At 50.1% G+C, this 60,948-nt stretch overlaps 1 long non-coding RNA gene across 1 annotated transcript; it reads left to right on the top strand.

The window, feature by feature from the left end:
* Positions 1-23,709: 23,709 nt before the first annotated feature.
* Positions 23,710-39,163, top strand: LOC144148945 (uncharacterized). Its single transcript, XR_013318117.1, has 4 exons — positions 23,710-24,197; positions 31,913-32,017; positions 38,012-38,151; positions 38,820-39,163. It is a non-coding gene; the product is annotated as an uncharacterized LOC144148945 (long non-coding RNA).
* The last annotated feature ends 21,785 nt before the right edge of the window (positions 39,164-60,948 follow it).

Below are 60,948 nucleotides of genomic sequence, written 5' to 3'. Positions count from 1 at the left end.
TGTTACCTTAGAATTTCGGAATAAAATCAAGTGACGCGTATATTCTGTCCAGCCTCGCGTGACTGGTACCCTGAAAGTTGGTGAAACTCACGTCTCGACCACTCTCGAGGCATTCCGCCACGTCTAATAAACCAAATTCATCAACAATTTCTACCAGCAATTCGGTGCTTGCGTCCTTATAAGGACTACTGCTCGTTTTATCCCGCGGAGATAACACGTAGTTAAAGTCCCCCATCAAGATAACTTGCTTCTCGATAGTGGGTTACTGCCGGATATTTTGGGAAAAAATCCGTCTGTCCTCCCCCCATTAGGCGCATACAACCAAATGACCCGCCATTCGACGCTATTAAATTGAAATCGCACACAACCAAGCGACCAGATGAACACGATTGGACATTTTCTACGCATAGGCCTAACCGATTTTTCACAAGAAGCAGGCAGCCACCGGAATGTCCAACTGTATGACTAATACACGCACAGTACCTAGCCGGGAACCGCTGCACCATGCTCCCGTTCTCGTCCTCCCCCTCGACTTTTGTCTCCTGCACTGCCAGTACGTCTAGGTCCTGCTCTGTAAGCAGGCGGTACACCTGACATTGCTTTCTCTTGGCTGCAAGCCCCCTGTAAGCCCGCTGCGTAATTCTCGTTTTATTTACCGGCGAGACGCGAAGTTGGAAGCAGCGAGCGCATGCCTCGCGTTCCTTCCTTTTGTGCGGCGAGAGGAGGGGGTGCTTTTCCCGAGAACCTTCGTTGCGCTGGTATGCGGTCAGCTCTTCCCGCGGGTCGGGCGGCGGCCGTCCTTGGCCTCGGGAGGGGATTAGCCCCGACTTCCTCATTGTGCCGGCGAGCGCCCGTGGACAAAGGCGAAGCGGCGAGACGTTAAGACGTTGCTGTAAGGCGTTAGTCTAGACCGTTCTAAGCCGTCCGGCTTTCGCTTTGGAGCAGTTACCGCCCGTTCAACCTAGTGGGGTGACTGCTCCTCACGGTATGCGACTTTGTGTAGCCGAGGCCTTGCCTTGGCTTAGCTGTGACAATAACGTTCGCGGAAAGCTGACTAGGAGTTGCATGAGAGAGATTATCGGGTCATGTGATCGCGGGGGTGACATGTTTACGATTGGTTAGTTCTCTTTTGTGTGTGTGTGTTTTATTTGTTTGTGGTGGACCAATCGGGGCTTTGAGAGCTGATGTCACCCTGATGTCAGCCCGGATATCCGCCTGACATCATGTGCACTCTCGCACCAGCAGGGGCGCTGCCCAAATCCTATAAATGCTAGGAACCCCATTACCGGGGGTCGGATTTTACTTCTTGCAGGCGCTTCGCGCCATCGGCTATGCCGAGCGTTCTTCTAAGATCCACCACTTGGGTCCATTCTCGTTTGTAGGTACCCTGTACCTTCGGCTATGCCGAGAGTTGTAACGAGTTACCCCATTTTATGTAAATATTGTAAATTTCTCTTGTAAATAGTACTGCCCATAAACTCCAAGTTATATCGTACACAAGCCTGCGTCTAATGGCTACCGGAATCCAGCAACCACCGAACCCATCGACTCCTCGACGGCCGCCTCCGGCGGCTTAACAGATCGTCGGCCGCACTGGCGAACATCTCGCTGCTGGTCCTCATCGGCTGACGGCGGTACCAGCGGAGCCACCTTTGGGGGAGGAGTGCGAAGGAAAACTTTACTGGCGCAGTCGACAGGATGGTATCCGGAAGCAACGGTACGACACCTGCATCGCCTCTGGCGATTCGCCTCGGGCGAAACAACTTGGCAGAACTTCACCGCGGCGAGATCTCGGATCGTTGCCCCTGGCTGCGGAGCAGCCGAACGTCGACAGAGCCACAACCACCCTGGGCGGAGTCACCGATCGAGAGCATCACTAGGAAGCCTGGCGGGAACGCCGAACCGCGGAAACCTCGAGCGACCACAGGCCGCTAGCCACACTTGACGCAGCTAAAGTGGATGAGTCTCCTCATTTCTTTCCCCGCTGCCACTGTTGTGTCAGAGCTGTGTGTGGGCCAGAGATAGCTAAAGGGCTAACATGTCTGGCGATGAGGATAACGAGAGTGTGAGTGGTGGTAGCGATGTACAAAGTGAGGTGCTCTCAGAGCGCCAGATGGAGTACAACTTGAAAATGGCAAGGGAGCACCGAAAAACGCTAAAACTGGAACTTGCTCTTGCGAATAGTGCCTCTCGATCGCGTGAGCCCAGCCCAGCTGGCAGTGCGTCTCCGCGCGGTAAGAACAATGGTTAGCGGTACCATGCGAAAATGCTGGCAGGCGCATTCCCAAAATTCCCTACGGACGCGGAAGTACCGATTGGGTTTGAATCGGTTGAAAGCACCCTCTTGGCATACGATGTCCCTAAGGAGTTCTGGGGGCAGATAGTGTTTCCCATTATCGCCGAGAGGGTCGAGTACCTTTCAAAGAGACTAACTCCTGCTCAGCACCGCGACTACGAATCGGTCAAGGAGGTGGTACTTGAGGAGCTGAGGCTTTCGCCCTTAGAGTACCAAAAGCGGTTCCTCGGGGCCCGCAAGCGTAAGTCGGAGACGTGGAAAAGCTTCACTACCCGCCTTCGCAGCTACCTAAATTTCTACGTGGAAGCGAGAGGTGTGTCAACCTTCGAAAAGCTGTTGGACCTGCTCGTGGCCGATCAGCTGAAGACGGGGCTGACCGAGGAGGCTTTGAAATACGTGAGGCTGCGTGAGGGGGCCAGCTGGTTTGACGCATCAGAGTCCGCGAAACTGCTGCAGACCTTTGAGGGTGCCGCAGGAAACAAAGACGCTAGCGCTGAGGCTAACGTGACCAACGGGGAAAAACCGACGACTAAGCCGAGCGGTGACAACCCGAAGGGGGCTCGGAAACTTCCGCAGGGGCCCAAGACAAGGTTTAACCAACAGAGCAAGGGGAAACCTAACGCATGCTTCGAATGCGGCGCGGAGGGTCACCTGCGCCCGAACTGCCCACGTGTCCGGGAGCGACAGACAGCCGCGACAAACGCGCCAGCGCGCACAGAAAGGCTAATCGCGCGGGTCGCCACCGAGGGACCTACAGGTGTGGGGGATCGCTTAACGAGCGTAACCATGCACTGTGGGAACCAAGAGATAAGCGCTATAGTGGATACCGGGGCAGAGATCACTGTCGTGCGGGAGAGCATCGTGCCCGACGCGCTAACGGAGTCTCACGGCACCGTGAAGCTTGTGTCCGCGTTTGGGGAACAAGTCGAGGCTAAGCTAGTAGTCCTCCCGCTTGCACTAAGGGCGGGCCAGGCGATTTTCTCCAACGTCGTGGAAGGGACTCCAGTGCTTTGTGCACTCACAGACAAGCTAACATCGCGTACAGACTGTTTGCTATCCGCGGAGGATTGGGGTGTTCTGCAGGAAAACCGAGATCAGGAGCAGGAGGCAACCGGGATGGTCGCGCCACCGACGAAGCGCGATGAGCTGGTAGCCGCTCTTGAGCTGAACGAAGCAGACGCTCCCCAAGAAACCCTGGAACAGGCTGAGGAAAACGCGAACGAAGCGGTGACCGGTGAGGTTGACGGCGACGCGGGTGATAGCGTTCACGAGCGAGAGCCTGCCACGAGTGACCCCCAAGCGCTTAGAGCAGAGCAAAGGGGCGACGCAACCCTCGAAAAAGCGTGGCGCGATGCAGCCGACGGGAAGGGAGGCATGCTGGTTATCGACGGCTTGCTCTACCACCGAGACAAGGTGCTGGGGGAGTCGATCAAGCAGTTGGTTTTGCCAGTAGCGCGTCGCCGCCAAGTACTCAGACTGGCTCACGAATCGCCCTGGGGTGGTCACCTAGGTTGTCGAAAAACGAGCGCTAGAATAAAGTACAGCTTCTATTGGCCAGGCATGGAGAAGGACATCCAGGAGTGTTGCAACAGCTGTCATGGTTGTCAGGTGAGGTCAGACCGGCGACTAACGGACCGCATGCCGATAGCTCCGCTAAGCCGACCAAAATACCCATTCCAAAAAGTGAACATCGACGTGGTAGGGCCGATAGACCCACCTTCGAGACGCGGATACCGATACGCGTTATGCGTCGTGGACTTGTGTACTCGTTGGCCGGAGGTGGTCTGCCTAAGATCATTGACCGGGAAGGCTACCTGCGACGCGCTGCTGACGGTGTTCGCTAGGACGGGAGTCCCGGAAGAAGTTAGCTCAGACTGCGGGACAAACTTTACCGCGCAGCTCACCACCGAGTTTCTGGCGCGGCTCGGGTGTTCCCCGCGGTTCTCTACACCCGACCACCCTGACAGTAACGGAGCGGTAGAGCGTTGGAACCGGGTGTTCAAAAATATGCTTTTCCATGTGCTAGGCGAACACGCGGGCGAATGGGATAAGTTCGTCCCATTTTTGCTCTGGGCTTACCGCGAGGTGCCACATGACACAACCGGGGTGTCCCCATTTCGGTTGTTGTATGGTAGGGACCCGGTCGGCCCGCTAGCTATTCTCCAACGCTCGTGGACAGGAGAACAGGAGCTCCCGATCGCCCTAGCTGAGAGTCCCGAGCAATACTTGCTAAAATTGAGGCGAAAACTTCAACAAGCGGCCGAAGCTGCAGATGGGACTAGCGCTAAGCGCCAGCGCGAATACGCTACCCACTACAACCTACGCACTACCCCGAAGTCCTTCGACCCCGGGGACCAGGTGCTAGTGTTCGATGATAAGCGACCCGGAAAGTTATACCCTAAGTGGTTGGGTCCGTATACAGTCAGGGAGAAATACAGGCAGCATTCCTACTATATAGAGAAGCCGGAGGGAGCACGTATGCTGGTCCACGGTAACCGACTGCGACCCTACACCTGCCGAGTGCAGAACATTGGCGTCATATTTCATGACGACCAGGACTTCGGAGAAGTCGAATACGTGCCCAGGAAAATCGCTGCGGCTGAGGTTGCCCCAGCGCTCCCTGAGGAGAAAACCTTGCACCGACGCCCGGAGGATAGGGTCAGCATAAGCGAATTGTTTCAGCACTATGCCCCCCTGTTTTCCGGAAACTTAAGAATCGCTAGGGTGGGAGAGCACAGGATTAAACTCATCGAGGGCGCGGAACTGAAGCGGAACCGTCCGTGCGGCATGCCGGAGGCATTGAAGGGAGAGGTGACGAAGCAGGTGAACGAACTGCTAGAGCTAGGCCTTATATACAGGTGCGGATATTACAGGGACTATGTACCTAACTTTGCCGCCATCGCGAAGCCTCTGACTCAGTTGACGGCTAAAGGCACTCCCTCTCGCATCCCATGGTCTACTGAAGCCGATCATTCCTTCAAAATGATAAAACGTGCTCTCTGTGATGCCACCTCCTTGACAACACCCGATATCACCAAACCCTTTTGGCTGTTTACCGACGCGTCAGCCATCGCCGCGGGAGCCTGTTTGGCTCAACTGACCGACGACGGCAAGGAGCTGCCGATAGCATTTGCCAGCCACCGCTTCACGCCCACGCAATCGAGGTGGTCCACCATTGAACGCGAGGCATTCGCGGTGATTTGGGGTCTGAGGAAGTTCGACACTTGGTTATTTGGCGCCCAAGTCATAGTCGTGTCCGACCACAACCCACTCAGTTACCTCACCCAGACAGTACCGCAAGGGGCAAAGCTCACGCGTTGGGCCTTGGCATTGCAGCGGTATAACATTGTGGTAAAACACTGGAAAGGCGCGGCACACGCCAACGCGGATACCCTGTCCCGCCTCCCGAACGAGTGCTGGAATGAGGCGCAGTAACGGCTCTGACATACGCACTGGCCGGGGAAGAGCGTGGGGAGGCCACCGGTGCCGGTGTGTGTGCGAGTGTGTGCGCGTAGACGAAAACGGAACAATGAAGAAGTGGCCGTATGAACAATCGTCTAGCCAGTGGCAACCAGTGTACCTCTGGCGTTTCTATGTGTTTTTTGTCTGTTCCTTGTGTCTAGCATTGCGGTATTGTTGTGTCAGGGTGTAGTGTGTCTCACGTTATATTGTGTCATTTTTAGTTTCAGTTCTAAGCCCTAAACTGCGTGAAAAACAATAGCTACATGCAGCTGACTTTTATTATTTTTTTTTGTTCTGCTAATACTGAGTTCAAGTTATTGCAGAATCTTGGCATGGGGGTGTAAGCCCGCTGCGTAATTCTCGTTTTGTTTACCGGCGAGACGCGATGTTGGAAGCAGCGAGCGCATGCCTCGCGTTCCTTCCTTTTGTGCGGCGAGAGGAGGGGGTGCTTTTCCCGAGAACCTTCGTTGCACTGGTATGCGGTCAGCTCTTCCCGCGGGTCGGGCGGCGGCCGTCCTTGGCCTCGGGAGGGGATTAGCCCCGACTTCCTCATTGTGCCGGCGAGCGCCCGTGGACAAAGGCGAAGCGGCGAGACGTTAAGACGTTGCTGTAAGGCGTTAGTCTAGACCGTTCTAAGCCGTCCGGCTTTCGCTTTGGAGCAGTTACCGCCCGTTCAACCCAGTGGGGTGACTGCTCCTCACGGTATGCGACTTTGTGTAGCCGAGGCCTTGCCTTGGCTTAGCGGTGACAATAACGTTCGCGGAAAGCTGACTAGGAGTTGCATGAGAGAGATTATCGGGTCATGTGATCGCGGGGGTGACATGTTTACGATTGGTTAGTTCTTTTTTGTGTGTGTGTGTTTTATTTGTTTGTGGTGGACCAATCGGGGCTTTGAGAGCTGATGTCACCCTGATGTCAGCCCGGATATCCGCCTGACATCATGTGCACTCTCGCACCAGCAGGGGCGCTGCCCAAATCCTATAAATGCTAGGAACCCCATTACCGGGGGTCGGATTTTACTTCTTGCAGGCGCTTCGCGCCATCGGCTATGCCGAGCGTTCTTCTAAGATCCACCACTTGGGTCCATTCTCGTTTGTAGGTACCCTGTACCTTCGGCTATGCCGAGAGTTGTAACGAGTTACCCCATTTTATGTAAATATTATAAATTTCTCTTGTAAATAGTACTGCCCATAAACTCCAAGTTATATCGTACACAAGCCTGCGTCTAATGGCTACCGGAATCCAGCAACCACCGAACCCATCGACTCCTCGACGGCCGCCTCCGGCGGCTTAACAGATCGTCGGCCGCACTGGCGAACATCTCGCCAGTGGTACCGACGGCGGTACCAGCGGAGCCACCTTTGGGGGAGGAGTGCGAAGGAAAACTTTACTCCCCCGCACATTTAGCGCAGCAAAGGTCAAAGGTCCGTCAGCAGGCATTTAAGAAGGGAGTTGGCGGCTAGAAACCGGGAGCATGGCGCTTACCTATCCCGTCTCCACGTCCCTAGGTGTGTCCGTCCGCGATTGGGCCTCCAGGTGGCTGAAGTTGCCCCGGGGTCGTGTCCGGCTGCTTGCGGCCAGGTTTTACGCCTGGACGCTGTCGCAAGGTCGAACGCCGCACCACAGCTGCCTTTTGAGGCGGTTCTCCGTTTCCGCTGCCGCCTTCTTCCTCCTGTTTGTGACCGGTCTCTTCCCGGGACCGCTTAGCAGTGGCGTTGACGATACTGGCACAGGAGACGCTGTTCGTTCTCTGCTGGTCACCTTCCATCCCCTCCGGTGCGTCTTCCTCGAAGTGGTCGTCGCCATACTCGCCACCTTTCCCCTGTGCATCAGGCAAGGGTGGGAACTCCATGGTTGGTTGCCCACCGTAATTTTAGTCCTGGAAACCTTGGTCACTAGGTTCAAAAGAAGCCGGCGCCACTTCCGCTGACAACGCCTGCACCGCGCCTTCTGCCGTTTCTTCTGCTTCCGCTGTGTCCATGAGGAGATCAGACGCGTCGTCGCTCCCCACGGCCCCCGTCACCTTTGCATACGTCTTAATGCACTGTGCGTCTTCGTGTCCGAAGCATCGGCAAATGGAGCAGCGCGGCACTTTACAGTTTCGGCGAACGTGGCCGGCGGTGTGGCAGCGCAGGCACTGCATGGGACGCCCAGGGGCCACAACAAGGGCCAGTTCACCTGCAACACGAATATGGTGGGGGAGATCGTCCACCTTCAACCCGGACTTCAGCTTGAGAAGCATGTTGCGAGTCGCAGAATCCTTGTCACTCACGCCCTGTACGCGCCAGCGTTCCTTGCTAATTTCCGTCACCTTGCCAAACGCCGCAAACGCCGCACGAATGTCGTCGTCTGCGACGCCGTACAGCATCCAATGAAGCTTTAACTTTACGTCCTGGTGTTGCGGGTCGATGACTAGGCAGCGTCTTCCCTTCACTTGCACCTCGCCGGCTGCTGCCATCCTTTTCGTCGCCTCGGGGCTGTTGAACGTGACAGCCCAGATGGGGTTTATCTGGTATGCCCCCAAGGCAACTACCTCGGAAAGCATACCACACTTGGCCAGCATGAAGTCTTCCACTCGAAAAGTGTAGAAAAACTGTGTTCGAAACGATCCGTCCGGTTGTCAGAGAGGGCAAAATAATCTGGTACTCTTCCTTATCGCTAACTTCCATCCTGTTTCCGCGGCTTTACTGCGCCGCAATTGCCGCTTCTTGGGAGCACATGACCGTACGTCCTACCACTGCGGTGGCCGGAAGTAGAATGATTTGGCTACGACCGTGACTCAGTACCCGAGAGTCAAAGGGCTTACTCCCTCACCTGTAACGCTGCGGAGTACCTTAGAACCTCCCAATGTCCGTCCGCGTCCATGCGTGCGCACACCACCAGCAAGCGAAAATAAAGAGAAATTCGATTCGAGCCGTGAGTTGCAGTTTCATTTATGGAATAATCAAGGAGCAACTCACGGCTCAAATTGAATGACGGTTGGGGCGCAAATCGGATGCCACTAGGGGCACAACTTGGATGTCATTTCGAGTCCCCGTACCACGCACCCTAGCCATCATCCGCGGAGTGCAGATGCTGCCATTTTCCCCTAAAATTCCGGTCAATGTGATATTTATATTCATTGTAAAAATTGAATAAAACTCGCAGAGATCTTCCGCTAACTTCTGGTACTGATGATTAGCATCAAAAGGATGCGGAAACATTTTAAGAAACTTTTCTAACTCAGTGATAATTTTTTTGCACTGTGAAGAGTTTGTGTACTATAAATATTAAGATTGCGCTATTTATTTACCAGGGATAGAAGTTAATTAAGCCAAGCTCAATTAACTGGCACAATCGACTGAAGGGCACAACTTGCCGAGAAGCTCTTCAATATTTCGTGGTACGTGTATAGAACTCAATAAAAAACTGAGCGGCTCAGTGACAGCCTCAGTCCACCAGAAGAGGAGTTACTGCGAGTAATTATGACTCGCTGTGGTTTCGTACTTAGGATTTTTGTGATACGAGCTGTGTGGTTAATTTGTGCCTTATTTGTGTTTTTCTGCGTACTCGCGCTCCTATGTGTATCGTTTTATTCATTATCCTTACCAGCTAGTATTACTCCGAGATTAGAATTTAATTTAACGGTTATTTTAGATGCGAAGCATCTCATGCTCGGCGCTGTGTCCCACCCTCCCTCGTCGTTGTTTACTGCTGTCCGCACCGTACTGCGCATGCGCTTCTCTTCAGCCCGTCAGCGTTTGGGTCTACGTCAGCGCAGTTCAATATAAAAACAAATAGTTAAGCGGCGCCCGGATTCGATCCCACGGCTCTCTGGCCGCAACGGGAGGTACGTGGCACTCTTCCCACTGCGCTACAAACCGAGACGGGAACATGTGCTAGGAACGCGCCTTATGTTCTTCACTCATTAAAACTACGTCAAGAAGCTACTGATACAACGAAGGCACGCGAAGCTGAACGTCAACGGAAACGACAAACTAAAAACTAATGGGAACTTCAGTCGACCCCCTAGCTGCTTCGCATACTACTCAGGGTTCCCCTACCGGAAGATGGTTTAATTTCTTGTTTCATAAGGTATAGCGAGAACAAGCAAATCCATATGTGACGTCACCTGTAAAACAACCCGCCGCGGTGGCTCAGTGGCTAAGGCGTTGCGCTGCTGAGCACGAGGTCGCGGTTTGGATTCCCGGCCACGGCAGCCGCTTTTCTGATGGAGGCGAAAAGCAAAAACGCCCGTGTGTGCGAGATTTCGGCGCACGTTAAAGATCCCCAGGTGGTCAAAATTAATCCAGAGCCCTCCACTATGGCGCGCCTCATCGCCTACGTTGCGTCGGCGCGTTAAACCCCACAACCAATCAAAACCAGTAAAACAGTGGGTATTCTCGACAATCAGTCCTGAATCGTCTGCGTACTGCACGGCACGCGATCCGGCGATCGATTTTCCCATGTATTTCTACAAGAATTTTAAACTGCTCGCGTACCGTGCAGGAGACCCTAAATTTCCGGAGTGCAAAGGGTTGCTTGAAGCAGCCTCGTGCCATGTGATAATATTCCTCAAAATCTCAGCGCAAAAAAAAAAAAATTGCGCGAATAAAATGCGCCCACATGAGTTCAGAAATGTAGTAAACAGTATGGTATACACAACGTGCGAGCATGCAAATGGAGAAAAGACGTGCAGCTCAGCTCATGCTGTATTTAGTGAAACAACACTGGTTGAAAGAGGCGTCAGTCAGTGAAGGGCCGACTCCGGATGTATACGTTTCACAAAGACAAAGACGGAGAAGGAGGCACACAGGACGCTAGCAAGTAAGTCTAGCGAGCATCCTGTGGCCTTGCTTTACCGCCCTCGTCTTTTAAAGACGACAGCCTTTATTGGACTAGTTGAACTCGAAAATGTCTGTCTGTCTGTCTGTCTGTCTGTCTGTCTGTCTGTCTGTCTGTCTGTCTGTCTGTCCCTCGAGCCATCTCGCCAAGGAATGCAGGAGTTATTGAACGAGAAGTAAACATTGCCATACAACTAAATCTGGTGGCGACGTTCATACTTTCCAGCAACATTGTTCAGCAAAAAGAAAACATTACGCATATGTGAGGCAAGACATCAATACACAAGTAGTAAATTGTCGAGTTATCTCCCGCCGCCTGAGCCAGGCGTGCGACGCCTCAACTGAGCGTCATGTGTCTTTCCTCGCCCTTTCCTTCTTCCAACTCTGCCTTGACTATGCTTAAATACTCTGTTCTCGGACGAATAAATGGTACGTCCCCAGTGCCGGACTCGTCTGTCGTCCACGCGCCGTGTGTGCGCTGACTATGCAACACAAAGTTATTTTTTGATTGATTGATTGTAGGGGTTTAACACGCCGACGCAACGCAGGCGATGAGGCGCGCCGTAGTAGTGGGCTCCGGATTAATTTAGACCACCTGGGCATCTTTAACGTGCGGCGAAATCTCGTACACAAAGTTATTTTTTATTGAGGGCGCATGGCTGCTTGATTGTTGTGACAGGAAATTAGAAAAATTAGAAACTTTAGTGCCCTTCCACTCTGTGAAGAAGGATGACCAGCAAAGCTGCGGTGCCGAGCCTCAACCTGAGCTTTGACTGGGTCGTAGTCCAAGGGCGCATGAACCAAAACACGTTTGTTTGTAATTTGCGATTGAGCATAGTTCCCGGTTAATTAACTGACAAACATGGGACTGTCCGTTTTCCTCCCGTGTATTGACAGCGGATGCGAATTCCACACTAATTACACCTTCACTGTGACCCATGTAATTTTGCAAACTATATAAAACGCGGAGTTGTGTTAGAGTCGTCTCAGCGGCTAATTGTCATATAATTTGTTTGGTACAGTTTCAATAAAAGATGCGTTGGAGGCACTTTCGGCAATGGCAATCGCTCCGCAGATTGACGTGATGCACTGTGCAACTCTCGATGTGGGAAAGCCATCTTACATAGATCAAGCTTACAACGATCCCCTTAAAGTCTGCTTCACCTCTTCACACAAATGAATTGCTGGAAAGACATTTTGGGGCGCAGCCATCTGGCTCCCGTCTCTGGGCTCAGCCGCGTCGGCATCGTCGTGACCGTCCCAACGATGGGAACACCGACTAGTGAAAGAAAGCAAAGAAGAGAAAGAGAGAGAGATAAACTTTATTTTGAAGCCTGTATCCAAAGGACTGCTCGGCTTCTTGGTTAGGTTGCAGGGACTATAGTCCTGGCTATCTATAGTCCTGGCGTGTTTTTAACGTGGTGCACCAGCGTGGTCCAATAGAGCTCTTCAAGCTCCTTAGGGGGTGTGACCCATGCCTCCCAGCAAGTAGGGCGCTTTGTGGCAGGAATTGGTTGCAGGGAAGGTCTAAGGGTGCTTTGTATGTTTGGTCATGTCCAGAGGGTGTGTTCATTGTTGGGGTATTGGTCGCAGTGTGAGCATTTTGGTGTGCCTGGAAGCCCGTCTATGTATTGTTGTATGTGTTGTGTTGATAGCGTGCCCGTTTGTGCACGTCGAATGAGAACAGCGTCAGGGCGGGTGAATTTTCGGGGGTAGGGGAGGGTGGTCCTCTGATCTCTGACGTCTCGTAAGTACTTTCTGCAAGTCTGATGCATTTCTCGGCGGTGCTCTTTTGGGTCATAGAAGCGAGGCCAGGGTATTGGGGTGCCCGGATCAAAGAAAGCAGCTCGGGCTAAGACATGGGCCTTCTCATTCCCCTTTACACCTGCGTTTCCTGGGACCCATATCACAGTGGTATGAAGCTCGGGGTGGTTACGTGTGATGCTGGCGAGTGTGTAGCGCATGTGGGGGTGCATGTGATTCTCCCGTAGATTGCGAATGGCTGATTTGCTGTCCGTGATGATTACCAGTTCTGTTTGATCTTGGTGTGCTTCTATGGCGTTTACAATAGCCTGAAGCTCCAGAGATGTCGACGACGGTGCGTAGGGCGTACGTCCTACGCACCATCGGGCGTACGGTGCGTACGCAGCGTCGGTGTAAATGACCGTAGTTCCTGGGGAAAATGTCTTCCTGTTGTAGCGGTTTGCCCTGTCACCGCGGCGACTTGCCTGGTCTGGACCCATATTTTTGGGTATGGGCTTCAAGGTTATGTAGGCTGGACATGACCATGTTGGTGGCTCTGGTGGAATATGCTGGAGCTGCGAGATGTTGTGGCCCAGATCAAGGAGGATGATACGACGTTTGTAGTCTTTGGGTTTGGGCGAGGTGGTGCGTGTCAATCTTCTCACTGAGTGTATTCAGCGCGGCTGTGGCATATAATAGGTCATTTTGGGTGAATCTTGGGGTGCCTGTTATGATACGGGTTCGGTTGCGGAGAATTACTTCGAGTTTTGTTTTCTGAGTTTTTGTCAGGTAGTAGTAAGGAAGGCCGTACATGATCCGTGAGATAAGGAGAGCTTCCACCACCTTGCGACCTTCATGTTCCTTTAAACCATACTTGCTGCGGGACAGCCTATTTATCATGTGGAGGATCTGGTTCGCTTGAGTAGTGATGGTTTTCAGCCAGGTTGTACCTGTGCCATCCTCATCTATGTGAAATCCGAGGTTCCGTATGGACTGTTTTCGCGGAATTTCTTTGCCGTTTAGGTGTAGCCTGATTAGTCCCCGGATATCGTTTGCGTGAGCCTTGCGGGAGTTTATGACAACCGTGTATTCTGTCTTCTCAGGAGAGCACACCAGTCCAATAGAGGCCGTGTATTGAGTGACTACGTCTATGCCTCGCTGCAGCGTCTCTTCTTGAGTGCCAGGAGAGCCCGTGTAACACCAAAGGGTCATATCATCGGCATAGATGGAATGTTTTAGTCCCGGGATATCATTCAGAAGGGGTGTAAGATCGCTCATGGCCAGGTTAAACAGAGTTGGAGAAATTATGTCTCCTTGGGTCACTCCTGCTGTAAGTTTGCGGGCATTACTGATGTGGTCTTCTACTTTGATTTTGACGAGCCGGTTAGTGAGGAAATCTCGAAGATACTGGATAGTTCTGGGTCCTAATTTGTTGCGTTTTGCTTGTTCGAGTATTGGCTCGTGAGTGACGGTAACGAAAGCTTTCTTTATATCGATCCCGACTATGGTACGAGTTTGGGCAGTGCTCTTCAGTTCCACTATGTCTCTATGAATGCGGAGTATGGTGTCTTGGGCAGAGACATGTCGGCGAAAACCGGTCATTATATAACTAAAAGCCTGGTTTTCGTCTAGAGCCCATTCAATGCGGGCCTGAACCATCTTTTCCATGAGTTTGCCTATGCAGGAGGTAAAGGAAATGGGGCGCAAATTCTTAATGTCATCAGGTGATTTACCGTGTTTAGGAATAGCAACTACATGTGCCGTTTTCAACGCCATAGGGATTTTGCCACTTTCCCAGGCTTGGTTTATGTAACCTAGGAGGGCTTCTAAGTGGTTGTATGGTAGGTTCTGCAGCATGTTATACGTAATTTGGTCTGGTCCAGGAGCTGTATTTCATCGGATGCTTTGTAGGGCGTTATGCAGTTCATGAATTGTGAATGGCTGATCAATGTCCGCAGTTGATGGTTGTGGGAGTGACGTCTTCGTGTACTTGTTAGTAGACACTGTAGTGGTGTGAGGGAAAAAATGATCCAGCAGAAGCTCAGCTAGGTCATCGTTAGTCATTTTTGTGTGGAGCTTGAGCTTTTTAATGGTGTGGCTTGTTTTCTTGTTGCCTAGTAGGCTGTTAAGGATGCGCCAGACTTTGCTTGTATGGAGGCGACCATTCATACTATCGCACAATTGCACCCATTTGTCATTGATGAGCTGTTGCGAATATTTCTGAATTTCGTCGGAGAGTTCCTGAAGTTGTCGGCATAGTTTTTTGTTGTGCTTGTTTATGTGCAGTTTTTTTCTCAGGTTAAGCCACCGGTCCCATTGTGCAAGGAGATGATTGTCAATGGTCGGCTGTTCTCGTGTCGTCGTGAGCTCTGTGGTGTGCTTGCGTACGGCTTGGTGGATCTGTTTGCTCCATTCCTCTTGGTTGGCTGGTGGCTCCGATTCCTGAAGCAGGGCTGGGACCTTGTCCCAAGCCGTAAGGGCGATGGTGCCCATTTGGAATTTGGTCCGTCGGCTGCATTGTTTTGGCCGTTAGGGCGCTAACTCAATAGCAACGATGTGATGGTCACTGGCCAGGTTCTCTTGGGTGTTGTACCACTGTGCATACTTGGGTTGATTGGTCCATTCAAGGTCTGGAATTGTATTTCTTTCAACGCTATTTCCAATACGGGTGGGTTGCAGGATATCGTTAAGTAGTGTCAGTTTTGCTTGTGTGGTGACTTCTTGTAGTTTGCGGCCTCGTGGACTTGAATCCGTATAGCCCCACGCTGTGTGACGGCTATTAAAATCTCCAGCAACGACCAGGTGGCTATTTTTGTGGTCGTGTGCCACTCTTTTGACCCAATCGACCGATCCGATGTCCCTGCCTGGTTTCCAATATGTATTAATTACTGCCAGGGGAGCCATCGTACTCGTAGGTTGGCATTGTATGACCACCGTTTCCTGTGTGTCGGTGTTCCATTCAGAGGTGTCGATCTGGATGGCTGGGATGCTGTTGTGGACCAAAGTTAGGGTGAGTACAGGATTTGTGCTCTGTTGAGTGCCACGTTTGGTGTGAGTGATGCTGGGTCTGCTGAAGGTGATGTAGTCCGGGATGGTATGACATCCGTGGGCTTCTTGGATGAGGATGATATCAGGCTGTTGTCGGGCATTTTGTATGTGACATCTGAAGTCAGCCTTTTTGCGTTTTAAGCTTCGGCAATTACAATGCAAATTAGTGTGTTCCTAGCTTGCTGAGAATTATAGGTCATAATCAGTGTCGTTGGTTTCTGGTGTGCTTGAGCTTTGGACAAGTACCTTCGTTGCTGGTGGCATTTCATCTGGAGACAGGCGTTTGGTGGTCAGGCTTGTGAGTAGTTGTTCCATGTGGTTCATCTGAGCCGTTAAGGCAACGATGGTAGACTGTAAACTGTCTATTTGGGCCTGATAGTCAGTTCGGAGATTTTCGATTTCTTGTTGCTGTTGCCGTAATATGTCCTCGAGATTCATATGCGGAGAAGTGGGTGGTGCGAGATTGGTTGCTGGGACAGCCGTTCCCGCAGGTGGTTGTGTTGTTGCTGTAGTCATTGGATTCATTTCGATTTGCGTAATAATTTCCCTGTATGATGGCGTGTGGGAATGGTGTGTGTGATGGGCTGGGAGGCGTGGGTCACTTACCCTGGTTGAGCTGTCGCTTCTGGTCTTTGAGGCGAGGAGGCGCCTCTTGGCTGGAGTTGGCCGAGTCACAGATTCTTCTCGTTCCTTGTTGGGAGTCTGCTGGCGCTGTTGCAGCGGTGTGGAGCGTTCCTTGCTGCGGCCTCTGCTTGAAGACCGGCGTGCCGATTGGGAGCGATCTTGGCTGGTGGATTTCTGGAGTGCGCTGAAGCGGTTTTGCAAATGTGGGTAGTTGGCCTCGTCCAATGGAGGTGGCGGTGGGTATTTGTTTGGCTGTTGACGAAGACCGGCGGCTCATTGTTGACGAGCCTGCATGCTTTCAGTGAGGTCTTTATCCGCTTGAAGTCGTGACGGGCATTTGGGGTCGGTGGGGGCATGATCCCCGTCACAGTTGATGCAGTGGGGTACACACTCTTGCGGTTCTTCGTCTTCAGGGTCGATAGCGAGGGGGGTGTTGCATACATTGCAGTAGCAGTGCGTGTGCTTCCGAGGACACACTTCGGTCTTGTGGCCTATTTCCAAGCAGTTGAGGCATAGTGTACTGCGCGACCGGTAAGGATGGACACGAGTCACCGCCCTGTGGACTGTTATGTGGCGTGGGGGGTACACACCTTCGAAGGTGATCACTGCGCTGTTGCTTTGTCCCATCATGCGGGCGTGAAGTATTTTTCGGTGTCCTGCGTGAAGGCATGTCATGAGCTCTTGGCTTGTATAGCCGGAGACGCCGTGGATAACTCCCTTGACTTGGTCTGCTCGAGTTGCAAGGTAGGTCTGTACGGCGTGTTTTCTTCCCCCGTGAGAAATTTCCGTGATTTCGAGGAGCTTTCGGACTGCGGTGGGGCAGGAGTTGTCTACGGCGAGTAAGTTTTGTTGCGGGCGAATTTTGATGTAAGTCTGGGAGTTCTCTTCTGCGGTGAGGTCTGCGGCTGATGTGAGGGCGAAACCTACTTGAGTAGTCGTCGTTTCCGAGAGATTCAGGCCGTCTAAGGGCTTGAAGATTATTGTTTCAGGTGGAGGTCGGCTCGGCTTACTTTTAGAGGGTGTGATCCATGGCCTGGCATCAGCGATGTCATTGGCCGTCGGGGCACGACTGCTCCATGCGGCCTGGGTAGTTGTACAGCGATATCTTATCTGTGGCGACGGCATGGGAGTGATTCCGCTGTTTTGTCCAGTGGAAGTGGCCTCACGAAGGAGTCTGGCGGGTTGTAGCGTCGATGAGGTCGAATCGCGGAGCGCGCGCAGTTTGAGCACCTATAGGAACCACGAGCCGGTGCACGCCCGTGGAACCCGGGGCCACGCTCGGTTGGACCGGTAGGCTTAGCTCAGGGCGCGGCGTGGCTTGGGTGAAATCTCGAACTTGCAGGTTCTTGGGTGGTCAGTTTCCAGTTGCTGGTGTTGCTGAAGGTCCTCGGGAGTTTACACACCCGTTTCGTGGCTTCTTGGAGGTTCGGCCGGTGAATTTACGCGACTGCAAGCGATTTTTGCGGAGCCACACATACAGGCGTGGTTTTGTGCTGGCGCGTGCAGCCAAGGAACGAATGTTGCGAAATTGTGAGGGGAGGGTGGTTCGCCAAGGCGGCGCGAGCCAGCGCTCTCCGAAAGTGTGCGGTGAGGGAAAGGAAGGGGCAGTATGCTGTGCCCGCACGAGGCTCTCGACGCTTGGCGAAAACGTGAGGGGGGCGTTTGCGTGACAATGATGTGCGTTCGCTTAATGCTATGTTCATACTGACGTAACAGCCGTATCGTGCGCTATGGACGTAAAATAAATTCCTCCGTCGCATGCCCCCACGCGAGGGACACGAGTAAATGCAGAGCATTGGGGTCGTTTACGTGGCGTAGGGTTGGTGGTGGTGGTGGGGGTACTGCCGTACGGGCCGTACTGCCCCGTCGCCGGCGTCAACCGCCGGATGCTAATGAACGGCAGTCGAGGCAAGATCAGCCGCTCTTCCACCGCGTTGAGCTCGGTACAGGTGCGCAGGACGCGGAGGGTACCTGTAGCCGTAGGCGACGCACATCGAAGGGACGACGCCGTGGACCAACGAGTCCTTGCACGACGCGCACACCGCGAACGCCCGGAACCATTCCATCGAAGCGGCGTTCGCGTCGTCGATGTCGCTCACCACGGGGATGACGCGCACCAACGCTGCGGTGCCGTCCAGGCAGCCGCCGCCGGCGTTGTTGTTGCCGGTGCTGTTGTCGCCGCCGCCGTTGACGACGAAGCCGTCGAAGCCACCGTTATCGTTGACGCCGTCGTTGACGCTGGCGTTATCGGCTTATCAACTGCGACCGCCGACGAACGCAAGAGAAGACAGCGCAGGAGTTGACTGGAGTGGAGCCCGCGCCAACCCGCTTTATAGGGGTTGGTTGTATTGCGGTAACGTTTAGTGTTTGGGGGGTTGGTGCTATTACGTCTACACCACGCAGCTATAATGCCGCTAGCACGCCGCTGAGTCGCCAACGCACGCCGCTGACGACGTAGTTTGAATGAGTCAAGGATATAAGGCGCGTTCGTAGCCCTTGATTCTGTGTCGTTTTGTGGCGCTGTTGGTAGAGCACCATGTACCTTGCGTTCCGCCCGCAGGGTCGTGAGATCGAAACCAGGCGCCGGTAACTGTTATTTCTTTTTCTTTTAAATGCAGAGCATTTCAGTAACTCACGATGTTACCCGCGTTGACGTCCGTAGTCGTAGTCCGCACCCCTCCCCCTACACTATATAAAAAAATACTATCCGGCGCCTGGTTTCGGTCCCTCGACCCTGCGGGCGGAATGCAATGTACATGGTGCTCTACCCACTGCGCCACAAAGCCGACACAAAATCGGAGGCTACGAACGCGCCTTATATCCTTGACTCATTCAAACTACGTCAAGAAGCTGCTCATACAACGCATTCACTACCACCAACTCCCCAAACACTAAACGTTAACCCAATACACCCACCCCCTATGCGACGCATTTACTCGAGTCCCCTTCGCGGGGAGATGGGCCCAATGTTTTTTATAGTGTAGGGGGAGGCTGGCTGCTGCGGACGCCGACGCACGGGTGACATCGTGAGTTATACAAATGCTCTGCATTTAAAACGGCTTTTCACGCAGTTCGGTTGGCTGAGACGTCAAAAGAAGTCTTTATTTAAAGATATTACGACAGTTACGGCAACAGCGTGAACCCGGCCTAAGACGCAGTTCGCGGTCCCTTCCTGAGACGCACCTCGCGCCGCCGCCGGAGAGGCTCACCGTCGAGAGAACCCACGAGTGAGTGCTTCCCCAGAGCACTGCAGCCATCAGGAGTGAATGCTGAACTGAGAGTGACGCAACCGGTCGTGCGCATCTGCAGCGGCTGTTGTGGAACACGCCCATCCGCTCTCAGCCAGTTCTTGCTGAGCAATGAGCAACGCAACTGGTGGAACTGCGTCGTCTGCCGCTGCTGCTAAACGAGCTGCCCGAACAGCTGTGCCCAAATATCGCCTTAGGATGTATCGTAGTTGCCAGCCATTTTTTTAAAGGAAATATAAGCGGTCTTGTATTGAAATATGAAGGCCCTAGGGCCTTTTTATTTTGATATGATTTTTTCCATGCGAAGCGGATGTGGCGCGCAGTTAGTACGATTCCGGGATTTGAGTGGGTTCCGCAACGTGGCGCTACGCTCGCTAGCGATTCTTACCTACATCGCTCTGTTACCGGAGACGTTCTGCTGGATCCCAGCCATAGACAGCTTTGCTGTAAACAAACACACGCATTGAACGCAATGTTTCACCACAAAAATGCAGAAATCGCCCTCCGGCGTATTCCACAAAGTCCAAGAATAACAAAAGGTATCGATAGATGGCACGAGCAGTGGTACGCGGGACAATTAAATTAGCTTGAGCAAACCTCCATCGTGTTTATTGTGGGAAGAACAAGATGATAAAATACGAAAAAAGAAGTTTCCCGTGCCAGGAATCGAACCTGGGTTACGAAGTCCACCCGATTGCGCCATCATCGTACTCAGGGGGCTGAGCCATTTGGCTTCGTTGAGCGGACGTTGGATTTGGGCTTTGGGTAAGTTGAAGTGGAAAATGGGTTGTAGACAGTGATGGTCTAAGGACGACGATGGGGGGAAGGGGGTTGCTAAGGTTTGTCGTGAGGGATTCGTGAGTTGTTATCTGAGCTTGGACTTTGACTCGCAGGCAGTTTGCACATATGATCGTTGACGCTTGGACTTTGGGTGCAACGGATTTGACTCTGGCACATCGCCATTTGATTTCAGAAATCTCAACCGCTGTCGTATTTAGACTGCGGGCATTCGAAATTTTTGGCATGCTCATTTTGGTCTTTTGGTCTTCTAAGCTTAATTCTTTTTTTTTTCTGGGGGGGGGGGGGTTCCTTTATTTTCGTTACTGATATTGGTTTGTTCGTCTTGCATTTCGTTCGTCTTTGTTTGCCAATGTATATTTCCGTGCTCTGTTTAAATTCTGGGAACTCATTTTTAGCTTGTGTAACCTGCATTTTTGTATCACGTAAGTATTCTCCCTATGAGCAATACTCTTATTTTGTCATTGCAACTAAACCACTCCCTTCTGTAAGGCCCTAAGAAACTGATGGTACTAAAATAAATAAATAAATAAATAAATAAATAAATAAATAAATAAATAAATAAATAAATAAATAAATAAATAAATTTCGTCAGCGTTCTGCGCGGTAGCAGTTAGAAAGCGGCCACTTCGTGCATTGCTTCGTATTATATAATTAGTATGGCTGTCACGTCGTTTCGCTTCGGCATCTGCCAACCCTCGGCGGCCGCTCAATGACGAGCAAAGCGTTGCACTAATTCGTGTCACTTTTTTCAGGCCTCCAAGGTGCTTGGAATGTACTTGAGCTTAGGGAAAGGCAGGACGCGCTTTGTTCTGTGGTTGAAGGAGGCTAGCGGCGCCAGTAACAAGCAGGCGAATGACTGCTACCAGAGCTTACACGACTGGAGCCAAGAGTTTATGTAAGACTGTATGAAATAGCTCAGGCAATGCCGTGCTGCGAACTCTTAGTTCGTGAGTCGCACCTGACGTGAGGCGGAGAAGACGGTGTAGGCATTCGTCGCTTTCATCCTCCATCTCGAGGGACCACATCATCACTGGACCATTCCCCCGTTCTGCCTTCTTGCCCTTCACTCTAAAAAAAAGGGTAGAAAAAGGTAGGAAATCGAGTGTTTTCTCCCCCGGACCAGCTTGATTCTCCCTTTAACTCGTTACACGTAGCGCCCTCTGTACGGCCTCTACGAAACACCGAAACGGGTGAGGAAATATTCTCCTCTTTCATCTGCAATCTTCTGTCGGTGCCGACGCCGAAAACGAAACCGTTCATCGTTGCACTGTGGCTTTCGCCGATCGGGCGCATACGACGACTGCGAGCAACACCGCCTCTGCGGTGTGCTGCTTGCTCGTTTTCTCGGTGTCTTTTTTTATTATTATACTATGTGCTCGCCACGCTAAGGCACGGCTCGCCAGCCGTGTGTTTGAAGCACATTCTGTGGGCACCGCTTCATGCTTGCTGTGTGCGACTCGCCTGCGCCCTGTTGAATGTCACCACTGCATTTGTAGATGTTGTATACTTACGCCCAGGGGTAAAAGAGGTCAGCGATGATAGTAAACTGCTCCCTTTTTCGTCAACGAGCACGGACAGGAGCATATTGACACCTGAGTTACCAAAAACAAAAGGCCCCCATTCGGTAACACCTTGGCTGAATTGTTGCCAGACTAGCGGTGAAGGCGAGGCAATGAGTGTCATTACCCACGATCGCGCTCACAACGATAAAATCCGTCGGCTAAACGTCGTCGTGTTTCGTCGCCGCACAAAGATCGGACTGCAGCTACTGTGATTTTGGTTATCAAACCAGATATTTTGAATTTGGAAAGCGGAGCATGGCTATCTTTGCCTGCATATATTTTTTTCCTTTGCCCGCCGCGCTTGCCCAGGGGCTAAGGCGTTGTGCTTAAGCCCAAGGACGCGGGTTCCCAGCCGCTTTTCTGATAGAGGCGAAAAGAGAAAACGCTTGTGTGTTCGAGATTTCGGCGCAAGTTTAAGATACCTGAGTTGTTAAAATTAATCCGGAGCGCTACACTATGGCGCGTGTCCCATTGCCGGTGGAGCGTCGGCACGTTAAACCTCATAATAAATCAATCAATGTTTTTTAACTTGCCGTTTGGGTGGGAGGGGTGTGGCAGGCACTGAGCGGGCGAGTTTTTATCTGTTGACACCCTATGCTTATGAGGACAGCAGAGAAAGTAGCTCAAGGCTGTAGCATTTACTCCTACCCTGGTCCCTCCGCGCGCCCATTATTCTGCTTTCATTTCATGAGCGTTTTTTTCCCTGCTGTCCACGCTCACTTTCCGAACCTCGATTATTTTTTTACATTATTATCGCGCTATAAAATAGCGCAAACACAACGCTAACCCAACGTGGTGTACGTTTGCACACCTATTTGCTCAGCGCAGCAAGTCGCACCGAGGGCTGAATACAGATTTAATTCTGGCGCTAGTTCACCCAAATCACGCAGGCGGCTGCAAAGGCTAGTCAAAAATTGAAAACGCCAGATGTCCGCCTTTTCAAAGCGAGATTGTAGCGGTGCTTGCCGCAACGAACAAACACTGCAACATATGCGCCTCAGTAACACCCGTGGTCTTGCCTCAATTTCACAGCTGAGCTACGCAACAGCAAGTGACTCAAAAATAACAACTGACTGACTCAAAAACTGACTCAAAAACTTCGCTCGCGTTTTTACAGGTGGAAATGAAGAGCAGATGAAAGTAGGCGCGTTGCCGACGGAGAAACAGCCGGCCAGCAAGCGTCGTCGACCGCCGGCGAAGCCTTCACGTTAACAGGGGCGATCCTAGCGGCAGCTTTTGTCCCTGAATGAAACTTCGGCCGGAGAAGGACTCTGACATAGCTTACTGTCAAATCTGTGCGTCAAACCAAAGCCTACGCAAGTACTATATAGCGAGCAAGATGCAAGGCGTACCGGCACAGTTGGTCTGTTTACGCTACTTTTTATTGGTATTCCTAACCTTGTTTTTAAACATTTTTGTTATGTCTTCGTGTTCTTTTTGAAACTGTACAAGACGGATATTTTTGATTTTGTCAGATCATTTTCCTTAAAATTCTGTTTATTCGATTTTTTTTCTTATTTTTTGGTTTTCCAAAATTTTGTCAGACCAGTAATTTCCGTTCGCGCTATTATAACGACGAATATAGTATAACTTCCGCCAAATCGGCATTTGTGGAAATGCAGGGCGTTTCAAGGTTCGCTCGTCTTCGCCATTATTTTATTCGTATTTCGAACGTTCTTTTGTGGGCTTTTTTTCTTTTATTCTTCGGTTTTGGGGGAGATGTATAGGATGCATACGTTTGATGTTGCCAGACCTTTTACAAATGTTTTTTCTTACTTTTTAGTGTTTCAAAATTCTGTCTATCCGAATTCTGTCTATCGAATTATCTATCCATTTACGGCAACATGACATGCGCAAAATCTGCAGTTTTGTGAAAATCCAGTCCGTCACAAGGCCCCGGCTGGGGGGGAACTCGCCAAAGAACGCTACGCATTGAAAAAAATTAACAGCGCGCAGCTGGAGGGGACGGGTGAACGCGGGGATTCCCCGTCGTTCGCGGGGATTCCCCGCTGTGAGGGTCGGAGTCTCACTATGCGAGAAGAGTCTCGCATAATACTGGCACGCGGCGCGATAAAAGATTCTCCAAACTCTCATCGTAGGCAATGATCCGCCATGGCTCCTCTTCAGACCTCTCTCAACGGCGTTCCAAACTCTCCTAACTAAGCGGACGAAACGGAAACACTTAGAAAGCCTCCCGAACGATTGCAATGTTGAAATGGATTTGTCTTCTACATCGAAAGACGAAAACTAACACCGGAGTGGGCTAAAATTTAGTTGGAAATGCCGGGAGGGAGTTTTGCTTTAGGAGAGAGAACAGAACGAAGAGGAGAAGGGCGGGGCAGGGCAACGTATGGTGAAATGTCTGATAAGGTCGAAGTGTCGTTTGGAGTCGCCACCGTTGCTGCTGACATATCATAACCTTCGCCGCCGCGACAGGCGAGAGACGTTGCGCGCCGGCAGAACGCGGAGTAATCGCCCACTCCCAGTCGCCACGGAAGGCAGGCGCCTCGAACGTTCGCCGCATCAAGATACAGACCGCCTATTCATCGAACAACCTCCTCAGAACATTGTTCTTCGTACAAGAGCGGCAGTAAGTACATGTGCACTTCCTCCTCTTCGACCGTGAAACATTCGCATTTTATTTGTATTTTTTGTTAAGTATACAGCCACTCGTAGAGAAGAGTGGACACGAAGCGGTGATTCGTTAAATGCTTCAGCATTTGTATCTGGTCTTGAAGGTGGAAGCGCTCACACAACAGGAACGAAAGTAGCAAAAACAGGCGACATGGCGCTAACTCCCAACTGTTTGTTTATTGAAAATAAACACAAATATATACTTTCAACATCTCACGTGGTGCGTTCGTCCCGCCCAAGATAAAACCATGAAAGTCAATTTTTACAAGGATTAAATACATACCGGTGTACACGCGACAATCGAAGGGTAAAGGCAGTGAAAGAGCAAAACCATAACTTATCAAGAAACCGCTACGATGGCAATGAGTGGCACAGATAAAATAATTCTTTGTCCGTTATAAACATTTACGGGGCACTAACACATCTGTCTCCGGACCTTTTAATCTAAAATGCTTCTATCGGCTCTCGAGTTGTTTTATCTGGATACCGTGACAAAACCGCGGTATTCCAGAAGATGGGCGAATACCCATGCGTGGTGCAGTGCTCCCATAGTCGGGAGCCCTGCTTTGATTTTTTACCTTTTTTACGTCCTTGCAGACGTATGCTTAAACATCGCCCAGTTTGTCCTGCATAAATGTGGCCACACGTCATCGGTATCAGATAAACAGCACACGTTGCACACCGCACAAAGGCGGAAGTATGTTTCACTTGGCATGCTCGTTTTCTTGACGGCTTCTCACTGGGAGGTAACATTCGGTCTATTTTGCCGCATAACTTGATCAGTTTGTTTGGGGCCGGGAAAACCACGTCCATGTCATACCGGTTAGCAACATTTTTTAACCCGTGCGACAACTTGTGCATATACGGAATGGCGAGAGGTTTTTTACACTTGTTTTCTTTTTCTCCCAATCTGATTTCGCGCCTTTTATTAACTTTTCGCGCCTTCTATTATATGGCGAGTGACAGATTGCGAAAAACCAGCCCTATTTGGTCTTTCTAGCTGGCTTGTGAAACTACTGGATATTGAAACTATTGGTATAGCTGTATTAAATCTGCAACGAAAATTGTTTCCGACCTCACAGGATATACGGTATCATGTCGCACGGAATGCAAGAGTTTGAGCTCACGAATGTGCACCCATATTATTTTTACCACGCGTGAATTTTAAAACTCTGAATGCTAGTGAAATCTTAGTCCATCTGAACACGAGTAAATTCCTAGCACGAAAGAGTTGTGAGTCCATTTGAGTTATGAATTCATTTTGAGTATTCAGTCCATTTTGAGTTCTGAGTTAATTTTGAGTTTGCAGTACATTTTGAGTTCTGAGTTCATTTTCAGTTTGCAGTACATTTTGAGTTCTGAGTACATTTTGAGTTCTGAGTACATTTTGAATTTGAGTACATTTTGAGTTCTGAGTACATTTTGAGTTTGAGTATGTTTTGAATTCTGAGTACATTGTGAGTTTGAGTGCATTTCGAGTTGTGAGCACATTTTGAGTTTTGAGTACATTTTGAGTTCTGAGTACATTTTGAGTTTGAGTACATTTTGAGTGCTGAGTGCATTTGGAGTTTTGAGACCGAGTGAGTTCTGAGTTTTGTGCTCACTGTGAGTTTGAGTTTGAGTGAGTGCTGCTCAGCGTGTGCTGCTGTGCTGCTCAGCAATGAGTCTGAGTTTTAATGAGTGGTGATTCGAAAATAAATTTGTGAATGAGTTTGAGTTAGCCGCGCCAACTTTGCCGAAGTATGGATTTCGCGCCTTTTATTAACTTAAGGATTATCTTGCGAATAACAGATTAAGAAATACCAGCCCTGTTTAGTCTTTCTAGCTGGCTTGTGAAACTACTGGTTATTTTTTCGGTGCACGATTTTTTGAGGGATGCTCGCAGACACGAAACACCGATCCCCATTTTTACGATCTTTGAGTGACCGGAATTGAAGTCTACTATGGGCTTCTTTGAACGCGGGAAGTACGACCAGCATATATGTTTTTCTTCTCTATACAGCCTCAGACCCAAAAACTGTAATTCATGTTCCTTTGGCAACTCAACTGTAAAGCTCAGACCACAACCATACCGTTTAAAAGGGTTCAAACCCTGAGTCACCTTTTGGACGAGACTATCAGGCTTTACAACTACTAGAAAATCGTCGACGTATCTGGCAATCTTACTGGCCACCTCTCCCAATTTTTCTCAATTAGTCTGTCAATTCTTTCTAGAAATATGTTGCTAAGAAGAGGGGCAACTTTACACGCTATGCACACGCCAGTTTTTTGGAGATGAAACGTTCCTTTCCATTCCTACTCACAACGTCATGCTACAACTAAAACACTACATAGTAGATGCTCGATTCAGTTCCACACTTAACACCAAGGCGATCTTGGGCCTCGATTTAACGCGAGCGTTCGACTCAGTTAGCCACTCGGCAATCCTGGAAGGACTAGCCGCTGCTGGAGTCGGTGCGCGAGCATACAACAACATTTGTTATTTCCTCACACGTCGAACAGCCACGCTCACCCTTGGACAATTGACTACACCCCTGATCCCCCTCGGTAGCAAATGTTCCCCCCAAGGATCGATTCTTTCCCCCTTTCTTTTTAATATTGCCCTACGAGGTCTACCACCGCTCCTCGACGCCATCCCCGACCTACACCACAGCATATACGCCGGCGACGTCACGTTGTGGGTTACTAGAGGATCTGATAGTCACATCCAAGATACCCTCCAAACGGCAACTGATGTCGTCGAAGCGTATGCAGCTTCTCGTGGTCTGTCCTGCTCCCCAACAAAATCAGAGATTGTTCTATACAGACCTAAAAGACCAGGAAAACAGCCACCTTCCCCACTCCTCCTCATCCAAATAACTACCTCTAACGGCCAACCCATCCCAATAGGTGACTGCATCAACATTCTAGGTCTTCGCATACAGGCAAACGGATGTAATGTAGATACTCTCCGTGCCCTAGAAAAAGGGGTTTACCAGACTACATGACTCATCTCTCGCATAGCTACCAAACATCGAGGAGTGAAAGAAAACAATCTAATACGTCTCGTACAAGCCTTCGTCATAAGTCGTATAGCATATGTCACCCCCTTCCTAAAGCTCAAAGTCAGCGAAACGCACAAAATTGAAGTTATGATACGTAAATCTTACAAATATGCTTTAGGTCTCCCCGTTACACTCTCAACAGAAACTACCCTCGCTCGGTCTACACAATACACTAGACTAAATCATCGAAGCCCAACTGGTCTCGCAACTTGAGCGACTCACGAGGAGTGACACTGGACGCCACATTCTTCAGAGTGTTGGCCTCAGTTAACCCAGTATCTGTGACACTCATGTCGACATTCCCTCAGTCATTCGAGACCAACTGGTAATCGACCTCCTCCTTAAAGACATGCACCCGATTCATAACGAGGAAAGGCGCCGAGCGAGAGCACAGGCTTTACACAAGCAACATTCCTCCAACCCACAAGTAGCCTACGTGGACGCTGCGTAATACCCAGGACGCGAAGCCATTGCAGCGGTCGCAGTTTATTCATCTCACCTCACACTAGCCGCCCTCTCCTTCCCTACTCAATTTCCAACCGTAGGCGAAGAAATGGCTATCGCTCTTGCCATTATTTCCAGCCCTAAAGTTACTACTATAATAAGCGACTCCAAATCGGCCATTACCAATTACTCCAACGGGCGAGTTGACCCCCGAACTTCACGCCTACTCCTGCAGGCACGCCAATTCCCGAAACGAAAAATATATATCGTTTGGGCACCGGGCCACTCCGAACTCCCAGGAAATGAATTGGCACACGAGGTTGCTCGAGAACTGGTAATCCGAGAACCCAGTGACGCTGCAGAATCTCCTCAGCCGTTCTTCTATAGGGACCGCCTCTTGACCTACCGATCGGTACTCGATCACTACCGACTGTCCAGAGCTTGCTTCCCACCACCCGACCCCCCTCTCCCGCCACCACGCTGCTGTATGGCGCCAACTTCAAACATTCACATTTCCCACCCCTGCCCTCCTATTACTCTAATTGACTCTATTACCCCGAATGGCACTCTAACCTATGCCCTCTTTGCCACAAATACGCAGACCTATCACATGTCATTTGGTCCTGTGAAGCAAAACCCCTCCAAACTCTTAAAAAGCACCCCATTTTATTACGAATTACGAAAGAGGAGCAGTGGGAGGCCGCGCTGCTCAGCCCAGACCATATGACCCAGGTGTCACTAGCCCAAGTGGCTGAAGACGCCGCAGATCTACATGAATCCTGCCATCGCCGAAAGGGCACTGAAGTCTGCCTGAAAACGCTCCCACCCGTGGCAACAATAAAGTTTAATCTGATCTGATCTGATCGAATCATCACTCACTCAAACTCAGACTCATTGCTGAGCAGCACATCTGCGCTCACAGTGAGTGTAAAACTCAAACTCACACGGTCTCAAAACCCAAAATGTACTCAAACTCAAAATGTACTCAAACTCAAAATGTACTCAAAACTCAAAATGTATACCTCAAACTCAAAATGTACTCAAAACTCAAAATGTACTCAAAACTCAAAATGTACTCAAACTAAAATTGTACCTTAGAACGAGGAGTAAGTGGGCTGGTTGGTGCAGGTTAAAAATGTGGGAAACTAGCAATATAAGCCGCCTGCAAGAAATAAAACTGGGTTGTTAGTCAGTGCCGTGTGTTTGTCTTCTACTTTACGTCCTGTCCTTTCGCGCTGTTTCTCACATTTCAAAATGTACTCATAACTCAAAATGTACTCAAACTCAAAATGTACTCAAAACTTAAAATGGACTTTAAACTCAAAATTTACTAAAACTCAAAATGCACTCAAACTCAAAGTGGACTCAAAACTCAAAATTAATTCAGAACTCGAAATGAACTGAAAACTCAAAATGAATTCAGAACTGAAATGGACTCACAACTCTCTCGTGTTAGGAATTTACTCGTGCTCATATGGACTCAGATTTCATTAACATTCAGGGTTTTAAAATTCACGCGCGGTAAAAATATTACGGGTGCAAATTTGTGAGCTCAAACTCTTGCATTCGGTGCGACATGATACCGTATCTCCTGTGCAGTCGGAAACAATTTTCGTTGCATTTTTAATACAGCTATATCTGCTGGACATGATGATTAGCGCAGCTTGCAAGCAATTGTAAGTATATATTTGATACCAAACTCTTGATCTGGGCTTTGTGTTCGTGTCTATGACAGATGGGATACAGTCTCGGTGGTGTGCTGGGCCCCTGGGCAGAAACAAACAACATCGGGCGAGGCGACTTGCGCTCACCACTCAGTTCATTTACATCAAAGCTGTTTGGAGTTACGGTGTCGAGCAGGAAATAGTGCTATGCGGCGGCAAATAGCGCGATCGGAGGCATTCGCTGATTGCGCCACCCCACTTACTTCTGCGCGTACGTAAGAGGCATATCAGCCCAATAGTTCCTAAGCTGTTTCATGGAACGCAGGCTTGTTGACGGGTGTTATGTGCTGCAATGTATGGAACCAATTACGCTTTCAAGGTGGCGTGCCAACAATTCACAAGCACAATTATATCTATATTGCACTGAATAAGACTTTTTTACTTAACTGGTCATTATTCAGTGCCATGATTTCGAAAGGTTCCATCCGATTTACCTTCTTTCACCGCGACAACTATTTTGATACCCAACACGCCCTATCGGCATCCCTGAATTTTAACCCAATCTGTGTCTAGCCATGACTATATCATGATGATAGGAGGACGCATTTCTTTATTTATTCCACGCGATTTCCCTCATCGAGACCTTTAACTTGATACCCAACAAGCCCTATTGGCGCCACTTAAAATTTTCACTCAATCTATGACTCACCGCGACGATCTCATAGCTATAACCAGAAAGCATTTTAAGTGCAATGCACTTCTTAAGCGACGCTGCACCTGCGTCCACCGGCGATGTCCGCGCACGTGGAGATGGGCGCGCGCAGCCTGGCCGCTGACATGGCACATACCCACGTGGGGGATTGGCCAAGAATCGGGCGTGAGAAGGGCTAATGCACCTGCCTAAAGGAGTACTGACACGAAATTTCAAAGCTGAGATCCGCTCTAGCAATCAATTACAACGACAACACAAATAGGTGTCTGTGAATAAATGCATCTTTCTTTCTTTGTAGTTGTGTGTGTGTGTGTGTGATCTCTCTTTCGCGAACATTACCGAACCGTGCAAATTCAACTCGTGCATTCGCACTTTCACATTCTTCCCCTCGGGGAAATGCGGGGAATTTTTATATTTGTACGACGTGATTTCCCTCAAAGATAAAAGATACATTTGATACCCCACACACCCTAGCAGGATCATTTGGAATTTTATTCAAATCTGGCTAACCATACTCTCATGACTGTAAGCAGGACGCATTATTTATACGCCCCACGTGATTCCCCTAATTGAAACCTTGAATTTGATACCCCGCGTGGTTTAGCGACCTCACCTTGAATTTTTAACCTAAGCTATGACTCACCATGACTATCTCATGCTTAGAACCACGAAGCCCTTTTTTGCTTGTCCCACGTGATTCCCCTCATCAAGATCGTAAATTTGATACCCTATACGCCCGGGCGGGGTCACTTCTAATTTTACCTCATTTTAAGCCTCCCCATGACTATCTGATGACTATAACCAGGAAGCATTTTTGTATTTGTCCCACGTGATTTCCCTCATCGAGACCATTAATTTGATACCCTACACATCCTAGTGGCATCAATTTGAATGTTAACCCAAACAATGACTAACCATGACTATCTCATGATATAGCCATACCGCATTTTTGTTTCATGTGATTTCCCTCATTGCAACCTTCAATTTGGTGCTCCGCACACTCTAGTGGCATAATTTTGAATTTTAACCCAAACCTCTACTTTTTCTTTGCACCTGGTAATGCTTACTGTGTACTTTGCATTTTGTACCGTTTGTATTATCATTGCTGTCTAAATGTTTATCCTTGGTACCCTTTTTTTGGCTGCGTTGTTTATTATACCTTGTACGCCGTCCCCCTTATGTAATGCTTTTGGGCCTTTAAGGTGGAATAAACGAAATTAAATGAAATGAAATTTATGACCCATTATGACCATGTCATGATAATAATGAGTAAGAATTTCTGCATTTGTCCCACGTGATTCCCCTCATCGAGACCTTTAATTTATACGGCACGCGCCCTAGCGCAATGAATTTGAATTTTAACCCAATCTATAGCCATGACTAGGTCATGATATAACCATAACGCTTTCTGGTCCCACGTGATTCCCCTCATCTAGACCTTGAGTATGATTCCCCACACGCCCCCGCGAGATCGTTCCGAATTTTAAACCAATCTATGACTTATTAAGACTGCCTGATTACTATACACAGGAAGCATTTTTTAATTTACCTCGCGTGATTCTATTAATTGGGACCCTTTACTTGATACTTTACACGCCTTAGCGACATCAGTTTGAATTTTCACACAATCTATCTCATAATGCGGTCATTATTCTATCTAAAAAGGAGTCGCCCAGTCGATTCAGTTGACAACTCATTTGAAACAGCCGAGGGGACAGCCGCTGTTCCTCCTGGCGCTCACCTCTTCACCTCACGCTCAACTGGCGCTCACACCTGGCGCTCACCTCTTCTATTTTGACCCTAAGAGATCAAACCGTTAACAGAAGCAGGCGAACAACCAGCAAGTAAGCGCCACCGTGTGCTTTCCCGCCACCCTCTCTCACCTTCTTAGAGGGTCTATCAAGAGGAAAAGGTGAGATAATCTTTTTTATGACCTCCCCAGTCGATTATCATTCACACGCCCAACCGCGGAAACACACTCCCCCCCCACCTCCCCACCAACTGATCATGCGCATCGCGAAGGCTGCCGTACCCGTAGGTAACCTGAATTGCGAGCCGAAAGCGACACGTGAAACTTAACAGCCAACCATAGCTGCCTCCTATAGTAACTCATGTGTACTCGATCAGAACTCAAAATGGACTCAAAACTCATATGCACTCAGAACTCAAAATGGGCTGAAACTCAAAGTGTACCCAAAACTCAAAATGTACTCAGAACTAAAAATGTACTCAAAACTCAGAATGTACTCAAAATATACTCAGAACTCTAAATGAACTCAAAATGTACTCAAAACTCAAACTGTACTCACTCAATATGTACTCAGAATTCAAAATGTACCCAGAACTCAAAATGTACTCAAACCTCAAAATGTACTCAAACCTCAAAATGTACTCAAACTCAAAATGTGCTCAGGACTCATTCGATCTTAGGCGTACTCAAACTCAGTCGGGCTCAAACTGACTGAAGCTCAAACTCACTATTCCACACTAGCCTCGCGCTCACTCAAACTCAAACTCGCCCCTGAGTTTGAGTACAATTAAGTCTGAGTGAGTGGACTCATGAGTGAGTCCGGCTTCCTCTAGCAAAATCAGATTGGGGGAACGAGAAATACACGCATCGATCATGAAGGAGTACAATGTTATACCTTTAGATCATAAACCGCTTCCAGGTATATACATTCAGATCGTTCCCAGATGAGTTTACTTCGTGCGTAAAAAATCGCCGCATGGATTCGTTCTACCTTTGAGATAGGGTCTTGGAAGGTTGGACGATCGATTGCCCGCATTTTCCTTGGACTGAACAAAGCTTACGCGCTCTTCTCAACTTTCTTTGGGAAGGGATGGTAGACATTTTCCAGCTCACCGCTAGCCTGGATGCCAGGCTTTGAGCAGGTGCGCGTGATACAAAAGAAAAGAAAAAGTACTACGAGTTGTGCCGCGCCTCCGCCAGATTGCGCCACGGGTCCCGCGACCGAGAGAAGACGCACTGAAACATCCCCCTCGCGAGCTGAACGATCAAATGCAGAGCATTTCCGGGGGCGCCCGACGTTAAGTAATGTTACGTTACGTTAATGTTGCGTTAATGTTGCGTTACGTTAATGTTGTTGCACTTGTGGCAACTGCTGACGAGAGAGCGCTCGTCAGCAGTAATTTGAATGAGTCAAGGATATAAGGCGCGTTCGTAGCCTCCCAATCTGTGTCGGCTGTGTGGCGAGTGGGTAGAGCGCCATGTACATTGCGCTCCGCCCGCAGGGTCGAGGGTCCGAAACCAGGCGCCGGATAGGAATTTCTTTTGTATAGGTGCGGAATGCGACGCTGCGGACTACGACGGACGCCAACGCGGGTGACATCGTGAGTTACTGAAATGCTCTGCATTTAAAAGAAAATAACTGTAAAAAATTACGCCCACCTCCCCTCGCGGGAACCCTGGTGTGATGCGACGCTGAGGGGGTTCCAGAGTACAACCGCAAGCGGAGAGCGACCGTCGACCGAAAGGCCGCTGGAGCGCGGCACACCGGTTATATGTGCAGCGCCGAAGGAGAGGAGACCGCGGAGAGAGAGGGCGCTGCACATGCGCACAGCGCCGAGCGCAGCGGACAACGGACGCCGCACGCAGGAGAGGCGCAGCTGTGCGGAGAACGGACGCCGCACGCAGGACAGGGCCGCCGGCAAGAGATGCTCTCAGCGTCGCATAAAGAAACCTGTCGTCATTCAGTGTATGCACAAGACAGGTTAAAAAATGTTGCTAACTGGTACGTATGACGTGGACGTGGTTTTCTCGGCCCCAAACAAACTGACCAAGTCGGCCCCAAACAAACTGACAAACTGGGCGATGTTTAAGCATACGTCTGCACGAACGTAAAAAGGTGAAAAATCAAAGCAGGGCTACAACTATGGGAATACTGCACCACGCATGGGTGTTCGCCCATCTTTTGCGATACCGCAGTTTTGTCACGGCATCCAGATAAAACCACTCGAGAGCTGATAGAAGCATTTCGCATTAAAAGGTCCGGAGATAGATATGTTAGTGCCCCGTGAATTTTTATGACAGACAAAGAATATTTTTATCTGTGCCACTCATTGCGATCGTAGCGGTGTCTTGATACGTTATGGTTTTGCTGTTTTAACGCCCTTACCCTTCGATAGTCGCGTGTACAGCGGTAGTAATGCTGTATGAAGTGACTTTCATGATTTTATCCTGGGCGAGACGAACGCACCACGGGAGATGTAGAAAGTATATATTTGTGTCTCTTTTCAATAAACAAACAGTTGCGAGTTAGCGCCGTGTCGCCTCTGTTTTTTCTACTTTCGTCCTTGTTGTGTGAGTGCTTCCACCTTCAAGATGAACAGCTACCAACTAGCCCAATCGTCCGTTCTACCACATTTGTATGTGGAATCCACGTGAAACGGCGTACGTCCCTCTGTACCCCTCTATGTGTTAAATTTTCGTCGCGCGAGAGAAAGCTGATAATTAAAAAACACTAAACCGTTGATCTTTTCGTGTAAAACAGTTTTTATTGCCCCTGAAAAAATATCGCCCCGTCAATGCGTTTGTATATAACTGTGAGTTTGACTTCGAATGGGATCGGCGTGTCACTTTATGGAAACACATTTCTTTTTATGGAAGTATTTAATAACAGGCCTTGAGGGCTCCGTACTTTGACATCAGACTTCTTATATTGCCACGAAAAAATAACTCAGCGTTTGACGCTAACGTCTTCTCAACAGTGCATTTCTGTCTAATGGTGAAACCAACTTTAAAGGAACTTGGTTGCTATCTTTTAATAATGATACATTGGTGTTAAGATACTTATTGAAGGCCCGACGCCATTCAGACTTTTATATCAGACGGCTTATATTGCCCCTTAATAAATGTGTTTCCAGCAATGCATTCGGGTATAGCATCCAAGCCGGCTTTTAATTGTCTTTGTGTACAACAAAGTTGTTTACGTATTTGTCTGGCATTTTCCAGTTGAGAGTTTCGCAATTTTTTTTCACTGAGGGAAAACGGCCTAAATGCCAATATATCACCCAGTAAGCCAACTAAAACTGTGTAGGGTGCACTTGCTTCCAAATACAAGGAGCGCACCTTAATTTCCACACAGTGCAAGTTGATTTTATAGTGTAATCGTGCCTATGGAGCCTCTCTGGTATTTTGCTTAATTTTGATACACTGTGTTTTTCATTCATTTACCTTAAAGGCCCTCATATGCGTTTTAGGTATGGGGGTGAAACGAAATAACCTAAAAACAGAGAAACAATTGCTATACAAATACATACATATTCCAATCGAAATGCATCGTTGCGCTATAAAGGCACAGAAAAAGAGGGGCGCGGCAGTTGTCAAATTCCAACATGCCTATGTACAAGATCTAAAAAGAACACAAACATGAGAAAATGATTCATACAGTTTGTACATTGAGGAATGATGGTAACCCTGATGAACGAGTCGAGGTTAATTAGGGTGACGATGCTACCTGGGAGCTTATTCCAGCGACGATTATCAACTTACGAGTGGCGGGGAGAAAAATAGGTTAGTACGCGCGAATAATGGCTGGGCCTTGAATGCACGATCTTGAAGAGAAAAAGCGAGGGTAGAAGGTTTTATGTGCGAGGAAGTGAAAGGATACGGGCCGCGGTGCTATAAGAAGCGGATAAAAGACTGAAGCCGGCGTTGTTGCAGTTAGGGATTTTAAGTTGCGGAGTACCTTAGGACCGCACAATGTCCGTCAGCGTCCACGCGCATAGCATTCACAATGGCAAAAAAATCACACAGGCACCGGCAGGAATCGAGCCTGTGTTTGTCGTCTTACCGATTGGGCTATTACCGTGAGTTAGTACCCGAGAGTCAAACGGCTTAGTCCCTCGCCTGTAGCGGTGTGCAGTACCTCAGGACCTCCCAATGTCCGTCCGCGTCCATCCTTGCGCACACCACCATCCAGCGAAAATCAAGCGAAATTCTATCTGAGCCGTGCGTTGCAGTTTCATTTAGGGAATAATCAAGGTGCAACTCACGGCTCAAATCAAATGACGGTCGGGGCGCAAATCGGATGTCACTCGGGACGCAACCTGTATGTCATTTCGAGTCCCCGTACTCCGCACCCTCGTCATCATCCGTGGAGATGCTACCATTTTTTTGCGTTTCTGCCACGCTTGATGTCGGTGAGTAAGTTCCTGAGAAGGAATCGGGCAGGTTTATTTTGGAGTGCTTCAAGTTTGTTCTAGAGATACGAGGCGGGGGGGGGGGGTTCCAGATTACTGCTGCATATTCTTTAGAACTAGTGTTTGGTAGGTCAGTAGCTCTGTGGACGCGTTAGCTGATTGCAGATGACGTATAATAAATGAGAGTGATTTAGATGCTTTGCTTGTTATTGCATCAATATGATGGTTACAAGTTAGGTCAGATGTTATGTGGACCTCCAAGTATCTTACCATGATTACGGCTTGTTAGGCGCAATATGACGTGCTAGTTTTAGTAAATGTTATGACGTTCGTTCGTGCATTTTCGAAACGTTTATTTCCATCTGCCGATCCCTACACCATTTTATCAGTTGATTAAGGTCTGCGTGCGAGGATAAAGAATCTTAGGGGTTTGTATTTTGTCTATAAATAGGGCAGACATCCGCAAAAAATCGAATAGTAGAACACATATTACTGTTAATATCGTTGATATACATTAAAAAAAATTGGCTCCAATCCACACTGTGAAGGTGGTTGGAAAGCAAAGCTTTAAAGGACACCCACAACAATTACCCATGCGACGTCACTTGAATTCACACACGTGGCTCTACAAAGAGTGAAACCAGAGATTCTGTCACAGCTACCTGGAATCCGCGGGGGCGGCGTCCCGAACACAGCAGCGTCGGCCACCGCAGGGCTAGAGCTGTAGACGCCACCGCTGTACCCGGCCGTACGTTGGCGGAAAGAAAACAGAGAGGGGTATCTTTCGAAGGGCGAGACAGCGGAACCTAGCCATCCTAATGTACTAGCTAGAGACTGCACCACCACGCGACACAAGCGCACACACCGAAACAATTCGGCATGTGAGCTTAGTGATTTCCATTTATACCGATTTGAACTAGTTACTTTAGTAAGTTCGAGAATTTCGAGAAAGATTGAGGGACTTTTATTACCGATTTTTTATCAGATGCAGTTTCCCCTTTCCCCCTTTGTAATACTTGTTAAAACACAACCGAATTAGTATTCACCAATTTAGAAAACGGAGTCCCATTCGTGGCAACCACTGCACAAAAGGTAGCGTTTTCTCTAGCATCCAGATGTCTGTATGTGGTTTCTACACTATGTTTTTCCACCCTGCAAACCAATGCTTAACGTATCTTTGCCGTAAGACCCCTTAATTCCGTCGAGTCCGGGTTACCCAGGAGGCGCTGTCGAACAAGTTAATCAAGCCGTGCGAAGGAAGCGCGCAATGAAAGCTAAGCACGACAGAACAAGCCAAAAACAACCGTCGCTAAAGCAGACGACAAAGCCGTCTCTCCAACGCGCCCGCTGGTGCGAGCAAGCAGCTGCGCGCGGGGAAACGCCAGATAATATCGACCTATCGCCGCGCCATCTACACTTTGCTCCGGTAGTGAAAACTGCCCTCCCCTCCTCATCCGCGTTGGGAGTTTCTTGTCCCGCACGCTAAGAAGGTATCGTTGGCTGGTAGAGGTGGACAGCTTCTGCTTTAAAATCTAATCACCTAGCTTTTTTCACTTGCGTTCGGAGTTAGAGGGCGAATTGGAGTTCACGTTGGCTATTATTGAATGCAGTCGAAACCATATTTATACGTACGGGTATTACAAGAGCAAGGCTGGTACTCTGCAGGGTCATTGACGTTCGGCTGGTCGCCCTTCGTTGCTGCAATTCGAGCCATAATTACTCTTCGCGACCCTATTTCTTGCAGCAAGTTGCGGTGCTTCTGCGACGAGGATGGACAAGCACCGCAAGTTCGTCTCGGTGCCGATGAAGGACAAGGAAGTCACACAGCTCGCCGGTATTGGTCCAGTCCTTGGCCAGGAATTAAAGGAGAAAGGCTATGCTAAGGTAACGAATGCCCCTGTGCCTGTTTTTCCAAAGACTGTAGTCTTTCTGGGGCTACTTAATCGCAGAAAGTTTGGTCTGTCTGTCTGTCTGTCTGTCTGTCTGTGACTCGATCCAGCCACCCGGCTAAATTAAAACAGAACCTGCGGAAGTCTTATGTACCCACAGCCAAATCTAAACGTCTAAATCCGGTGTCAATGTTCAAACTTCCCCACATTGTTGAACAAGAACAAGACATTATGCAAATATAAGGCAGAAAATCAATACGTAAGTGATATTTGCAGTGTTCCTCTTTTAAAAAAGGGGCAGTTTGCTATCATCGCTGACCTCTTGTACCATTCGGCGTCAGTATAAAACGTCCACAAATGCAGTGGTAACGTTGAACAGGGCGCAGGCGAGTCGCAAACAGCAATCATGCAGCGGTGCCCACAGAATGTGCTTCAAACACACGGCTGGCGAGCCGCGCGTTAGCGTGGCGGGCACATGGTAATAATAAAAATGGAAGGGGGCTCATTTGTGGTTATACCTACCTCCTTCCACGTGTTTTATGTGTTTGTTTGTTCCGCTGCTATTGCTGAAGAGGTTGTATACAACCTCCTTGCTGCCAACCCCCGCCGCTAGCCCAATGCTGCGCAAAGCGTTAAATTAATTTGTGTCACTTTTTTTTTCAGGACTCCGCTGTCCTTGACAAGTACTTGGAATTAGGAAAAGACGAGACGCGTTTTGTTGCTTGGTTGAAGGAAGCTAGTGGCGCCAAAAACAAGCAGGCGAACGAATGCTGGCAGTGAGTACAGGAGTGGTGCCAAAATTTCAAGTAAAGCTGTTTGCGATGGCTCATGCTGGACAGTGCGGCAAACAATTTTCGGCTGTGAAGCCAAGAAGACGCCGCGTGCATTCTTCGCTTTCATCCTCCATCTCGACGGACCGGTCAGCATGATCCCTGGATCGCGGTATGGTATCAGAGACAGCCAGAGAGAAATTACTTTAATAAAATCTGTAGATGTATCTTCCCTGCTATGGGAATTCTTGGTGCTTCCTGCGTGTTGAAAAACAAATGTTGAAAAACAACAAAAAAAAAACAGATGATGATGATGATGATGATAGTTGGATTTTTATGGCGGAACGCCGACTGAGGGCAAAGAGCACCAAAGAATAGTTATTCATTTGAGTGACATGGATGTAAAAGTAAACCATTTCAGTACAAATAAAGGAAGTAACACACATGGTAATGAAGATGACTGCTGCAAAGGGCCAGGTTGTTATGAAGGAAGATAAGAAACGAGAGGTAAAAACTTGTAAAAACGTAAAAAATTCCCCGCATTTCGCCGAGGGGAAGAATGTGAAAGTGCGACTGCACGAGTTGAATTTGCGCGGTTCGGTAATGTTCGCGAAAGAGAGATCACACAGACACACACAACTACAAAGAAAGAAAGATGCATTTATTCACAGACACCTATTTGTGTTGTCGTTGTACTTGATTGCTAGAGCGGATCTCAGCTTTGAAATTTCTTGTCAGTACTCCTTTAAGCGGGTGCATTAGCCCTTCTCACGCCCGATTCCTGGCCAATCCCCCACGTGGGTATGTGCCATGTCAGCGGAGGCAGCGCGCGCCCATCTCTCCCCGTTGCCAAGGGAGACGAGGAGATTCCTGGCCAATCCCCCACGTGGGTATGCTATGCGGACATCGCCAGTGAACGCAGGTTCAGGGTCGCTTAAGAAGTGCATTCGCACTTAAAAAACTTGTAGAAATGAGATGTAAAAACGCTCTTTCGCACGTGACGGTTGTAGACATTGCAGGAATACTTGCCGGTGCAAACATTTGGAGTGCGTTCGGATGAACGGTTTTGTGGCGAGTACGCAAGATTGCACTTATCCCAAAGGCCCACGAAGTTTTGCATTTGAAGGTTTCCTTACGCAGCAGCGACCGCACTAGTGCTCACGTTGGCGCAAATGTTGAGCGAATGCGCAAGGTGTACATGAAATTGTCTCACACGCCACATACTCCCTACAGAGCAGAGTACACACGTTCAGCCTTATGAAGGAAATAAGGAAATTGCTGGAGAAAGTAACATTCAAGAGCGAGCAGTGTACGATGCACTCAAGCCCCGAGTTATAAACCATGGCGGACAGAAAACGACCGTTGCGGGTACACAGCTTAGAGAGCGGTGCAGTGAACAAGCGGGTCATGCACACGTGGCAGCTATTCTTCCCACGCCAGCGAACGGACGCGTGAGCTCGCACTGTCTAGAAAAAAAGGACTGGGTGCCGCAACGCCAGTAGGCAGCATGGCTTTCCATAGAAACCCATGCAGCCATAACGCCCCTACCGACCCTGCAGCGGCCAAGGAAACAGTGAAAAACAGTTGAGCAGTGGCCTTGCAACGCCATCGTGTGCAGGAAGTTCACCACAGAGGCAAGCCGCAGTCAAAACTCGATCTTACAAAACCCGTCTTTACGAATTTCCCGATCTAACAAAGAAATTCAGATTCCCTCGCAGGTGCCTTACGTCTGTCTCAATGCTTTTTAGGAACTCGAAATAACGAAATATATTCCGAGCTGTTCCTGATTCAATGAAGTATTTCTAGAAACACACACATTTAAAACAGGAGGAATTTTTAATGTTTCTTCAGAACACAACGAAGGTTATTGAGTTTAACAGGATGGATAGTTGGGCGAGTTGCTGTTGATTCATTTTGAAAACAGGCGTCGGAAAGGCCTAAACCAAGAAAAAAATACACAGGACGACGCGTCGTCCTGTCTAGTTTCGTTCTTGGTCAACGTCTTTGCCGCGCCTGTTTTCAAGAAGAAGATTATTAAGCCACGTCAGCAAAAAAAAAAAACAGAAAAAAACGGAGCATATAGTTTCGTTTTTGCGGAGCTCTACGAGATAAACTCAGCAGTGTCAGTTTGCAATCAGTGATACTATAGATGACGTCAGCAGTGGTGGCGGCGCTTGCTTCAGGTGATGGACACTATTCACTTGTCCGGGCGCTTTGCTGGGGCTCACAAAGGAACCGGGAACGCATTGAACGGGCCTGCGTGTTAGGAAAAGTCTGTCCCCCCATTGCTAACGACGTCTACGCATGCGAAAATCACGGGCTTTCTTGCAGGGAAATAAATTCGTTTCTTCAGATCCCCAAAAATTTTATTGCTATTATTTCGACCGCAGACTTTTAGCACATTTCTAAATTAACGGAAGACGAGCTCCGCGGCCGCCGCAATTACCATGTCATAGTAGCTGCTAGAATGCGCCTCCCTTTAGACATCGAACTTATGGAGTCGTCTGCTTGTAGAAAGACAGTCCCGATTTTAGGAAGTTCTAGATTTAACGAAATAATTCGCAGTTTTGCGTTTGATCAAGTTTTACCTGTAATAGTGTTTCTGTCGAGTGGCTACAAGACAAGACGTGTGTCGCAACTTATCTCGCAGAACTGTGGAGGGCAGCCGTGGGCGCGGACAGCTCACACCGCTGCAAGCTCAGCTGCGTAGGACGAGGTTATGTGGCGCAGCCTCGCGTAGAAATGCCATAGGCTCCAGACACTGATGGCCAGCAGTAATTCAGGTGGTGCTGATCCTTCTGCGTATACACGCCTGTACTTGCCACAGCAGCGGCTCATGTGCTTTTACGCGAAGGGTGTCTGGACTGGTGCAAGCATCAAGAATTTTTAACACGAAAGCGTTTTGTTCCGGCATACACAAAGATTTCTCCGTCGTCAAATCCGTCACGGAAATGGCGCCAGTACAATGAAGCAGGCGGCCTGTAAAGGGTGCACCAGCGCACACAGGGTCTTCTCACGGGGAAGCGACCTTTAGTACTACAGCGTACGTTATACTTCGGGTTGTTCATTTTCGGGTTTCATATTCTAACACGAAAGTGTTTTATGCCGAGAAACACGAAGACTTCACTGACGTCATATCCATCCCGGAAATGGCGCCAGTACACCTTTGCCGAAGCGACCCGCCAGAAGGACGTCGCTCACCAAGCACACCCACAAGACAGCCGCCGACCCGCAAATCATGTTCAGCTGCAGATTTCGCTGCACATTTCACTTTCGTGTTTTACTGATTCCTATGGCCCAAGAATAAACCACAGTTTTTTTTTTCATTGTGTAGCATATAGTAGTTGTTGGTATAACCCAGGGGGGGAACAGCCGACGTACCCTTGATGATCGCATCCAGGCTGAGACTGCGGGAAGCTGGGGCCAGGATGAGGATGAACCCGCATGCTCCACCAAAATGTCATGTGACGGCAGGTTGAAGGCGGCACGAACCACGGTAGGTGATGAGATGGATTTAGTAGCCATTGTGGCACGGGCACAGCTGTATCAAACTATTTGCGTCATCTTCAAATACGGTTGAGCATAGTGCAACACAGTTAAACCTGGATGTGGCGAACCTCCATGTAAGGAATTCTGTATTTAACGAATTTTTTCAATTCCCCATTGCCGCCCCCATGGAGCCCATGTCTTTGCGAGCTCTATGTGACGAAAACATTGCGGTGGTTAACCTTGTTGTAACGAAGTCGCTAAGCTGATAAGTCATCGTTTTTGTACTTTTACTGAAAAATCGGTCGGAGAAATGAGCTACTTTACCGAATACTAGCAATACTGTGAGGAGCCAGGAGCAACAAATACGCCCAGGATTGCCTAAAAAGGAAATTAGACACGACGATGATGATGATTAAGAAGAAGAAGAGGAAGAAGAAGAAGAAGAAGAAGAAGAAGAAGAAGAAGAAGAAGAAGAAGAAGAGAGCGGCTACGCCATCTCGTGGCTAACAAACACCCTCTTCTGGCTTTGCTTGGGCAGGGCGACGCCACACCAGGCAGCAAGAGCAATTCCACTTCACCTTTTTTTAACCACAAACTACCGTGAATTTCCACGTGTGAATGCGGTGTCGATTCGAGTTTTGAAGGGATAGGCCGTCCTGTCGGCGTGTAGTCTCGCGTCTCCTCTGCTCTCTGTGGTATTCGTGCATCGGCGATGAGTACTGCTGCCAGGAAATGAAAACTTTTTGTCTTTTGAAGACAAGCTCACAGTTTTGTATGCCGTCTCCGCCTGCGAGAAACAAGAATGTCGCCGCCCGATACGGTACCTTAGCTAGTAGCCTCTCGACAACTTTGAGTGCGGAAAAGACCATCCAGTTCACAATAAGGCGAACTTTCAGCAGACCGCCTTGTCGTCGTAGCCCGCTGTAACGAGTAACGCTCTAAGATGTGAAGCCACTGCTGCAATCAGGCGGCGCAGCGCGACAATGGACTTAAGTAGAGCTCCACAGCGTAGCGACATAACGGCGTCCCACAGAGTCTTCGAAAACCAAGCGGTTTGAACAGTCATACCCGTTCGTAGCTCGCGAACCGCTGGCGCTTGTCATACATCTCCCCGATCGAGCAAAGAAAACTGGAGCTATATTTGAGGCAAAAACTGTGTAGTATATAGCCGGCAGCCCCCGCGTTCATTTAGTTAGGAAAGCTCCGTGGGTTGGTTTTTACAAAAGTAAGCGCAAAAAAGTCGTACTGCAAGAAAAAAATGGCGCCTTCCAAACAGCGCAGTAAGGCGCCGGCGGCGCTGGCACGGGCGGGAGGAAAAGCAAGCACATTAAGAACAGAAACTCCCGCTGGCGCAGTTTCAGGCAAGGGGTGCGCAAGGACTGCGAAGGCTGGAGAGAGAGAGAGAGAGAAAAACTTCTATTGAGCAGTTATATGCGTGGGGATGGCGTCTTAGTCCAGAAGTCCAAGCGTCGTCTTCGCACGTTCCGCCCTTTCCGTAGGCATGACCTGGTCGGCGAGGTGTGCGCTGGACAGGGCTGTCTCTCACTGCTCGAGGTTGGGGCTAGGGAAAGGGGGTGGCAAGTCCGGGTTTTGGCTACATTCCCAGACTGCGTGGTATAGGGAGCTTGATTTTCCACAGAACTTGCATTGAGGTGGATGCTGATTGGGGAATTGCATATGGAGCCGGACTGGGTGAGGGAACGTGTTTGTTTGAAGTAAGCGAAGTGTCGAGCCTTGTTTTTTATTTATTTGTGGGTGAGGTGGTGGATAGACTCTACGTTCTAGCCAGTAATGCTGGGTAATGTTACGGTAAGTCACAACAGGCGTGGGGTCAGGTTCTCCTTCCAGGGCCTGGTGGGCGCGTGCGCAGGCCGTCGCGTGGGCGAATTCGTTGCCCGCGAGGGAGGAGTGTGCCGGCACCCAGACTATGGTGCGCTGCTGTTTCGGGGGTTTGTGCTCAGGATGCGGTATGCTGCGGGAGTCACCGATCCAAAAGTAAATCTTCTGCAGGCCTGCTGCGAGTCAGAAATTATCGTCGTTGCCTTGGTCTGGGTTATGGCAAGCGCTGTGGCCACTTCTGCTTCTTGAGGGGTAGTTTTGGGGATGGTTGCGCTGGTAAGGCATTTGTCTCTTGATGTTACTACTGCCACCATTTCTCCCTTATGGTTACTGCTTGCTGCGTCGGTGTAAAACATCCCTTCGTCTTTAGCATAAATTTTCTCTAGAGCTTCGGCCCTGGCCTGTCTTCTGCCTGCATGATGTTCCGGGTGCATATTGCGGGGAATTGATTTAATGTGTATGCGCTCCCTCATATCTGGCGCAAGAGTTCGGGGTTGTAGCTGCCCTTGAGGCGTCAATTGAAGTTTCGTCAAGAGCTTTCTGCCTGCAAGTGTGAGTTCGAGTCTTAATTTTTGGCTGGAGAGGTGTCCTTCGATTAATTCTGATGCGGTGTTGTGAATGCCTATTTTGAGTAGTCGAGCAGTCGAAGCGCTCGTGGGGATTTCCAGTGCTTGTTTGTAGGCTTTCCGCATAATGACGTTGAATTGCTCCTCCTCTGTTTTGGTCAGAGTTACATACGGGGCCACGTAGATAATGCGCGACAGAATGAAGGCCTGGACCAATCTGGCGGTGTCCTCCTGTTTCATCCCTCTTTGTCTGTTCGTCACCCTGCGTAACATCTGGGGGACCTGTTCGGCGGTAGTCTTTAGTTTCTGTATCAGTGCGTTGTTCCTTGTGTCCACCTGGATATCAAGTCCAACTATTCGTATCGCTTTTGTAGGCCTGATGGGATGGCCTTCCAGTGTGACTTGGATGTCGTGTTTTTCTTTGTTTGTGCGTTGTCTGCGTACGACCAGAAGTTCAGATTTTTGCGGAGCGCATATTAGTCCGCAGCCTTGGGCATACTGATTGACGGCCTCAGTTGCCTGTTGGAGTGCGTCTTGGAGGCCGCCGATCGAATCGGTGCCCGTCCATATAGTAATATCGTCGCCGTAAGGACCATGCTTTATGTTAGGGATCTTCTCTAGTCGTTTCGGCAGCTCTATCGGCGCTAAATTGAAAAGCATGGGGGATAGAACAGACCCCCGAGGAGTTCCCCTGTCTCCAACGGTAACTGGATCAGAGGAGACATCCCCTATCTTTATGACAGCTTGGCGGTTGGAGAGGAAATCGGCAATGTAGTTGTACGTCCTCTCTCCGCAGCCTGTTCTTGCCATGTTATTGAGGATTGCGTTGCGCGCCACGTTGTCAAACGCTACTTTAAGGTCGAGGGTCAGATTGGCCCGGGGGCAGTGTGTCGTGGCCGGAATGAGTATGTCCTCCTTGATTTGAATCAGGATGTCTTGGGTGCTCAGGTGCTTTCTGAATCCAAACACTGAGTTGAAAATTTGCTGAGTGTCATCGAGGTATTGCTGAAGTCGTAGAAAAATTACCCTCTCCATGATTTTCGCCACGCAAGATGTTAACGAAATCGGCCGAAGATTATCTATATGTGGTGATTTGCCTGGATTCGGGATCAGTCGCACCTCGGCTGTCTTCCAGGAGATGGGAAGCTTGCCTGTGCGCCAGAAGACGTTGAAATGCTCTGTGAGGTCTTCTACAGCCCTGTCATCCAAGTTAGCCAACGCTTTGTTGGTGATTGGTCTTGCCCAGGTGAGCTGGAGCGCTTGCAGGCTGCAATGGCGGCACGGACCTCGTAGACTTCAATGTGTCTGTCTAGCACGAGATTGGGTTGACCTTCATAAGGGGGAGGAGCACCTCCTTTTCCCGGGCGTAGGTATTTGTTTTTCAAGTCTTGAATGAGTTCATACGTGGTTCCCTGGTACAAGTGCAGAGTGCGTGCTAGGCTTCTACTGGTCTCTCCCTTGTTCTTGAGGGGGTCGATAAGGTGTCGCAGCAGGTGCCACGTTTTGCGAGTAGATAGTGTTGCCTGGAGGCCATCGCATAACGTAAGCCAATTCTCCTTGCACAGGTGGGCCGCGTACTACGCCGCCTGCTTACGTACTGCGCCATACGTTGCTTAAGCCGGCGGTTATGCCTCTGCTTCTTCCAGCGTCTGGTCAGGCTGTGTCTGGCTTCCCAGACGTGCAGGAGTTTGGAATCGACATGCGGTGTTTGGTATGTTGTGGCTATTGTTCTCGTCTTTGCCTTTACATCTCGTATAACACTCTCCGCCCACTGGTCGTAAGACTGTGCCTTCGAATGGTCACGATCTTTCCTTTCTTTTCCGAATTTGTCCCATTCAGTTAATTTGGCTGTACCGATGTATGACATGTAGCTCAAGCCTTTGATGAGGACTTATATGATATCATGACCGGATCCCAAATTCTCCATGGTGTTGGTCCACGTGATGTCGAGTGAGTCTCGGAGAAGGGATAAGTCTGGGCTTGTGTTTCTAGAAACGCTGTTCCCTGTGCGGGTTGGGGTATGCAGATCATTTAGGAGCGTGAGGTTGTGCGATTCTATAACATTGAGTACATCTTTCCCCCTCTTACTGTTGTATGTGTATCTCCAAAGTTTGTGCGGTACATTAAAGCCCCCCAAAACGAAGAGAGGAGAGCTACCAGAGAGTTGGAGGGCTTCGCACACAGTATCATCTATACCTGGTCGTTTTCTCGAGGGTCGGCAGTAGACGTTGAGGATAAAGATGCTTTCTTTGCATTTTGCTGTCCGAGGAATGAGTTCCACTAGAGTGTGCTCACATCCCTTTGTGGGGTAAGGTGCTGCATGGCTGCTATGTTGCTCTTGACCAAGGTTACCGTAGATCGTCCAGACGGACCCGTGTAAGTAACGTATCCTGGGAGCTTGGTTGGACCATTCGTCTCTTGGACTGCAATGATATCGGGGGGGGGGGTGAGAGTGTGCCGAGATACTGTTGTAGCGCTGCTGACTTGTCTTTGAGTCCGCGGCAATTCCATTGGAGCAATGTGGTGGAGTCCTGCCTATTTGGTAGCGTACTCATCGTGGAATGAAACCAAATCCTTGCTTTCGGGGAATGGAGGGTGGGAATACGGAGCTTGCCTTCTGCGGAGACTGTTGCTTTCAACCGTCTCCATTCTGCCTTCTAGCCGGTCGATGCGAGTTCCTAGTTGGTCGACCCGACCTACGACTTTATCGATTTGGACGCCGTTCTGGGCTACCTGAGCGGATAGCTCCTGTAGTTGTCGGTTAATTTGGTCAGTTTGGGTCCATATCTGGGTCTGGAGTGCCTTGAGTAGGTCTTCGAGGGAAGTGGTGCCTGCTTGAAACTGGGTTTGTTGCGAGAATGTGTTTGTGATGTGCTCCGACGAAGTTTTGTTTTGACCTATCGCTTCGACTTCAGCTTGTGGAGAGAAATGTGCGCACTCCCCCTGAGCGGGTGGGACCGAGGGAGCTGTGTCCATGGTATTCGAATTTGTTCGGCGATGCGTGAAGGGCGTTTGCGTTTGTCTGGGTGCGAGTCGTCACGGGAGCTTTCAAGTTCTGCTAACCTTTGTTCTAATTACGCAATTATTGCCTGTTGTTGCGCCAACTGTGCCTTAAAGGTGGAACATTCTGGACATGGGTGGGAATCTGTGTTTTTTGGTGGTGTGGGTGTGGGGTCGCGCCGAGCAGTGGGAGACACAACGCGAGCCCAGCTCACCTTTTTCTCGTCGTTCCCGGTCTTCAGTGCACGGTTGCGGGACCCGGATTTGGACCTGGTGCTTGAATTTCCTCTCCTTCTCGCGGATGGGGTTCTGGATTGGTCACGGGGCCGCCCCCGCTGGTCCAGTTGTGAGGCTGGATGGCACTGCTGCGATGCTTGCTGTTCCGCTTGGAGTGCAAGTTCTTCCACCCGAAAGGCTCGCTCCTCCATCCTCTTCCGCTCGAACTGCCGTTGACTAAGGACGAAAGGCTCCCGGAAGGCCTTCGGGCAGCCCTTGGTAGCCGTAAGAGGGCCTTGCAGTCATGTCCGGGTTTCGGGTCTCTGACCCCACACTGGTGGCACAAACGTGTATTGGGCTGAGGACATGCCATCGCCCTATGTCCGAGTTCATGGCATGCGTCACATGCAGGCGCAGTCTTCTTGTACAAGGAGCACGGGTACTCCGAGCCGAAGAGGGTAACATAATAGGGGACCTTGTTACCAGCAAACGTGACTACGACGATGTTTGAATTTCTCAGACTTCTGCATGCGTAGATCTCGTGGTTGGGCACGTACATGTTGTCTAACAATTCCCGCTCTGAGAAACGGAGGGGGGCCCCTCTTCTGATGCCCTTGACGGAGTGATCTGGGGCGAGTCCGTAGAGCTGCACTGGGTAGGTGACGTTATTGATTCGGATCTGCTTCACCTGACTCAAGGCTTTTGCTGCTTCTGCGGACAGGGTGCTGATTGTAGCGGTGTTCTGCACCATGTCATAGCGGGCTCGCAGGTTGGTTTGGCGCCAGGTGGACTGAGTCGCGCTCAGCAAGGCGAGCGAGACCTCGGCTAGGTCTAATTCCGCTACCTTGAGGCCACGCTGTGGTCGCAAAACGAGCTTGTAATCGTCCCTGGAAAGGGGAGCTGGCCTTGGAGCAAACTTGAGTGTAAGCGAGGGCTTCGTGGCTGTCGGCTCAGCCGTTAGGCCTACCGCTGGGTTGGGCTTCCGCTCGCGTCGCAGCTGGACTCGGGTGACGACTTCGATCCAATCGGCGTTTGAGCTTGAATCTGTCGCATTTTCATCACATTCGCCTTCAGTTGGGTCTTGATGCATCAAGTTGTCCTCTGTTTCACTTGCGTCTGTGCTCGGGAGCATGGCGGGGTGGTCCCCTGCGTGGGCGGTCGTACCTGGCATTGGTCGTACCCGTTGTTAAGCCTAGTCCCGCTGGGACGAGGCTTAGCTTGCCGTGGTTCAAAGCTGCCGTAAGTTGGCTAAATTCGCACTCACGGAGAAGTGAAATAGTGTCCTCCGGTGCACGAAGCCTAGCTGTCGATGACCCTGATATCCGCTTTGGTCCAAGGAACGAAATACAGCACATCTGAGTAAAACTCTGGAGCCCATGCAAAACACGTCCGTTCGCTGTAGGCCACCTCATGCAGGGCCGCCGCGAAGGCAGGGAATTCGAATTGCATTCAGTGTTAGCCATGAGCCGATAACGGCGCTACAGTCCATTATAACGAATCACTGCTCTGCACTTTCGACAGCTTTCACAATGAGTGAAACAGCTTTATTTTTTTAAAGAGGATTTTCTTTCTTTGGCTACCTCAACGCGAATATTTTGTCTGTCTCGAGGAATTTGTTGTGACATAACAAAAACCAGGCGTACAATCAATACATTTATAAGTGCACCTCTTTCAAGTAGAGAGCGCATTACATGTCTGGGTCGGCAGCATAGGTCGGCAAAACAGAAAGAATTCACTCAAACTCAAACCCAATTTTTTTCATTCACGCTGTACTCAATCAAACTCGGACTCAAAAAGCTTGTCTGTTCACAAAATCACTCGTACTCACCCATTAAATACTCATTTGTAATCATACTCACTTGTACTCAAACTCATTTGTCCTCACGAGTATTCGTACTCAATCTGTACTCATGAGTACTCACTCTGTACTCATGAGTGCTCAATCTGTACTCATGAGTACTCAATCTTCTGTACTCATGAGTACTACTCATTCTGCAATCATGAGTACTACTCATTCTGCACTCATGAGTATCAATCTGTACTCATGAGTACTCAATTTGTATTACTCACGAATAATCAACTTATCTGCACTGTTAGCTACGTCATATCTCGAATGAAAGACTAAATAGAAAAAAATAAAATGTTTAATTGATTAGAAAAACACAGGATCGGGCTCAGGGGAGCTCGGGGCTTGCCGGTGCGACCGTGGCCGTAAACTGCGGTTTTCTGCGTGTCTTCGGGTGGCAGCTTTATTCGTCCGTTTTCGTTTCCGGGAGCGCTGATACTCTCCTAATCGTGCTCCAAATCCGAACTGTGCCTGCCTCCCAGGCACAATGAAGCGTTTCTGTAGATTAACGTCCGTTCGTATCCAGATCACTGTCCGCTTATTCACAGATGCTCGATGCTGGCGTTTGTTTTTTGTTGTTCCGGATACTAGAAACTTTGTTAAGAAGGTGTTCGTCTCGGTGAGCTTCGGTGAATTTTAAATCTGCTTTCTTTTATTGTGTGTGTGCCAAGGGATCCACTTCGTCAGACCTGAACTTGACAGTGTTTACGGCGTTGCGTTAGTCGCGCCGCTTCCGTCGGCGATTGTGTTCATGTAGCTCGTCGCGTACTTGATGGATGTTGGGGCGTAGACGTCCGGTTTGTCCGGTGGCGAGCTGCGCTGTGTAGGGATGGCATAGTTTGGCGTGTTGAGGACGTTGCTTGAATTGACGTGTGCATTGCGTATGGTGTGGGAGTCGATTGGCTTTTCGTTAAATGTGCGGTAGCGTGGCGTTTCCTAGGGTGGCATGGCTGATCGGTCAAAGTCTTTGCGGCTCCGTTCTCGCAGTTGCAGTGGTTGTTTCGGAAGTGAAACCGTTGTGGTGGGGAAGAGGGTGTAGTTCGTGCCTTCCATTCGGTCCCACATTCCTTGGCGTCGCAAGCGTGACTTCATTGTTAGGGAATTCGATGCCTCCGTCTGGATCGGGTTCATTCGTTGTCGTTTGTGCTGTGTCTGTGTCGTCGCTCAAGCCCTCGTCTTTTGCCCGTTGTTTCGAGAATGCTATAATCGCTATCTCTCCCATACAAGCAGGCTCCGTTCGTCCCGAGTCCGCTTGCTCGCGGTTGCGTCCTCTTGTACGAAAAAGTGTTTACCGTGTGAGTCTCGGTCGGAGCGCGGATGCCGGGGATCTTGTTCGTTCTGGCTCGGACATGCCGCATGCGCTGGCCGTGTCGTTGCTCGTTGACGGACCTACCTGCACGAGTGTTATGTCGTTCGTCCGCTGGACTCGGGCTTGAGCAGCGGGTGTCGGAGAGCTCGTACATTCCGGTAGGGTTGAACCGCGTGCGCTGGGTCTTTTGTTGCTTGTGGCCACGTAATTTCTGAGGTTGTAACATTCGCTGGCCAAGCCGGGATTGCAGCAGCGCGAGCGGAGGATGTCGCGAATAGCAGTTTTTTTCCGTGTGTGCTGGCTTGGCGGGGTTTCGTGCGCTGTGTATTTCGTTCAACGTGCTCAGCTCGACTGGTTCAAGTTGGATGTCGTTCGTCACCTCTGGTGCGTTTCGTGCGCTGTGCGTCTCGTTTTATCTAGGAAACTCCCCTATAATTGGTGTGCGGTCGTTCGTCACGTATGGTGCATTTCAAGCGCCGTGCGTCTTGCTCGCTTGTCGGGGCCATATCTAAAAATCCGGATGCGATGTCGTTGGTTGCATGGACCGGTGTCGGGACAGCACGAAAGAGGAACGGGCGACACTGCAATACCTCGCGCTACGCAGCGCGAAGTTGCAAGTTTCACGGCGCAACCGCCACAAGTACTCCCTCCCTGATGTGTTTACCTCTTGGCTAAGGCTTGCGTGTTCGCCGATCCACACGGCGGGCCAAAACGATTATTTGGACCGCGGTCCGCACATCATGTGATAGGACGTCACCAGTTCGCGCGGACCGCCATTGGACAGCGCAGGACCGCGGCCTTCGCGGTCGAAATATTCGCCGAAACTTTTCGGTCTGCAGTCTCGACGGCGTACCGCGACATCAATCGGCGTGGTCTGACAGCGGCCGCGTCGCGTGGGCGGAGCCGAATCCAGTTGCGGCAATAGAGAACAGCGCGGGCAGCGCGGCCATTTCGAAGCGCTCGAAGGAGCCTGTAAATCACCCGCGGTTGGATAAGCGACGGGCTAGGCTTACAATCGAGACGCATACTTCATTCGCGCTTTTTCTTGCGAGTCCTATGACTCTTACTAGTGCGATATTAGCTGTGATTATCACTTTGTTTCACGCATGTGGACCTCAATTTAGGGAAGAGTTCGGTTCCAGCGAGCGGTGACGAGCCGTATGCAGCCCGGATCGCCCCGCCGTCGCCGCTAGTCGTGTCGCCTTCATTCGAACGACGGCGGCGGCTGCGTGAGCACGCCCGCCCGGCTTGCATGCGGGTGACCGTTATTGTGGGGATTAAAGGTTTCGTGCAGGCTTGTGCGTTACAACATGTTGTCGCGGCCAAACGGCGCCTGTGTTCAACCTTCTGGCTTGTGAGTTCAGACGGTCGGCCATTCGCGGTCCGCTCAGCCGGCCCGCCGTGTGCCTGCGCTCTGCTTTGGATCGGACCGCGGCGGACTGTGACGTCTCATCAGGTGACCGATTGGACCGCGGACTGGGTTCGGTACGTCGTGTGTATCGGGACGCAGGGAAAGGCGTCAGGGTGGCGCGCCGCTTCTTTCTTTATCTCCAGGGATGCTATCACGGTGCCAGGAAAGGAGCTGAGGGCAACCGGCAATGGGATGCTTCTCATTGGTCGATGGCGTGGGTTAACTGAGGTCAGCAAATCAAACAAACAAAAAAGCGGATTTTTCGCCACCTTGTGCCACCGGTTGCACACTCTTTCTTTTTACTTTCACGCTCGCCCTCCCGGTGCCGCTGCGCCAGCGAGGCGGCTCAGCGAAGTGGGAAAAATCGCCCTTCAGATGCATTTCTGACGCCGTGCTCTGGTGTTAATTTTTTTTCTTACTTTCATGACGTAAAGTTCCCGTAATAGCTCGAAAGCGCGGCAATGGTTTAATCGTTGTGTGCTCCACTGTACATATAAAAAATGCACTGTCGACGCCGGTAGCGTAAGAAAGCGCACGGCTGTTAGCCAAGCTTGTATGGCTACGGTTCCGTGTATAATTCATGTCTGTAAATAAGAACTCCCGAGACTCCATGTGTCTTCGAAGCGCGCGGTGTTGTAGCCTGAGACTTTCACTTTCATATCACTTTCGTATTTATGTCTTGGTTCAAATATCCCTAATGTTTTATTTTTGCTGAAAAAAGCTGATAAATAGGAAGCATGATACCAGCTTTAGTAGCGAGGGAATATTTTGCCAATATGAAGCCCTTTAAGGATTCTTTTAACTTTTGGCCGAGCGGCTGAATCGCGGGGCAGTTGGCCAGTTGTAGAGAGGGCACATGTACATAAAGCTACTTAACGGTGACCCCAGTAGCTCCCGTGTATACAGCGGGGTGTGATATTAAGTTGCAATAATAAATTATCTTTATGACAGACACAGACAGACAGACTGACAGGCCAACATTGTCAGGCTGAAGTGGCCAAAGAAAGGTTATCGTCTTGAAAACCAGCTGGAAAGAGACGCTGCCGCCACTGTTCCGCATTCTGCGAACATTGCGCAACAGTACCCCTCGCAAGCGCCGCCAGCCCGCAAAGTAACAGATAAACAGAGAGAAGAAAACCGGCTACCACGCGAAAAGGCAAACAGGGAGGTCCCGCCGCGAGAAAGGGACAGGATAGGGGCGCTACGCGTCGTTGTGTCTATTTCCGTTAACAGCACGGTCAAAACCAACACGGGTCTGACCTTAATCACTAATTTTAGTGTGCGTGCGTGTGCGGTTAACCAGAGCGCCCGATAAACATTTGCTGCACCTGGCGACGCACCGACGGTGGGCCCGGATTCGCGTCTCGGTCAAACAGCCCGCGTCGATGGCAGACTGAGCAGGGCGACGTCGCAATAGTGGTGACTGAGCAGGAATGGCCCAGTCCCAACAGTGTGCGTGTGTGTGTTCGAAGGAGGGAGGGGGAAGGAGTGGGGGGCGTGGAGAGGGTATCGCTCGCTTTCGAGGGCCGCATGGCACCCAGTTGCTGCCGGTGCTTGGCAGCCGTTCCAGCAGTGTCGAACTGCGCTGCCGTGCTTCGTGTACTCGAGAACGAAGTTTGCAGATGCGTTTTAAGTATGCACTTTATAAGCGACCCCAAACCATCCACCGCCGGCGTCGGCGGCGGCGTCGGCGTCCGCAGTGCTCCTCTATAAAGAAACAGCATCCGGCGCCAGGTTTCGATCCGCGGACTTTGCGGCCGCAGCGCGACGCTCTATCGACCAAGCCACGGACGCGACGTGATATCAGCGTTAGTGACGCGCCTTATATCTTTAACGCATTCAAACTACGTCGTCAGCGGCGTGCGTTGGCGACTCAGCGGCGTTATAGCGGCTTGATAACTGCGTGGTGTACACGTGATACTACAAAACCGATGGAAGAGATGGAAGAGAAGGCGGCGAGGCGGTGGGCTGGGGGGGCCGAGCGCAAGCGCCGCAAGCGGGCCGACAACCGTGCATTCGCACTTTCACATTCTCCCCCTCGGGGAAATGCGGGGGAATTTTTTTCTGAGGCGTGATAGCTTGCACTGACGTCACTGTATTGCCGTGTTGGTTGGTTGGTTGCACCGTGGAAATCTGCAGCTCTTATCTCGAGCAGTGCGGATGAAGCTGACAGCGATCGATCAAAAAAAGCGGTTGCGTCGTTATGTGCAATCCACATGTTTTACGAGATGCTCCAAGACGTGAGCTTAAGCGACAATCCCGGCGTCTGGCGTTGGCGTTCATCACTTCAAAACGATTCCTTCACGACGCCTCCCACAGTACGAGCTTAATAAACTCGACAGTAGCTGCTAGCGAGGGGTGGGCGCCAGCCTGTAAACAGCAGTGAAGGTAGGGGAATAACAACCACCGAAATTGACCATCATCGTGAGCGTCGTCATTACACGGTGGCATAAACGAGAAGCGGCGAATGGGGTTGCAACTCGAAAGTAAAGCCATTCGAAAGAAAAACGCTCCTCCAGCGGCAAGATGCCAGGGCTCTTCGACAAAATATGTGAGGCTAAACAAGGAGTCGCACGCGTTCAACTGGATATTATGATGTCCGATTCACAACTCACAAACGTGCTTTGGTGTACTCGGATATTTTATTTGCATTGCTGGGGCAAATTCCACCGCCGCACCTGTACGGTGGGGCTATATGCTCACTTGTAAATGGCACTACACGAGACCATATTACTAGCGAGCCTGAGCAAAATGTTTTAAAACGGGAACCTTATAGAACCATATGGGCGCACGTACATCAGCCAAATTTTCGCTTGAATACTCAGAGTGAAATGGTGCGGACAATTTCGGTGAGAAAAACGCTACAAACGACGTAGTCGGGTTGACGCGAGTTACGTAATTTAACTGCGACTGTTGAAATGAGCGGTTCGGCTCACAAAACGACTAACAGCGCGACATGCGTCTACGGAAACTACTGAAAACCGGAAAAGAGGGATTTCAGTACGCCTAGTGCGTGCATTGTTAGCAGCCTCCACCGCCTCTCCCATAAAACAACTGGAAGGGAGCACGCGCAATGAAGCCGCCACGCGTTCACAGGCCGCGTCAACAAAAATAACTGCGGCAGTCAACAAGTGCCATAGGAGAAGAGCAACTGCGGCCGCGTTTCCCGCCGGCCCCTCACCCCCTCGTTTTTCCCTCTTCACCGTGACCCCTTTGCAAGCGACAGCCGCGAAACGCTTACAGCGCCAAACAGGGACCAGGAAAGGGGGGAGGTGCAGTTTTCGTTGCCTGATTTTGCCATCCTTGACAGTTAAGCTTCACGGCGGCACTACTAATGTTTGGGACTCGTACACGCGATAGACGATAGACGATAGACGAAAGACGATAGACGAAAGACACGCGACGCGAAAGACGATAGCTTTCTGCCAACCTATCTATCGTCTTTTGACGAAACTTGCAGTAAAGCAAGGCGATACGCGGCCAAGTTTTTCTTTGGCATGAAGGATTGCGTGTCGCTTATCGAGGCAACTTTCAGGCTCTTAGCAAACCCGATTATTGTGTACCTTATCAGCGCCATTTATCTTAAAGAAGACTTATAAATGCCACAAGAGATAACTCCCGACGTTGTCATCGCCGATTGTCCGGCAAAATGCCACGTTGCGTGAGCTTATCGCCCACCGCTTATCACATTTGGTCGGCCTCGCACCGCATGCTTTTTCCTGTTGCCTTGGAAGGTCAGGAATATCGCCCTTCGCGTGCTTTATTCGTGCGATAGGGACTATTTGCTGAGCAACTAGTGCTTCACGTAGGGCAAAATAGGTCCTTCCCGCTGCCTTTTCATCAATTATCGAACACCAGACCTTACCACACTGCACACTAACGTAGAACCCGGCTATGCCCGTGTGTGTTCCTTCATCGCCTCCTGTATTTCCACAATGCCAAACACATCAGCCCGGACCGACCAACCAAACCCTCTCCTTCTACTACGGCCACTCTCCCCCAATCGGTAGCCTTCCCAGCGCTTCAGTCATGTATCCAGTTCAGCTTGGGGCGGCGCGTGGTGGAGAGCGGCAACGTGCAATTTGGATTGGAAAAACTTTTATTGGGCCGGCGGTTAAAGCCTTAAACATGCTCCGCCGCGACTCTGAGCTTTCTAGCGCTGGCGCGAGCGCCATTACTTTGACAGTCTCTAACATCGGTTGCCTTGGCAACCAGGCACAAGCCGCTCTCGAATTTAGTTAGGGTTGCGTGATCCCGGTTCAGCTCGCGGTCCCACCTTGCGACATGTGGGCACTGCAGGCGTACCACTCACTCCCATTGGGAAGCGCGTGATAGGTTTGGCATTGTAAAAATACAGGAGGCGCTATTCATCCACGGGTCTGAAACACATTAAGGAATCTTCTGAAAGGCGTAATTTGGCTCCAAAGCGTGATTCATCCCACAAGGTGTCCGGGACATGCTCTGGAATGACCTTGTATAAACTGGCAAGCGTTACAGATATGATCAAAACCAGTTTGGTGTGTGATAAAATGAACAGGAATTCGAATTAAGCAACAATTTTCTAAAGACACAGCTGACTCTTTCTTGTTCTTTTTCGGTGGTCTAACCTAAAAAAAAGGGGGCGCAGCTTGCACTATGGGGGTGCAAGGCCGGAGAAACAGCAGAGCTGGCGGCCCCTCTCCGTTCGCCGGAGACCCGGCTGCTGCAATTCACATGGATTTCAGAACTTGCCGCTGAAAGTTCGTCATGACTGGCAGGTCCGGGCCGTTTCGTCCGGAGCCTTTCACATCCCTTCAAAGTGGTCCACGTTAGCACGCGCTAGAAACCACGGCCTATGACCGCGGCAACGGGCTTCGCGAACTCGGCGTCTGTGCTCCCCACTTCAGGCGCGAACGCACGTGAACTGGAGAGAAATTTTGGTGGAATATATATATATATATATATATATATATATATATATATATATATATATATATATATATAAGATATGAAAATACATAACACAGTAAGCGCTCCTCGACAGTTATGCGCAGCAATCAAAAGTACTGGAATCGCACCCTGTTCCGTTAACTTGCCTCGAGAAACCACACGTGAGCCCAAACACCAAACACGTATACTGGCGGTCGTTTGAGCTTAACTTCACGCACGTATCGTAATTGCAGTGATACAGCCCGCGCCGCTCGTACTTTTAGGGGCGAAGACCGTTAGGGGCTGCGGCTGTTGGCGTTTCCTGTTTTCGTCGTCGTAATCGTCGTTTCATGTAGTCACGGTAGTAAAACACCGGGAAACTCGTTTACGCCTCGTGGTAGAGAGATTTGTGCATCAGAAACACCAGACTTTTACAGCAAAGGTTGATACCTGCACCCCCAACGGTTTCACCTCTGTCGGCAAAAACGCGAACGCGCCAAGGATACACGCATGCACTGCATGCTTCGCCCCTCCCCAGGTTCCACGTCAGTGGAGATGGCCCGGGCTTGTTGTTTTCTTCTCATCATTCGCAGCCGGCACCAAGGCGTCGGTTAAAAGCGCCGATGCAAAAGCACTTCATGGAACCCCCCCCCCCCCCTACTTCTTGCTTAGAGGAAATTTCGCATTGCACACGAGAGCAAGGTAGAAGTGTGGAAGTGTGTCAGTAGACCCACCGCAGCGGCTCAGTGGCTAAGGCGCTGCGCTGCTGAGCCCAAGGTGGTGGGTTCGATTCCCGGCCGCGGCAGCCGCTTTTCTGATGGAGGCGAAAAGCAAAAACGCCCGTTTGCACGAAATTTTGGTGCACGTTAAATATCCCCAGGTGGTCGAAATTAATCCGGAGCCTTCCACTACGGCGCGCCTCATCGCATGCGCTGCGTCGGCGCGTTAAACCCTACAATCAATTAGAAGTGCGTTAGTCTTGGAGGTACGCTGATGATAAGTTATGTCTGTAGCTTCTGAACGGAGTTCGTTGGGTGGCGCCTCGAGGTAGGCCGGTTTGTGGCGCTGTAACGAGACGTCTCCTTCGCGGTCATTCAACAAGATGGTGGCGGACTTTAACGTCTTCTTTGGTGCACAGTACACGGCCCATCGTAGGAGTGTTTAATAAAGGCCGTCTTCAGAATTTCGGCAGGCTCGACGTAAATTTGTTGATATGCTTTGACGATGTACATTTCGCTATTTTGCTAAGGATCTTTCACCCTTCCAAGCGGCCTGTGAAATACTCGAAGTGTGGTAGGGGCAACTGTCGCGAACAGCGAGGTCGCAGCGCTGCGCCCGAGCAAGGAAACCAGCGTGGCAGGCTTTCATAACCGGAATGCGCGTGCCGTGACGAGTATCCTGCATTAGCCATTCGTTCTTTTTTTCTTTTTTTTTTTATTCTCGTCTTCGTGGAGCGCTGACGAAAGGGCGTGACAGCTGCAGGAGAGAGAACTGGATGGAGAGGAGGGATCGTATGGGGAAATGCATGCCTGATAAGCAGTCCATGGTCTCGTCTGGAGGCGCCACTGTAGCACCTTCGCCGCCGCGATCGGCGAGCGACCTTACTCGGTTACGCGGCGTCTGGTGTCACAACGACAACGCGGAGTTTACTGCTCAGTCCCAGCCACCACGAAAGGAAGGCGCATCGAACGTTCGCCGCACCAAGATACAGCCTGCCTATTCATAGAATAATCTCCACAGAACACCGTTATCTCTACAAGGACGCCAATGATAACGCGTGCACCCGCTCACGTCAGTCTCGACAACGTGCAAGAACGCACGTGGCGCCTTCTGCAGACAGGGAGCCTACCCTGTCGCGCGCTGCTCCATCGCATTCATCCGTCCTTATTTCCCTCTCCGAACTGCCCATCATGCGGCATTCCTGCCACCTTATCCCACACCATGTGGGCTTGTCCCAATGATCCTTTTCCCTCCATCACCTGCGACGAGCACTGGGAATGGGCGCTGGGCAGCTCTGATCCGGAGGTTCAAGCCTGCCTGACGAATCGGGCTGCCATTGTCGCCGCCAGGCTAAAGCCAGCGGCCACCACGTCCCCGTAACAGAGCTTGACTAAAGAAACTTTACCTCCTCCCCCTTCACCTATTCGACCGTGAAGCATTCACATTTGGTTTTGTATTTTTGCCAAGTGCAGTCACTCGTCGAGAAGAGAAGACCCTGATCGAGGCGGTAATTAGTTGTCATTTGTATGCGGATTCAACGTAAAACCCCGTCTGTACCCCTCGATATGTCAAATTTGCTTAGCGCGAGAGAAAGCTGGTAATTAACAGACATAGGGCCTTGATATATCTTTTCGTACACAGCCCCTTAAATTGGCCCTGGAAAAATGTAAGCCTAGGATTCGGGGTATGGCGTTAAACAGAGATACACGGAGTTTTATCATTATCATCATCATCATCATGCTCAGGCCCACTGCAGGGCGAAGGCCTCTACCCCCAACGGCTTCATCTCCATGGGCAAAAACGCCAAGGCGCCAAGAACATACTTATATACTGCTTGCTTCGCCCCTCCCCAGGTTTCACGTCAGTGAAGATGGCCCGGGAGTTTTTAACTTTGGGTTTGTCACGTCGCGAAACTGGCTGTTGTCGTTTTAGGAGTCGCGTCAGGGTTAAGTCGGGGCGTCGGGATGTAGTCGCGTTGGAAATCTTGGTATTCGCTGCGGCGTTGCGTCGTTGAAGAGTGCGTCGCCTATGTGGCTCGCGCTGTACAATATTGTGGGAATTTTCACGACAGGAGACGCTGTACGGAGCATGAGTTACATGAGACATTTTCGCGAAGGAAACCTCGAAATCCACCACGTAGGGAAATGTGATGTACAGCTTTCTAGGAAACTTCGCAGTTAAAAATTTGCCCTCGGCCACTTTTTTGTCGCTGAAACAACCGCAAAAAATCACATAGGCACCGGCACGATTCGAGCCTGTGTCTGGTAGACCAGCCAGAGTAAGTTTCAGTTGTCTTACGCATTTGGCTACGACGTTTTTTTTTCTTTATTGCCGGTCTTCGACAGTGCAACACAACATAAAGGTACTATAGAAAAGACACAATCTACAAAAAGGCCACCATGCCATGGTGGACTGGCGTTGTCATTTAAATTTCCTAAGCTTGGCGAGGGGTTCCACCCTTGGCAACCACTCATGAACAGAAAAATTCGCCCTCTGAATTTCAATGAACTTGGAAACAGTTTCGCGGAAATATCGTGGCGTCGGCCAAGAGTCAACATCACAGTTGAGGCATGCCATGCGCGACCGCCAAATACTCTGCAGGCCCAACAACATGACGAGATCGTACGGCACCCCATCATCTCTCTCCATACATAAAAACCGTATTCCATGGGGGTTCAGTGGAAACTCCTTCCGCAGTGTCCTTTGGAGGTCATCCTA

This window comes from Haemaphysalis longicornis, unplaced genomic scaffold, assembly GCF_048455015.1.
Source record: "Haemaphysalis longicornis isolate Haplotype H1 unplaced genomic scaffold, Haemaphysalis longicornis Haplotype H1 scaffold_8, whole genome shotgun sequence".
NCBI lineage: Eukaryota > Metazoa > Arthropoda > Arachnida > Ixodida > Ixodidae > Haemaphysalis > Haemaphysalis longicornis.
This window is presented reverse-complemented; position numbering and strand designations above follow the sequence as displayed.